The sequence below is a fragment of the Humulus lupulus genome, chromosome 5, assembly GCF_963169125.1.
Source record: "Humulus lupulus chromosome 5, drHumLupu1.1, whole genome shotgun sequence".
NCBI classification, from domain to species: domain Eukaryota; kingdom Viridiplantae; phylum Streptophyta; class Magnoliopsida; order Rosales; family Cannabaceae; genus Humulus; species Humulus lupulus.
Window position 1 is genome coordinate 7,234,181 of NC_084797.1, and position 72,089 is coordinate 7,306,269.

The 72,089-nt window shown below is 40.1% G+C and overlaps 1 protein-coding gene and 1 long non-coding RNA gene across 2 annotated transcripts; both read left to right on the plus strand.

The window, feature by feature from the left end:
• The first annotated feature begins 15,715 nt into the window (after positions 1 to 15,715).
• LOC133778782 (spermidine hydroxycinnamoyl transferase-like) lies at positions 15,716 to 16,282 on the plus strand. The gene has a single exon (XM_062218806.1). It carries the CDS (start codon positions 15,716 to 15,718, stop codon positions 16,280 to 16,282), a length of 567 nt encoding a protein of 188 aa, XP_062074790.1.
• A 257-nt stretch (positions 16,283 to 16,539) lies between these two features.
• Positions 16,540 to 46,526, plus strand: LOC133780235 (uncharacterized). The gene is made up of 3 exons (XR_009869175.1): positions 16,540 to 16,675; positions 17,333 to 17,395; positions 46,206 to 46,526. It is a non-coding gene; the product is annotated as an uncharacterized LOC133780235 (long non-coding RNA).
• Positions 46,527 to 72,089: the final 25,563 nt, after the last annotated feature.

Here is a 72,089-nt window from a genome sequence, read left to right on the forward strand (position 1 = left end):
CCTGTTAAGCTTGCACATCTGGTTAACCCAAACGTTTTAGGCTTTTGGTAGTTCGGTTATGTCCGAACTATCTAAGCCCACGTATTTGGTTATATCCAAACACTTAGTATGTTTTTGATAACTCGGTTAAGTCCGAACTATCTAAGCTTGCTCGGTTAAGTCCGAACTATTTAAGCTCGCGTATTTGGTTATATCCAAATACTTTATGTTTTATTTATTATTTTTTATTTTTTAAGCTGGTGGTATGTATACCAATGATGCCCCCTTAATATCCTATGAGTGTGACCATAGGTTATTAAATTAAGAGAGATTGCAAAAATAAAAAAAAATAAAAAATAAATTACATGCGAAACAAAGTAGACATGTTATTCAAAAACAAACTAACAGATAAAAAATCATGGTTACAGGCAACACTTTTCCTATACTATTGATAATAAGGTCTAAGGTGTTCGCCATTCCATGCTCGTGGTATGAGGCTCCCATCTAATCTCGCAAGTTTGTATACGCCAGGGCGGATGACTGATTCTATCTGGTATGGTCCTTCCTAGTTTGGCCCGAGTACTCCTACTGCTGGATCTCGGGTTGCTAAGAATACGCGTCTCAATACCAGATCTCCTACTCTGAACTTTCGACTTCGAACCCTTTTATTGAAATATCTTGTGGTTCGTTGCAGGTAAGCAGCATTTCTCAGCTGAGCCTTCTCCCTTTTTTCTTCGATCAAGTCTAGGGTTTCTTCGAGCTGAGTATGATTGGAACTATGGTCGTAAATCTGAGTTCGAATCGTTGGAATTTCGACCTCAATGGGAAACATTGCCTCGCAGCCGTATGCTAGAGAAAATGGGGTATGTCCAGTTGATGTCCGAGCTGTAGTTCTATATCCCCAAAGGACTTGAGGTAATTCTTCAGGCCATCGTCCCTTTACTTCTTTCAACTTTTTCTTCAAAGAACTTTTGAGAGTTTTATTAACGGCTTCGACCTGACCATTCGCCTGAGGGTGAGCCACTGACGAAAAGCTCTTTATTATACCGTTCTTGTTACAAAAGTTGGTAAATAAGTCGCAATCAAACTGGGTTCCGTTGTCAGACACAATCTTTCTTGGCACTCCATATCGGCATACGATGTTCTTTACCACGAAATCTAGGATCTTCTTCGAAGTTATGGTCGCCAATGGTTCAGCCTCCGTCCATTTTGTGAAGTAATCAACCGCGACCACAGCATATTTTACTCCTCCTTTGCCAGTTTGGAGCGAGCCTATGAGGTCGATGCCTCATACCGCAAAAGGCCATGGGGATGTCAACATGGTCAGTTCGGAAGGTGGAGCTCGAGGTATCGTGGCGAATCTCTGGCATTTGTCGCACTTTTTCACGTACTCGAAAGAGTCCGTTTTAATGGTTGGCCAGAAATATCCTTGGCATATAATCTTCTTGGATAGGCTATGCCCCCCGGTATGGTCTCCGCAGAACCCTTCATGAATTTCTTTAATAATCTTCTTTGCCTCGGGAGGAGTTACACATCTGAGCAATGGCATGGAATACCCTCTTCTGTATAGCCTCCCGTCCAGGATGGTGTAACGAGGAAGTTGATACATTAGTTTCCGAGCCTGATTTCGATCTTTTGGAAGAATTCCATTTTCGAGATACTCAACTATCGGGCTCATCCAGGTCGGCTCTGTCTCGATCATACACACATCTTCCTCGTCAGGCTCAGTAATGCTGGGTGCTGACATGTGTTCTACGGGTACAACATTCAGCTCCTCATTTTCGGCGGAGGTGGCGAGCCGAGCTAAGGCATCTGCATTTGAGTTTTGTTCTCGGGGAACCTCTTCGATTGCATAAAACTCAAAAAACTCTAATGCGGACTTTGCCTTCTCCAGATAAGCTGCCATTTTTGTGCCACGAGCCTGGTATTCTCCCAAGATTTGATTAACCACGAGCTGGGAGTCGCTGTAGCAATGTATAGCTTTGGCCTTGAGCTCTTTTGCTATTCGTAGTCCCGCAAGTAAAGCCTCGTACTCAGCTTCATTATTAGATGCTTTAAAGCCGAACCTTAACGCAGAGTGAAATTTGCTCCCTGCAGGAGTGATCAGAATAATTCCTGCCCCCGCTCCATTTTCATTCGACGACCCGTCGACGTAAAGTTTCCACAGCTCGTGGGTCGTGGTTGTTACCTCGTCGTCGGCTATACCGGTGCACTCCCCTATGAAATCTGCCAACGCTTGTGCCTTAATGGTCGTTCTTGGATGGTAGGTGATCTCGAACTGTCCGAGCTCAACAGCCCACTTTAGGAGTCGACCAGACGCCTCTGGTTTAGACAAGATTTGCCTTAATGGTTGATCTGTTAGTACATGGATAGGATGTGCCTGAAAGTAAGGGCGGAGCTTGCGAGATGAGTGGATCAGACTGAGGGCGAGCTTCTCCATCAGTGGATATCTTGACTCTGCCCCCAGTAATCTTTTACTGATATAGTAGACGGGTTTCTGTACTCTCTCTTCTTCTCGAACGAGCACCGCGCTTATCGCATGTTCGGTAGTGGAGAGGTATAGGAACAGTCTTCTCCCGTCTCAGCCTTTGATAGGATGGGCAGTTCGGCTAAGTGCTTCTTGAGCTCCTGAAAGGCTAGCTCGCACTCATCTGTCCATTCGAACTTCTTACTTCCTTTTAATAAGTTGAAGAATGGGAGACCGCGGTCCGTTGACTTCGAGATGAACCTGCTCAGAGCTGCCATCCTGCCAGTCAAGCTTTGAACATCTTTATGCTTCCGAGGTGAAGGCATATCGATCAGGGCCTTTATTTTGTCGGGATTAGCCTCGATCCCACAAGAATTGACAATGAAACCCAGAAATTTTCCTGAAGACACCCCAAAAGTGCACTTCTGAGGATTCAACTTCATGTTGTACTTTCTGAGCACGCCAAAGCACTCTTCGAGGTCATCAACATGGTTCTTGTTAAGTTGAGACTTTACAAGCATGTCATCAACATAAACTTCCATGTTGTTCCCTATTTGCTCTGAGAACATCATGTTTACGAGCCGCTGGTACGTGGCTCCGGCATTCTTGAGTCCGAATGGCATGACATTGTAGCAGTAGAGCCCTTTATCTGTGATGAAGCTCGTATGCTCTTGGTCGGGGGCGTGCATGGGAATATGGTTATATCCAGAATAGGCATCCATGAACGACATCAGACCATGTCCCGCCGTGGCGTCTACGAGCTGGTCAATTCTCGGCAGGGGAAAACAGTCTTTTGGGCAGGCCTTGTTGAGGTCCGAGTAGTCAATGCACGTTCTCCACGTCCCATTGGGCTTCGGGACCAACACTGGATTGGCCACCCAGTCAGGGTAAAAAGCGTCCCTTATGAAATTATTTGCTTTCAGCCTGTCCACTTCCTCCTTTAGTGCTTTCTTTCTGTCTTCATCCAGCTGCCTTCGCTTTTGCTGCTTCGGGGGAAAGCTTTTTTCTATATTCAATGCATGGCTCGCTACATTAGGGCTTATTCCCACCATGTCAGAGTGTGACCACGCGAAGACATCCTGGTTTTTCTTCAGAAAGCAAATTAATTGCTATTTTGATTCGTCTTGGAGGTGTTTCCCGACCTTCACCTTCTTTGAGGGATCAGCTTCCTCGAGCTGAACCTCTTCGAGCTCTTCCAAAGGTTGGAGGTCAACCTTTTCCTCAATCCTCGGATCGATCTCCTCATCAATTTCTAAAACTGTCCCTTCTTTATTTTGTATGACAACGAGTGCTTGAGCGCTCGTTTGTTTCTTTCCCCTCAAGGAAATGCTGTAGCACTCCCTTCCTGCCAATTGATCTCCTTTCAATGTTCCGACCCCGCTCGGAGTTGGGAACTTAAGGGCTAGATGCCTTACAGATGAAACTGCCCCCAGCCCGACCAGGGCGGGTCTCCCGAGCAATACATTGTAGGCAGATGGTAACTCTACTACCACGAACTCCATCATCTTGGTCACCGAGACTGGATAGTCTCCCAAGGTTACAGGGAGTTCGATGGAGCCCATACAGGCGGTTCCTTCTCCAGAAAAGCCGTACAACATGGTTGCACAAGCCTTCAGGTCGCGAAGGGAGAGTCCCATTTTTTCTAGTGTTGCTTTATAAAGAATGTTAACTGAGCTCCCATTGTCTATGAGAACTCGGCGCACTCTTTTGTTGGCAAGCTGTAGGGTGATGACAAGTGGATCATGATGAGGGAACTGGACATAGGAGGCATCCTCCTCGGTGAAGGTTATAGGCTGAGTTTCAACCCTTTGGCTTTTTGGTGCCCTTGGTTCGGGTTCATAACGAGACCCGTCCCCTGTCTTCAGCTCATTCACATATCGCTTTTCAGCATTTCTACCCCCTCCTGCGAGATGAGGACCTCCCGAGATGGTTATTACGTCCTCTCCATCTATCGGCGGAGGCCTGTCTTCTTCCCGAGATCGGGAGTTATTATTCTGTGCTGCCGGAAGCGCGGCTACTCTCTGGCTGGCAGTAGTCTGTCCAGTATTCTGGTTTTTGACATACTGCCGGAAATAACCTCTCGAGATCAACCCTTCGATCTCGTCCTTCAGCTGTCGGCACTCATCAGTTGTGTGTCCGGTGTCCCTATGAAGCCGGCAATACTTGCTGGAATCCCTCTTGGACTTTTGATTCCTCATAGGGTCCGGACGCCTGAAGGGGACCTGGTTTTCATTAGCCAGGTATATGTTTTCCCGAGACTCGTTGAGCTCGGTGTGCACTTTATATACGGAGAAATACCTTTCTCCTTTCTTCTTCTTTCCTCCATCAGCCTCGGGGTTATTTCCCTCGCTCTTTTTCCTCTTGGAGGGATTCTCCGAGGTAGGCTGTGGAGTTGCTGGGTCAGCCGAGGTTGAGGCAGAGTTAATGTTTATCGTTGTAGTTTCGGTCTGCGAGGTCGCCTTGAGCGTTGACCTCGCCTCCTCTACATTGACAAATCTCTGCGCCCGTCTGTTAAACTCGGTTATCGACCTCACCGGTTTCCCTTGCATGTCATCCCAAAGGGCACTCCCGGGTAAAACACCAGCTTGGATAGCCATTAAGTGCCCACTGTCATCCACATCTCGAGCTCGGGCGACCTCAAGATTAAATCTTGTTAGATAGCTTTTCAGTGTTTCACCCGGCTGTTGTCGGACGTTGGTCAAAGTGGATGCCTCTGGTCTGACTCCCATCATAGCCCGGAACTGCTTCTTGAAGTCCCTAGACAACTGATCCCATGAGGTTATCGAGTGTCTCTTGTACTTCTCGAACCAACTCTTGGCAGGTCTGGCCAATGATGTTGGAAACAACATGCATCTGAGCTCGTAACCCACGTTACTAGCTCTGATAATAGTGTTGAATGTACTCAGGTGGCTACATGGGTCAGTTTTTCCCTCAAACGCTGGTTCGTGAGGAATCCGGAACCCTTGGGGAAACTGAGTGTTATAAATATTGGGAGCAAACGGCTCGAGCTCCTCATCAGAGTCCTCATATCGACCGTTCCCTCGTTCATTCTTCAAAAGCCTAAAGGCTTTTTCGAGCTGATCAATCCTTTCTTGGACTGGGTCCTTAGGCGGTGTCTGGAATTGCAAGTCATTGATTATGATCCCAGGCTCACGTCTCCGTGAGGGATCTCTACGCCCATTTAGGTGATTCCTTAGGTCCGGATTCGTCTGATCTCCCTTCCCCCTGCTCTGATTCAGATGATTCCGCAGGTCGGGACGGGTCTTGCGGCTTCCAGTATTTTTATGACCTCGGTCGCGTTTACTGACGGACCTGGTTTCTCCGGACTCGTCACTGGTGAAACTTATTGATCGGTCGTTTCGAGATGGGTTCTTCCCGTGTCGCCTTGTCTCCGCAGTGCGAGACCGGGACGTCTGACTTCTCTCAGATTGTGCGCCTCTCCGCTCCTGGAAAGTCTCCCTGTGTCCTTTCCTATCCCCCGTACGCCCTTGATCCTGATTCTGAACAGGTTGAGCGTTTCTGCGGGGAGGTGAAGGATATCTTACGGGAGATGGAGGGAACCGTATAGGTGACGGTAGCTGCCTCCCTTGCTTCGGCCTAGAGGGTCCAGAATTTGCCCGAGATGGGCCAGTTGCGTTCGGTGCACTACCAGGAACCTGAGTCCGAGCCTCGGTAGGAGCTCGGTTATTCTCAGTTCCTGCAGGTGCTTCCGCAGGTGGATTAGGCGGGACCCGAGCTCGGGTACTCCTCTGAGGCCTAGAAGGAGCAGATGGCTCTGCTGGTGCTGGAGGTTGTGCCGGCCTCCTTGTGGCAGCATTTTTTCGTGGACGTCCACGGGGCCTCTGGGGAGGAACGTGCACGTCCCTTGGAGGAGGGACTTGGTCTTCGCGCGGAGGCGGAGGCTGAGGCTGAGCCACCTGCGCCTCTGCGGCTATCCTAGTCAGCTCCTCGTTACGTTTGTTGGCTTCTGCCAACAACTGTTTCAGCTGCCGATTCTCCAATTCTACAATAGGGACATAACGTTCAGGATTATAGTACATGTCCTCATCCCTTGGTTGTGGAGGTGGTCCCCGGGAATCAGAGGACCCACTCCTTTCATCAGCGTCCGGGTTCTCCATTGGCTGTTTTCCAGGACGCCTTGGGTAATTTTCTTCAGGAGTGTTCTGATTGTTTGCAGCCATGAATCTCTCAGGGATGAATGCTTAAGGCTCTCAATGAAAGCACCAAACTATTGACGCCGTTTTTCGTCAACAGATAAAAGAAGAGAGCACGTAAAAAATTAAAGACAATGGCCAAAAGAAACAAATGAATCAAACACACGGTTTTTTACGTGGTTCAGCAGTTAAATCTGCCTAGTCCACGAGTCTCTGTTATTAACCTCAAGATTCTCTGAACAATTCTTTTGCATGAATTCTCCAGAGTTTTCTCTCAAGGATCAGAATTTCGGTCCTTTACAATGGTGCATGGCTTCCCTATTTATAGAGAAGGATGCAGAATACTATCCCACATATTTTGGGTAGTTACTCTTTTGTGAATAAAAATAAATGGCTTTAAATGCCAATAATCAGATATAAAAGGAAACGTCCCCCAAAGATCAGGGGGCGTATAACTGAATAAATAATATCCCACAATTCTTGGGGATTTACATCAATTAATGAGGGTTACATCTCATAGTTATAATACTTGTAGATATTCAAGGTGGTTATAACGTATCTTCAAGGCTCCAGCATTTCAGGTTTCATGTCATTGTGCGAGCCACTGACATCTCCTGAGCTAACGTTGCTTTCGAGATGGGATATCGAGCTCAAGACCCATGCTCCGAAGTTCCTGAAGATGAAGGTGTTCTCGGAGCTACCTTTCGAGATCGAGATCATTTCGAGATCACCGCATTCGAGATCATATATCATACCTTACAGGCTCGACTTACAATCCTAGATCACTCTAATCCTCACGAGACCATTTGCTGCGAACTCAGCTTTCGAGGTCATATTTACTATGGCTCGAAATCTGGGTATAACACTATCTATATATTCATATTTTTTAGCCTTTTGAAAAACACGAGGTCCACAAGTTAATTATAAAAAATAAATGGTCCAAATGGGTAATAGGCTAAAATAAAATGTTCAAAATGGTATAAACTCTTATACAAAAAATATAATTTATATATATTAATATATTTTACTTTTTATAAAGAATTTTTAAATTTTTGAATAAATACACTGTCCAAAGGTTAATGTTCAAAAATAAATTGTAAAACAAACGAGTAATCGGCCAAAATATAGTGTTCAAATAGTTGATGTATATATTTCTATTTTTAACCTTTTGACAAAACTTGAAGTTCACAAATTAATTTTTAAAAATAAAGGGCTCCAATACATAATCGGCTAAAATACAAGGTTCAAAATGGTATGAACCCTTACAAAAAACATAAATTATATAAATATATATAATTGACCTTTTATAAATAATTTTTAACATTTTGATTAAATACATGGTCCAAAGGTTAATTTTTAAAAATAAATGGACAAAACGGGTAATTAGCCAAAATACAATGTTCAAATAATCCATCTATCTATTCTTATTTTTAACCTTTAAATAAAACACGATATCTAACAGTTAATTTTTAAAAGTAAAGGGTGCAAACAGGTACTCGGTCAAAATAACTCTTACATAAAACATAATTTTTCTTATATATAATTTAAACTTTTTATATAAAAAAAAAAACCACGCAAGGCGTATAATAATAATAATAACTTTTAAATAAATAAATAAAAGCACGTACAACAAGCTTTTTGAACTTTTTTTCGTCACTTTGATTATTCAAAATTTCTCAAAAACCTGTAGGAGGTTCGCTATATAATGAACATCATTATGAAAAAAAATTGTGGTGAAGACACTTTCACATGTCCATATTAAGAGCATGTTGTACATGTAGGATGAAAAATAATCACTACCATACAATCTCCCAACAAATATTTAAAAATATATATTTTTTAATAATTACAAAAGACTGCGCGAAGCGTGCGGTTGTGTTTCTAGTCACACATTTAATTATATTCATTCACAATAGCTATTACTCTTTTGAATTATTTAATTATACTAGATACAAGCAACGTACAATACATGTTTGCTTAGTTTTATCTATAGAATTTATGAATAATTTTTAGTAAATTTGTATCGTTGTTATATAAATTTCAAATAAATAAAAAATATTATATATAAAAGAATGACATAAACATATTAAAAGAAAAGTTAAACCAAAACATGTTTATGATTTTTTTAAATTATATATTATGATAGCCTTTTTAAACATAAATTATAGTTTTTTGATAAAAATTATCATTTATATTTTAAAAGATTATCATATTACACATATATATTTTAAAAATTAAACAATATTTTTGTTTAATTGTTCATTTAATATGTTTATGTCATTATTTTATTGTTAATAATTTTTATTTATTTGAAACTTTTTATTCAATTTTACCACTGAGCTGAGATTTTTGTTTGATTGGTTTGTCACTTTATTATTTTTTTTAAGATATCTCTCTGGCTTTTACTATTTTGTTTTCTCTCTTCTCCTGTATTTTCTTAGAGGACCATATGCATTTGAGTTTATAATTTTTTTTTGGTTTTGTGGATATTTGTGACTTTTCAAGTATGAATGGGTTCTTCTCTTGTTTCGTTTTTTTACTTGTTGCACATACTTTTTTTTTTTTTTTTTTGCCAAATAGGGTCTTGGAGAATTCACTTTTAAATGCATTTTCTTCATCCGTTTTTCACATTTCTGCCCTAATTGTTTAAGTGGCATGATTCAAATTTCTCTTATGTTTAGTTGTCTTTATTTTTGGGGTTGCGTTTTTTTAATTTTCTAACGGTTTTCTATTTTAGTGAGGTATATGAAGATATATTTTTTGTCTTAATTCTGGTGAGATATCATATTAGATCTATTATTGATGTTTTTGTGAAGAAATTAGCTCTCCTAGGGGATTTTTTTGTGTTTTGTTGTTTTTACCGGTGGAAGAACTCTACGCTTCGAAGAATGTTCATTCATGGCATACTGTAGTGTTCTTCAAATGAAGTAATGAAAGAAGATTAGACCTGTGAAGTGCAAGTGGGAACACTTGAAGTATTCAATCTAAGGAAATTTGCAAGAGAGATAAGTGTAGAAGATTTTTATGTTGGTGATATAAAATCGGAGATGCTTTGTAGAGCTTGCATTTTTTATTTTAGTGAATTTGTTTCTCTCGAGTAGGTCCCAATGATTAGCTATTACTTTGTATAGTGGTAAGTCTTGTAAAAATGGATTTGTGTGATTCTTTTTCCACGTTCTTTAAACTTTCATTGAATCATGTTTTACGAACTCATTAATTACAATACTTAGGTAGTAAATCACTTTCACTTGGCAATATATAAACACGGTTTTAGTGAACACAAACTAGCTAGGGCAGTGGGACACCCTACTATTATATTCTGTCTATAAAATTAGCTTCTATTAAAAACTTGGTCAGTTATACTTCTTTCTCTCTGTCTCTCTCAAATAATATTTTTATTCGTATAAACGCGTGCATATACATATATGGAGCTGAACATCAAGAAAAACGTAATAGTGACTCCCGCGAAATCAACTTCGACAGGGAATCAATCCTTGTCTGAATGGGATCAGATCGAATGCACCACTTATGAAAGTGTTATCTACTTCTACGACCCAGCCACAACCCAATTCCAAGCCATTACTCAAACCCAAATCGATTCCTTGAGCCATGCTCTAGTGCACTTCTATCCACTCGCTGGGCGTTTGCGCAGCTTCGACAATGGCCGCTTTGAGCTCGAATGCAACGCACACGGCGCTCTTTTCGTTGCTGCCAAGTTGAACGCTGATCTCGCTCATTTCAGAGAAGATCACTTTGTTAAGGAATGAAATAAATCAAGTGATGCCTCTCCATATAAAGATGAAATGCACCAGAGTCTAGAAACAGAAGAAATGAAATATCCTCTGCTCATCATCAGATTTCTCTCTGTCTCTCTAATTGTGCCAAGTGTATTGTGTGGTCCTTGTACCTTTTCTGTTATTGTGTAATGATTGTAAATTAGTTAGAATATTCTCTTGTGTAATATCCTCCTTGGGATTGCTGTATTAACAGCTGTAAAGAGTCGTTGGCTCAAATTCTGTTGTAATACCATTCATATATATATATATATCAATACTCTGGCTCATGTTTGTATTGAGCTGAGTCTTTCTAAACAAATCACACTCTTTTCTATATTTAATCTTGGTATCAGAGCCAGGTTCTATTCTCACTGCCATGGCAACCGAAGAAAGCCCTCAATCCAGAAATAACACTCCAGCTCAATCTGCCATAGGCAACACAGCAAACAATGCAGGTAGCTCAGCATCTCAAGCTCTACCAACCTACTCTCCTCACTTTACCTCCTTAAATCAGCCTTTTTCTCTTAAACTGGATCGAAACAACTTCACTCTTTGGAAAACCATGGTTTTCACCATAGTAAGAGGGCATCGTCTCCATGGATATCTGAACGGAACAACAGTTTGTCCGCCTGAGTTTCTTTCTGCTGAGACAGCCGATGGAGAAGCTCAAATCAACACCGAATATGAGCAGTGGATTATCAATGACCAACTGCTCATGGGATGGCTCTACAGCTCAATGTCGGAAGCTATTGCTACTGAGGTCATGGGGTCAACCTCAGGGGCTGATTTATGGAAAGCTTTGGAAAGCTTATATGGAGCACACTCAAAGGCGAAAATGGATGATACAAGGACCCTTATTCAGACTACCAGAAAAGGAGGAATGACAATGGTCGAATACCTTCGTCAAAAGAAAAATTGGGCTGACATCCTTACTCTAGCTGGGGACCCATATCCGGTTTCTCACTTAATAGCTAATGTTTTGTCTGGTCTGGGTATTGAATACATTTCTATTATTACCCAAATTGAAGCTAGACCCAGTACCACCTGGCAGGAGCTCCAAGACCTGCTATTAAGCTTTGACAGCAAGATTGAGAGGCTTCAAATTCTGTCAACATCAGACAAAACCCACAGCTCAATGAATCCTCAAGCTAATTTGACTGTGAAACCCACTTTTTCAGGTTCTCAAGCTGGTCGAGGACGTGGGTCTTATTATCAACATCAAAACTCTGGAAATGGTTCAGGAAGAGTTTCTGGAGGCCGCGGTAGTGGTGGACGTTTCAGAGGAAGAGGCAGAACAAATAACTCTAGGCCTACTTGCCAGGTTTGTGGAAAATATGGTCACAGTGCTGCTGTCTGCTACAATCGTTTTGATAACAGTTACATGGGTTCAGAACCAGAGCCTACACAGAATCATTCAAAAGCTGCAGCTAATGCCTTTGGTTCTACGCCTGAGATTTTGGACAGTGACACCTGGTTTGCCGATAGTGGTGCTAGCAACCATATCACCGCTGATGTCTCTAACATGACTCAAAAACAGGAGTATGGTGGTAAGGAAACTGTAATCGTTGGCAATGGTAATAAGCTGGCCATTAATCATGTTGGTACTGGTTTTATTCACACTAATAATGGTCAGAAATTATTTCTTAAAGAGATGCTTCATGTGCCACAAATAGCTAAAAACTTAATAAGTGTCTCTAAACTTACCATAGATAACAATGTTGTTATTGAATTTCACTCTACTTTTTGCTTGGTGAAGGACAAAACAACAAGGAAAGTTCTGCTTCAAGGAGTGCTTAAAGATGGGCTATATCAACTAGATTCACAACAAATTCAAGATGCTGTCTCTTCCAAGTTATTTCCAGAATCTTCTTCTTCCTTTACTAGTGTCGCTGTAGTATCCAAAAACAATGTAAATCAGTCTGTGACTGATGAGTCAATTCCATCCAAAATTGATGTTTGGCATAGAAGGTTGGGTCATCCATCAACTAGGATTCTAAGTCATGTTCTTGAGTCGGCTAATGTAAAAGTTTCCAAAAATGAAATCAAACACTTTTGTGATGCCTGTCAATATGGTAAATCACATGCTCTACCCTTTAAATTGTCTTCAAATCGTGCAACATCTATTCTTGAATTGATTCATACCGACTTATGGGGTCCAGCTCCCATTGCATCTGATATTAATCATCGATACTACATCCATTTTGTGGATGATTACAGTCGTTTTACTTGGTTGTATCCCTTAAAATTCAAAAATGATGCATTAGATGCATTCATTCAGTTCAAGGCTCTTGTTGAAAACAAATTTAACACAAAAATTAAAAGCCTTAGGACAGATTCAGGAGGAGAATATCAGATGTTCACAAACTTGGTTCAAGCTCATGGCATTGACCTCCAACACCCTTGTCCTCACACCTCAGCTCAGAATGGCCGGGCTGAAAGAAAACATCGACATATTGTCGAAATGGGACTGACTCTTCTTGCACAAGCTCACATGCCGCTTAAGTATTGGTGCGATGCTTTTCACACTGCTGTCCAGTTAATCAATAGTCTTCGAACTCCAGTTTTGAATTACAAATCTCCATATGAAATTATTTACTCAAAACCACCTGATTATGCTTTATTCAAAACATTTGGTGTGGCATGTTTTCCCTGCATTCGTCCCTATCAACATCACAAGTTCCAATTCCATTCGGTAAAATGTGTCAATCTTGGTTTTAGTGCTTCTCATAAAGGCTATAGATGTCTAAGTCCCACTGGAAGAATATATATCTCCCGAAATGTTGTGTTCAATGAATTGGAGTTTCCTTTTCAGCATGGTTTTTTAAATAATTATCAAACCCCATCTCCCCTGATCATTCACAGTTCCTCCTGGACATCTCTCCCTTCGCCCGATCTTCCTCATTCTCCTCTGCCGTGTGAATCTCGTGGCACTACTGATCAGCCTCATGCACCCCTTGATGCAGAACCGACCTCTCCGCAGCCTTCTACTTCAGTCCCATCTCAGGCATCCAGCTCGTCCTCTTTATTTGATTCTCCTTTGATGTCTGACCGTGGTAGTTTGGATTCAGTTTTGGATAGGGGGAATCTATCTCAATCTCCTTCCCCTGCACCTGAATCCCCTCTTCCTCCTGTACCTACTCATCCTATGATTACTCGTGCCAAAGATGGTATTTTTAAACCAAAAACTTATCTCAGTCAGGCAAAAGAAATCACTGCCAGTGCAGAACCATCAAGTGTTAAAGCTGCTTTGTTACACAAGGGGTGGAATAATGCGATGCAAAATGAGATAGCTGCTCTAAAAGCCAAAAAGACCTGGAGTTTGGTTCCTCCATCAGATAAATACAACCTGATTGGTAACAAGTGGGTGCTCAGAATTAAGTGGAACTTAGATGGCACAGTTCAGAAGCTAAAGGCTAGACTCGTTGCCAAGGGATTTCATCAACGGCCTGGGGTAGATTTTGGGGAGACTTTCAGCCCCGTCATTAAGGCTTCAACAGTTCGAATTATTCTTGCTATTGTTGTATCACGAGGATGGGAGATCAAACAGTTGGATATCAACAATGCTTTTTTAAATGGAGATTTAGAGGAAGATGTTTTCATGGCACAACCACGAGGTTTTCTAGACCCAAGTAAACCAGATTATGTTTGTAAATTGAACAAATCTTTGTATGGGCTGAAGCAAGCCCCAAGGGCCTGGTTTGATAAGTTGAAAAGCACTTTGGTAGAGTGGAGGTTTAAAAACTCTAAAGCAGATACATCCTTGTTTTTCTACAGAAATGAAAAAGTAATAATTCTTGTTCTGATTTATGTGGATGACATTATAGTTACAGGGAATGATGCAAGCAAACTGAAGAGTTTCATTACTGAGCTCAACAAGCTTTTTGCATTAAAAGATCTTGGAGAGCTTCACTACTTCTTGGGAATTGAAGTTAACAGGGATGATTCAGGCCTGTATCTAACACAAACCAAGTACATAGAAGACTTGTTGAGAAGAACTAATATGGTGAACTTGAAGCCATGTCCGACTCCAGCTACTGTAGGTAAGCCAATGTCAATTAATGATGGTGAATTGATGCATAATCCCACTGTCTACAGAAGTGTTATAGGAGGATTACAGTATCTTTGTCATACTCGGCCAGACATAGCCTATGCAGTTAATAAACTAAGTCAGTTCTTGCAAGCTCCTACACTTACTCACTGGAAAGGGGCAAAAAGAGTGTTAAGGTATTTAAAAGGAACAATGACACAGGGACTTCACATAAGCTGCAGCAACAGACTCTCACTAACTGGTTTTTCAGATGCTGACTGGGCATGTTGCCCAGATGATAGACGATCCATTGCTGGCTACTGTGTGTATTTGGGCGACACCTTAGTGTCTTGGTCCTCTAAGAAGCAGGCTGTTGTATCCAGATCAAGCACTGAGTCTGAATATCGAGCTTTAGCTCATGTTGCTGCTGAAATATCATGGATAGAATCATTGTTGGAGGAGCTCAGCTTCAAGTTTTCAAAGCCTTCAATCACTTGGTGTGATAACATCTCTGCAGGGGCTCTGGCTGCTAATCCTGTGTACCATGCCAGGACGAAACACATTGAAATAGATATTCATTATGTGCGTGATAAAGTGCTGTAGAAAAGACTTGATGTTCGTTACATTCCTTCACATGATCAGATAGCTGATCTTCTCACAAAAGGACTGTCACATTCGAGATTCTCATTCCTGGTTGACAAACTCGGCGTCAGAACTTCCCCCTTTCGTTTGAGAGGGGCTGTTAAGGAATGAAATAAATCAAGTGATGCCTCTCCATATAAAGATGAAATGCACCAGAGTCTAGAAACAGAAGAAATGAAATATCCTCTGCTCATCATCAGATTTCTCTCTGTCTCTCTAATTGTGCCAAGTGTATTGTGTGGTCCTTGTACCTTTTCTGTTATTGTGTAATGATTGTAAATTAGTTAGAATATTCTCTTGTGTAATATCCTCCTTGGGATTGCTGTATTAACAGCTGTAAAGAGTCGTTGGCTCAAATTCTGTTGTAATACCATTCATATATATATATATATATATCAATACTCTGGCTCATGTTTGTATTGAGCTGAGTCTTTCTAAACAAATCACACTCTTTTCTATATTTAATCTCACTTCACACCCACTCCCGACTTTGATCGTTTTCTTCTTCCCCACATAAACGAGTCTCTTCCACTCCATGAGCTCCCTCTTTGTCTGGTGCAACTCACCAAATTCAGGTGCGGTGGATTAAGCCAAGGCCTCACCGTCTCACATATCATTACTGACAGAACAGGCGCCGCTTTTGGACAAAAAGGCCTTTAGAGTTGGAGAGATGGGGAGAACGCCACGCTTTGATCACTCCAAGGACTTCAGTAATATGCCGTTTTTGTTGAAACAACCTACTGTCGAAGAGCTCAAGAAGATGAAAACCACAGTGGTCACGCTCAAGCTTGCAAACGAACAAGTCCAGAAGCTGATAAAGAGGGCCAATCAGGACCGTCAGATCAGTACTACCCTCGAAACATCACGACCTTATACGCGGTACGAGGTCTTAACGACTCATATTTGGAGGTGTTCAACTAAGGCGAGGAAGCACCAGAGGGAACAACCCACAGCGTGCGCCATAACAATCGACTCACGAAAGCGCCTTCAGCCGCCGTTACCATTTTCGTACTTCGTTAATGGAGCTTTCGACGTAATGGCGAGCTGTACCTCTGGAGATTTGTTGTCTAAGTCGTTAGGTTTCGGAACGAGTAAATTACGCTCGGCAATTGAGATGGTGACAAACGACTATATTTTGTCAGCAATTGACTTCCTAAAAAGTCAACAAGACCTGACCGAATTCCAGTGCTCATATATATCGTCAACTAATGGAGGAGGCAAATACTATGGGGTTTGAGTTTTGTATTTGTAAATTCAATGTGTTTTATTGAAGGAACCAAATCATAGTGTACAGTTTGTAAGTATTTAAATATGTATATGTATATATATGCATATATAGAGAGAGAGATAGAATATATGTAAGTAATGATGCTTATATCAAACTATACTATATAGCAAAGTAAGTGTGAGATAATGTTTCATGTATTGTCATTTTTTTTACCTGTTTTTAAACAAGTTATTTTGTTGTTTGGTTTTGGTGATTGATTAGGCCAGAGCATTGTTGGAATGACATAGTACATCAAACTTTTGTGGACGTTGTGGAGAGAAAACAGTCCCTAAGGAAGCTGGGAGACGAAAGCAATGTTCAAGTGATTTGTGCAAACAGAGAATCTACCCTCGTGTTGATCCTGTATGTTAAAGCTTATCCCTTTTTATTAATGGTGTTTAGTCTCTTGTGTAGAAGTAAACTTCTTTAATTAGATGCTTTCAAATTTTAATTGTTTTCTTGGCTACTTATGTGTCTCTATGGCTCCGGTTGTCATTATTAAAGTTATTGTCATTATGGCTCAGGTAGTTATTTTATATATGTATAATATATAAATGTGTAATATATAGTATGGTAGTGTCAAAATGTAAGACTTTTTTAGCAATAGTTTTCTGTCAATTTTTTTAAGGATCAATTTAATGTATCTTCAAAATCTGTAGGACTCATATAGAAGCAAATATTTTAAACCACTTTGTCATATCAAGACTTTTTTTTTCAACATATAACAAAAAAAAAGCAAAAAAATGTACAAGACAGTATGGTTAAGTATATATATTTATAACAACAACAAATAAATATCCGACTTTACGTTCATTACCATATTTCTATTGTGACAAATTAAGCCAAAACACTCAGGCTTATAATTGTATATTTATATATAAATATATATATACTCAGTCAAGGTTTTGTGTATTTTATACTGAGCATAAATTACAGATGTCTATTAGTTTAATTTTGTACTTTTACTCAGTCAAGGTTTAATTTTGTTTAAATTTAATTTTTTGGGTTGATTTTGTGTAGAAATTGAAGGAGTATCTATTTGAAATTTGGTCACTAGAGTATTTATAATTTTGTGGCATCAAGGTATTTATTTTTTAATTATGCTATTATTTTAATTAATATGTGAATGTGTGTACAAAGTAAGATGTGTTTAGTGATATATTTATATATATGTGTATAAAAGTGTAGCATGTTTTAGTATTTAAATTTGATTAATAATATGTATATTGTGAATGTTCTGGGAATTTTCTGAGTGTTTTTTGTTGGGTTTTAAATTTTTGGGATATGTTATAATAGAGATGTTATGCTGTCAAAATTTTGGTAGAGTTAGAGTACTAAATAAATAATAATATAATAAATAAAATATTGAATACTTAGAATTAACAAAATAAATTAAAACATTAGATAAATAATTAAATTTAATATTAATAATTTTAAAATAAAGTGAAAAATTATAATTTAATATTAACAAATTTAGTAATTTAAAAATAAATAAAATAATTAGATAAATAATTTCAAAAAAAATTAACAGTTAGATAAATAGTTTCAAAATAAATTACAAAATTATAATTTAATTTAATATTAACAAATTTAGTAATTTAAAAATAAATTAAAAGTTAGATAAATAATTTCAAAATAAATTACAAAATTTTAATTTAATTTAATAATAACAAATTTAGTAATTAAAAAATTAGATAAATAATTTCAAAATAAATTAAAATTTTAGATAAATGAATTAAAAAATTATAATTTTATTTAATAGTAACAAATTTAGTAATTTAAATATAAATAAAATAATTAGATAAATAATTTCAAAATAAATTAACAGTTAGATAAATAATTTCAAAATAAATTACAAAATTATAATTTAATTTAATATTAACAAATTTAGTAATTTAAAAATAAATTGAAAGATAGATAAATAATTTCAAAATAAATTACAAAATTTTAATTTAATTTAATATTAACAAATTTAGTAATTAAAAAATAAATTAAAAAATTAGATAAATAATTTCAAAATAAATTAAAATTTTAGATAAATGAATTAAAAAATTATAATTTTATTTAATATTAACAAATTTGGTAATTTAAAAATAAATTAAATAATTAGATAAATAATTTCATAATAAATTACAAAATTATAATTTAATATCATAAGATTTTATAAGACATCATAAAACATCTAGTGTTAAAAAATATTTCTTTTTTTGTTGCTTTTCTTTGGTGATAAAATTTGATCACCAAAGATTGGATAGACGTTTTATATATTATCACTTAGTGATAATGTTTTATTAATTATTTTCAATCACGAAAAGCCTTAGACCCGTTCGGTGAAGCTGAGTCAGTAAGAACTCTTAAAAAATTATAATTTTATTTAATATTAACAAATTTAGTAATTTAAAAATAAATAAAATAATTAGATAAATAATTTCAATATAAATTACAAAATTATAATTTAATTTAATATTAACAAATTTAGTAATTTAAAAATAAATTAAAAGTTAGATAAATAATTTCAAAATAAATTACAAAATTTTAATTTAATTTAATATTAACAAATTTAGTAATTAAAAAATTAGATAAATAATTTCAAAATAAATTAATATTTTAGATAAATGAATTAACAAATTATAATTTTATTTAATAGTAACAAATTTAGTAATTTAAAAATAAATAAAATAATTAGATAAATAATTTCAAAATAAATTAACAGTTAGATAAATAATTTCAAAATAAATTACAAAATTATAATTTAATTTAATATTAACAAATTTAGTAATTTAAAAATAAATTAAAAGTTAGATAAATAATTTCAAAATAAATTACAAAATTTTAATTTAATTTAATATTAACAAATTTAGTAATTAAAAAATTAGATAAATAATTTCAAAATAAATTAAAATTTTAGATAAATGAATTAAAAAATTATAATTTGTTATACCCAGATTTCGAGCCATGGTAAATATGACCTCGAAAGTTGGATTTGCAACAAATGGTCTCGTAAGGATTGAAGTATGCTCCAGGATTGTATATCGAGCCTGCAAAGTACGATATATGACCTCGAGTATATGAGCTCGAAACGATCTCGATCTCGAAAGGTAGTTCTGGGAACACACTCATCTTCGGGGACGACTTTGGATCGGGGGTCTCGAGCTAGATGTACGTACGATCTCGAAAGACACGTGATCTCGAGAGATGCCATTAGCTCGAACAATGACGTGAGACCTGAGATGCTAAAGCCTTAGAGATACGCGATAATCACCTTGAATATTTACAAGTGTTATAAATATGAGATGTAATCCTCATTTATTAATGTAAATCCCCAAGAATTGTGGGATATTATGTGGTCAGTTATGCGTTTCCTGGTCTTCAGGAACGTTTCCTTTTATATCTGATTATAGGCATTTAAAGCCATTTATTTTATTCACAAAAGAGTAACTACCCAAAATATGTGGGATAGTATGCTGCATCCTTCTCTATAAATAGATGTTGACGCCGTTTTTCGTCAACAGATAAAAGAAGAGAGCACGTAAACAATTAAAGATAATGGTCAAAAGAAATAAACGAATCAAACACACGGTTTTTTACGTGGTTCAGCAGTTAAATCTGCCTAGTCCACGAGTCTCTATTATTAATCTCAAGATTATCTCTGAACAATTCTTTAGCATGAATTCTCCAGAGTTTTCTCTCAAGGATCAGAATTTCGGTCCTTTACAATGGTGCATGGCTTCTCTATTTATAGAGAAGGATGCAGAATACTATCCCACATATTTTGGGTAGTTACTCTTTTGTGAATAAAAATAAATGACTTTAAATGCCTTTAATCAGATAAAAAAGGAAACGTCCCGGAAGACCAGGGAATGCATAACTGACTAAATAATATCCCACGATTCTTGGGGATTTACATCAATAAATGAGGATTACATCTCATGTTTACAATACTTGTAGATATTCAAGGTGGTTATAGCGTATCTCCAAGGCTTCAGCATCTCAGGTTTCATGTCATTGTGCGAGCCACTGACATCTCCCGAGCTAACATTGCTTTCGAGATAGTACATCGAGCTCAAGACCCATGCTCCGAAGTTCCTGAAGATGAAGGTGTTCTCGGAGCTACCTTTCGAGATCGAGATCATTTTGAGGTCACCGCATTCGAGATCATATATCATACTTTGCATGCTCAATTTACAATCCTAGATCATACTCTAATCCTCACGAGACCATTTATTGCGAACTCAGCTTTCGAGGTCATATTTTCCATGGCTCGAAATCTGGGTATAACATCTTGCCCCCTCAAAAGTATTTGTTTGAATCCTAAGATAAGGAAACTTTTGAACTACTTTCTCTGGGAACCGTACCGTCATACGCTCTTGAAAACAGACACGTGCCAGATGGGTATTGCTCACTTTAGGTACTTGAGTACCTTGGGAACACGCCCACGATCGTCCGTCTGACAACTTTTCGGCGCCATCTTGTCATTGATCCCCATCCGTTCGATCTAGTGAGAATTCCATTTGACGCTCCTGATTAATTCCATTTTCCCACCTATATATACAAGACCCCCTCTTCATCTTCTTCTTCACGTTTATTCATCGTAAACCAGAAAGGAAAAAAAAAAGAAAACCAGAGACTTTCTTAAGAAGCTTCCGTCTCGTGCATGTTTTCTCGACCCAAGAAACAAAGAAATCCTGGTCTGTTCGAGTCAGTGAGTTCTTTCTTGCAACCTCTCCTCCAATCGACGATTTCGCTGCAATCACCATCACTGTGTAAGTGTGACATTTTTGTTTTCAGTTTTTTACCCATACTGTTCTTGTTGTGTATGCTAGTTTACGTTCTTAGAATGATACGATAGGAAGTTTTGAACCGATGGGCTTTTATGCCTTCTAGATTTTCATTCTGGATGTTCGTCTCTGGTTTGTACCCAGTTTTGTCGTTTGAACGAAGTTTCAACTTTCTGGGTTTTGAAAATTTTAGACCATGTTTCTTGTACACTAAGTTTTCGGGTAAAAACCCTTGTTCTTGACAATTGCACGAAACCCAAAAATGCCCTTTCCTGGCTAACCGCCACCTTTCTTTCCCTTGAATTTCGGGATTTTCAAAAAATCATCCACGCTCCTTTTCTTTCCTGTGGAACACACGCTCTGACTCTTTAGTAAGGGTCTTAATACTTAGTTTCTTGTCCTTAAATCTCCGAGTTCATCCCATCGAGCTCGTGATTCTTGCATGCATGGCCCTCACCATTTTTTCTTTCTCGCTAGATGTCACAGAATCCGGAAAGACGGTGGGGGTCATTACGAGCAATCCCTTACGAGCCCTCCAAGCCCGGAATCGGTCTTTGCCCGGAACCAACGTCGGATTAAAGAATACGAGATCGCACGCGAGCAAGAAGACATTCGAGCCCACTATCATCGCCAGATAGATGAGGTTATTGAAAAGAAGAGAAGAGTTCTTCGGGAAGCCATCTATCCGGAGCCCAACCCAGGACCTAGGCCAGTTCCCCTCGACCCTGCGTTAAAAGTCACGGTTGCATACCACCCAGGGGAACTCCAGTTTTCCTTAATGGTGGAGCCTTCCTCTTCGCAGCCTAGGAGGGAGATGTTTGAAGCCGAGTTCTACCAGAGCTCGGTTACCACCATCCACCAAATAATTGATATCTTGGCCCTCCATGGCCTTAGTTCGTTGGACACACTAAAATGTCGAGTTCCGACTAGGCATGAACGGAGCTGTTTCGCCACTGGGGGCCGCGATTCCAGTGTAAAATACGCGGCCTGGAGCCAGGAACATATAAGGGCAGGAGCTTTGCTGCCCCTGAAGTCCTTTTTCAGAGACTTCATTGATTTCGTTGGGTTGGCTCCATTCCAACTCAACACCAATTCATACAGGGTGATGTCTGCCCTAAGGTCCTTGTTCCACGAGCTGGGGTGGACAGGGCCTTCACCCCAAGAGATTTTATATCTCTCTTGTTTGAAGAGTAATCCCTCCCGAGCTCGGGGAGGAGATGGTTTTTACTATCTTTCGAGCTACCCCAAAGAGACGAAGATCTTTGAAGATCTTCCGAACCACCCTCCTGACTTCAAGAAGGCTTTTTTCTGGACAGACGGTCTGTCCCCATCTCGACATCGTTCGTTCAGGCGGAATCGTAAGTATTCTCGTTACTTTCTATTTTTGAGCTCGGAATTTTAGCCCTTAAGTCCATATTTAGTTGAAGTGTATCTCGCCTTTCAGCGTCCCACCCCTGACGAGACAATGAAGGGGCACAGAGAGACCTTGCTCCGACTCCCTTACGGCAGGAGATCTCTCTCATTTCTATTACATGAGGACAAGCTACGAGCTTGTGGGTTGTTGGGACAGGGCCAGTCAACCTCTGACTGGTCCAGTAAAAAATATGAACACTAGGAGGAAGTGCCACTGCCCACAGGCATCCTTCCTCCGAGGTGAGAAAGGAGGGCATCTCTCCCAATTCGCTCGAGAAGTCCGCGGTCGGGGAATGAGGCCAATGACGAAGCCTCGGGTTCGGACTCCGATGGAGGTAAAACCCTTCCTACTTCGCGAATGTGGTCCCCCACTCTATTAAAACACAGGCCCAATAGACTAGTCTCGTGCCCACAGGATAGATACCACTTCTACATATGGAGTTGGGTAGATGACTGTGTCCATAGGTTTGATAGTGGGCTCGGAAAATACGACACTATGTACACCACGGACGAGGTGTGGAATGGGATAGCTGTGCAGTATGGGACCAATGATTATAGGGACCTCTCGAGGTTATCACCAACTTATAGGGAAGGCACTCCCCCCGCCTCTTCTGAAGACGGGGGAATTTCATGGTCCCCAAGCTCGAGCTCGGGGGAGAGTCTCAGTTAGGTTTTTTCTTCAACTGGTTTCCATCTTTTTTCAAAGTTATTATTATTGTTTAACTCACTGTCATTGTGCAGGTGCCATGAATCCCGACCTTGACGCCGTGCTTTTTAGCGATGGGGGAGCTGGCGCCTAGAAGAGTAAACATCTGAGTATACCAAAGAGATCCGACCAACCGTCCAAGGTACCTAAACATCGCGAGACGACTCCCACGGCCTAGACCACTGCGAACACCTCCAAGGAACCGACTGCCCAGATTGATGGGTCAGGCCCGACTGCATCCATCTCGCTGCCTCCCACCGAAACCCGGTTAACAGTTGTTCGGCCCCCGAAGAAACCTTCTACCTCAACGGTTCAGCTGCCAACGACTCGAACCCACACTGAGGAGTATGTACTTGACGGTGCCGCTGGGACAGAAGGGGTTGTGCTCAGCTCGGACGTCCTTTCTCGGGTAGGTCAGAGCTTTTCTGGCTTTGGCGATGACCACTGGGATCTCGTGCGCAAGGCCTCGGACTGCAACACTCTTTATGAGAAGAGTATCGAACTCGCCGCCGCGGTAGCCTTCTCAACTCTATTTTTAAGTATTTATGCCTCAATTTGCAATTCTGATTCGTTTGTGTTTCAGGCCCTTGTTGTTTCAGCACAACTCAACTATAAACTGACCAACGAGGTGCAAACGAGCTTGTCTCTGGCTCAGAAGTTGAAGGATCTCGAGCTTAAGATGGTTGACGAGCTCAAAGACTCGAAGTCTGAACTTGAAAAACTGAAGACCCGTCTCGAGGAGCTGGAAAAGTCAAATGCTGAGCTCGAGAAGGCCTATGCCAAGCTCGAAGAGGAGAAAGCTGCTTCCCTCGACCTCATGGAGAGCGAGAAGGTCCGCCTCCTGAACGAGTCTAAGGAGCAGAAGGAGAAAGCGGTCGACCAGGCCATGTACAAGCTCTGGGCCGACAATGCCGACCTCGACACCAGCTTCCTGGGTCCTCTCGAAGCCACATATGTTGAGCGGTGGAATGCCCGTCTCGAGACAAGTGTAGCTGCTCGAGAGGCGGCCCAGCAGGATAGCCATGCTATTCGTCCTGGAGGGTCTGGTGATACTGATGCTGAGAAGGCCAAGGATACTCCTCTTCCTTAAATCCGATCTCGGAGAAATCAGTTATCGGGGCTGCGTCCCCTCATTCCTATAACTATTTAAATTTGTGCCCACGGGGTTGACACAATTTTTTAACTATTCCTTTTATATGCTTTACATTTCTTGGTTCGAAATATTTTGCATATTCTTACATTGATGAGCTAGTTATGTTTATTTAATTCATAGAAACATAGTTTAGATTTAGGCTCGAAATTCGATGCATTCATGCATAGTTTATTCGAATTATCCGCTTCCAACCTCGTTATTTATCAAGGTCGGATATTACTTTAACCATGAACTCGAAAGTACTTATATGGTATGTAATATGAATGATTTGGTTATATCTTTTTTTAGTCACTTTTCCTCATCCTCAGTATTTTGGCTCCAAGGTTAAGAGTTCGAAACTATTTTTTTAAGATATTCCAGCCTTGACTTTGACTTATCTCGCAATAGGTTTAGGCTCCCATTTATCATCGATCGATAATTTGGCTGGTTTGTTCCAAACCTGTTGTGTTTGCACATCTGGTTAACTCCAAACGTTTTAGGTTTTTGGTAGTTCGGTTATGTCCCAACTATCTAAGCCCGCATACTTGGTTATTTCCAAATACTTAATGTTTTTGATAACTCGGTTAAGTCCGAACTATCTAAGCTCGCTCGGTTAAGTCCGAACTATCTACGCTCGCGTATTTGGTTATATCCAAATACTTTATGTTTTTGATAACTCGGTTAAGTCCGAACTATCTAAGCTCGCTCGGTTAAGTCCGAACTATCTAAGCTCGCGTATTTGGTTATATCCAAATACTTTATGTTTTTGATAACTCGGTTAAGTCCGAACTATCTAAGCTCGCTCGGTTAAGTCCGAACTATCTAAGCTCGCGTATTTGGTTATATCCAAATACTTTATGTTTTAATTTATTTTTTTATTTTTTATTTTTTTAAGCTGGTGGTATGTATACCAATGATGCCCCCTTAATATCCTATGAGTGTGACCATAGGTTATTAAATTAAGAGAGATTGCAAAAATAAAAATAAATTACATGTGAAACAAAGTAGACCCTTTATTTGATGAAAAAATATATATATATACTAAATACAGATAGAAAATCATGGTTACAGGCGACACTTTTTACGCTATTGATAATATGGTCTAAGGTGTTCGCCATTCCATGCTCGAGGTATCAAGCTCCCATCTAATCTCGCAAGTTTGTATACGCCAGGTCGGATGGACTGATTCTATCTGGTATGGTCCTTCCCAGTTCGGCCCGAGCCCCCCAGCTGCTGGATCTCGGGTTGCCAAGAATACTCGTCTCAAAATCAGGTCTCCCACTCCGAACTTATGATCTCGAACCCTCTTATTGAAATATCTTGTGGTTCGTTGCTGGTAAGCAGCATTTCTTAGCTGAGCCTCTTCCCTTTTTTCTTCGATCAAGTCTAGGGTTTCTTCGAGCTGAGTGTGGTTTGAATCATGATCGTAAATTTGAGTTCGAATTGTTGGGATTTCGACCTCGATGGGCAACATCGCCTCGCAACCGTACGCTAGAGAGAACAGAGTATGTCCTGTTGATGTCCGAGCTGTAGTCCTATATCCCCAAAGGACTTGAGGCAATTCCTCGGGCCATCGTCCCTTTGCCTCTTCTAACTTTTTCTTCAGAGAGCTCTTGAGAGTTTTGTTAACGGCTTCGACCTGACCATTCGCCTGAGGGTGAGCCACTGACGAAAAGCTCTTTACTATGCCGTTCTTGTTACAAAAGTTGGTGAATAAGTCGCAATCAAACTGGGTTCCGTTATCAGATACAATCTTTCTTGGTACTCCATATCGGCATACGATGTTCTTTACCACGAAATCTAGGATATTTTTCGAAGTTATGGTCGCCAATGGTTCAGCCTCCGTCCATTTTGTGAAGTAATCAACCGCGACCACAGCATATTTTACTCCTCCTTTGCCAGTTGGGAGTGAGCCTATGAGGTCGATGCCCCATACCGCGAAAGGCCATGGGGATGTCAACATGGTCAGTTCGGAAGGTGGAGCTCGGGGTATCGTGGCGAATCTTTGGCATTTGTCGCACTTTTTCACGTACTCGAAAGAGTCCGTTTTAATGGTTGGCCAGAAATATCCTTGGCGTATAATCTTCTTGGACAGGCTATGCCCCCCGGTATGGTCTCCCCAGAACCCTTCATGAATTTCTTCAATAATCTTGTTTGCCTCGGGAGGAGTCACACATCTGAGCAATGGCATGGAATACCCTCTTCTGTATAGCCTTCCGTCCAGGATGGTGTAACAAGGAAGTTGATACATTAGTTTTCGAGCCTGATTTCGATCTTTTGGAAGAATTCCATTTTCGAGATAATCAACTATCGAGCTCATCCAGGTCGGCTCTGTCTCGATCATACACACATCTTCATCGTCTGGCTCAGTAATGCTGGGTGCTGATAGGTGTTCTACGGGTACAACATTCAGCTCTTCATTTTCGGCGGAAGTGGCGAGCCGAGCTAAGGCATCTACATTTGAGTTTTGCTCTCGGGGAACCTGTTCGATTGCATAAAACTCGAAATACTCTAATACGGATTTTGCCTTCTCCAGGTAAGCTGCCATTTTTGTGCCACGAGCCTGGTATTCTCCCAAGATTTGATTAACCACGAGTTGGGAGTCGCTGTAGCAATGTATAGCTTTGGCCTTGAGCTCTTTTGCTATTCGTAGTCCCGCAAGTAAAGCCTCATACTCAGCTTCATTATTAGATGCTTTAAAGCCGAACCTTAAAGCAGAGTGAAATTTGCTCCCTGCAGGAGTGATCAGAATAACTCCTACCCCCGCTCCATTTTCATTTGACGACCCGTCGACGTAAAGTTTCCACAGCTCGTGGGCCATGGTTGTTACCTCACCGTTGGCTATACCGGTGCACTCCACTATAAAATCCACCAACGCTTGTGCCTTAATGGTCGTTCTCAGATGGTAGGTGATATCGAACTGTCCGAGCTCAACAGCCCATTTAAGGAGTCGACCAGACGCCTCTGGTTTAGACAAGACTTGCCTTAGTGGTTGATCTGTTAGTACATGGATAGGATGTGCCTGAAAGTAAGGGCGGAGCTTGCGAGATGAGTGGATTAGACTAAGGGCGAGCTTCTCCATCAGTGGATATCTTGACTCTACCCCCAGTAATCTTTTACTGATATAGTAGACGGGTTTCTGTATTCTCTCTTCTTCTCGAACGAGCACCGCGCTTATCGCGTGTTCGGTAGTTGAGAGGTATAGGAACAGTACTTCTCCCGTCTCAGGCTTCGATAGGATGGGTGGTTCGGCTAAGTGCTTTTTGAGCTCCTGAAAGGCTAGCTCGCACTCATCTGTCCATTCGAACTTCTTACTTCCTTTCAATAAGTTGAAGAATGGGAGACCGCGGTCCGTTGACTTCGAGATGAACCTGCTCAGAGCTGCCATCCTGCCAGTCAAGCTTTGAACATCTTTATGCTTCCGAGGCGAAGGCATATCGATCAGGGCCTTTATTTTGTCGGGATTAGCCTCGATCCCATGAGAGTTGACAATGAAACCCAGAAATTTTCCTAAAGACACCCCAAAAGTGCACTTCTGAGGATTCAACTTCATGTTGTACTTTCTGAGCACGCCAAAGCACTCTTCGAGATCATCAACATGGTTCTTGTTAAGTTGAGACTTTACGAGCATGTCATCAACATAAAATTCCATGTTGTTCCCTATTTGCTCTGAGAACATCATGTTTACGAGCCACTGGTACGTGGCTCCGGCATTCTTGAGTCCGAATGGCATGACATTGTAGCAGTAGAGCCCTTTATCTGTGATGAAGCTCGTATGCTCTTGGTCAGGGGCGTGCATGGGGATCTGGTTATATCCAAAATAGGCATCCATGAACGACATCAGACCATGCCCCGCCGTGGCGTCTACGAGCTGGTCAATTCTCGGCAGTGGAAAACAGTCTTTTGGGCAGGCCTTGTTGAGGTCCGAGTAGTCAATGCACGTTCTCCACGTCCCATTGGGCTTCGGGACCAACACTGGATTGGCCATCCAGTCAGGGTAAAAAGGCGTCCCTAATGAAATTATTTGCTTTCAGCCTGTCAACTTCCTCCTTTAGTGCTTTCTTTCTGTCTTCATCCAGCTGTCTTCGCTTTTGTTGCTTCGGGGTAAAGCTTTTGTCTATATTCAATGTGTGGCTCGCTACATTAGGGCTTATTCCCACCATGTCAGCGTGTGACCATGCGAAGACATCCTGGTTTTTCTTCAGAACGCAAATTAATTGCTATTTTGATTCGTCTTGGAGGTGTTTTCCGACCTTCACCTTCTTTGAGGGATCAGCTTCCTCGAGCTGAACCTCCTTGAGCTCTTCCAAAGGTTGGAGGTCAACCTTTTCCTCAATCCTCAGATCGATCTCCTCATCAATTTCTAAAACTGTCCCATCTTTATTTTGTATGACGAGTGCTTGAGCGCTCGTTTGTTTCTTTCCCCTCAAGGAAATGCTGTAGCACTCCCTTCCTGCCAATTGATCTCCTTTTAATGTTCCGACCCTGCTTGGGGTTGGGAACTTAAGGGCCAGATGCCTTACAGATGATACTGCCCCCAGCCCGACCAGGGCGGGTCTCCCGAGCAGTACATTGTAGGCAAATGGTAACTCTACTACCACAAACTCCATTATCTTGGTCACCGAGACTGGATAGTCTCCCAAGGTCACAGGGAGTTCGATGGACCCCATACAGGCGGTTCCTTCTCCAGAAAAACCGTACAAAGTGGTTGCACAAGCCTCCAGGTCGCGAAGGGAGAGTCCCATTTTCTCTAGCGTTGCTTTATAAAGAATGTTAACTGAGTTCCCATTATCTATGAGAACTCGGCGCACTCTTCTGTTGGCAAGCTACAGGGTGATGACTAGTGGATCATGATGAGGGAACTGAACATGGGAGGCATCTTCCTCGGTGAAGGTTATAGGTTGAGTTTCAACCCTTTGGCTTTTTGGTGCCCTTGGTTAGGGTTCATAAGGAGACCCGTCCCCTGTCTTCAGCTCATTTACATATTGCTTTTGAGCATTTCTACCCCCTCCTGCGAGATGAGGACCTCCCGAGATGGTTATTACGTCCTCTCCATCTATCGACGGAGGCCTGTCTTCTTCTCGAGATCGGGAGTTATTATTTTGTGCTGCCGGAAGTGCGGCTACTCTCTGGCTTGCAGTAGTCTGTCCAGTACTCTGGTTTTTGACATACTGCCGGAAATAACCTCTCGAGATCAACCCTTCGATCTCGTCCTTCAGCTGTCGGCACTCATCAGTTGTGTGTCCGGTGTCTCTATGAAACCGGCAATACTTACTGGAATCCCTCTTGGACTTTTGATTCCTCATTGGGTCCGGACGCCTGAAGGGGACCTGGTTTTCATTAGCCAGGTATATATTTTCCCGAGACTCGTTGAGCTCGGTGTGTACTTTATATACGGAGTAATACCTTTCTCCTTTCTTCTTCTTTCCTCCTTCAGCCTCGGGGTTATTTCCCTCGCTCTTTTTCCTCTTGGAGGGATTCTCCGAGGTAGGCTGTGGAGTTGCTGGGTCAGCCGAGGTTGAGGTAGAGTTAATGTTTATCGTTGTAGTTTCGGTCTGCGAGGTCGCCTTGAGCGTTGACCTCGCCTCCTCTACATTGACAAATCTATGCGCCCGTCTGTTAAACTCGGTTATCGACCTCACCGGTTTCCCTTGCATGTCATCCCAAAGGGCACTCCCAGGTAAAACACCAGCTCGGATAGCCATTAGGTGCCCACTGTCATCCACTTCTTGAGCTCGGGCGACCTCAAGATTAAATCTTGTCAGAGAGCTTTTCAGTGTTTCGCCCGGCTGTTGTCGGACGTTGGTCAAAGTGGATGCCTCTGGTCTGACTCCCATCATAGCCCGGAACTGCTTCTTGAAGTCCCTAGACAACTGATCCCATGAAGTTATCGAGTTTCTCTTATACTTCTCGAACCAACTCTTGGTAGGTCCGGCCAATGATGTTGGAAACAACATGCACCTGAGCTCGTAACCCACGTTACTAGCTCTCATAATAGTGTTGAATGTACTCAGGTGGCTACATGGGTCGGTTTTTCCCTCAAACGCTGGGACGTGAGGAATCTGGAACCCTTGGGTAAACTGAGTGTTAGAAATATTGGGAGCAAACGGCTCGAGCTCCTCGTCAGAGTCCTCATATCGACCGTTCCCTCGTTCATTCTTTAAAAGCCTAAAGGCTTTTTCGAGCTGATCGATCCTTTCTTGAACTGGGTCCTTAGGTGGTGTCTGGAATTGATAGTCATTAATCGTGATCCCAGGCTCGCGTCTCCGTGAGGGATCTCTACACCCATTCAGATGATTCCTTAGATCCGGATTTGTCTGATCTCCCTTTCCCCTGCTCTGATTCAGATGATTTCGCAGGTCAGGATGATTCTTGCGATTTCCAGTATTTTTATGACCTCGGTCGTGTTTACTGACGGACCTAGTCTCTCCGGACTCATCACTGGTGAAACTCATTGATCGGGCATTTCGTGGTGGATCCTTTCTACGTCGCCTTGTCTCCGCAGTGCGAGATCGAGACGTCTGACTTCTCTCAGATGGTGCGCCTCTCCGCTCCTGGAACGTCTCCTTGTTTCCTTGTCTTTCCCCTGTACGCCCTTGATCCTGATCTCGAACAGGTTGAGCGTTTCTGTGGGGAGGTGAAGGATATCTTATGGGAGACGGAGGGAACCGTATAGGCGACGGTGGTTGTCGCCTTTGCCTCGGCCTAGAGGGTCCAGAATTTTCCCGAGATGGGTCAGTCGCGTTCGGTGCACTACCAGGAACCTGAGTCCGAGCCTCGGCAGGAGCTCGATTGTTCTCAGTTCCTGCAGGCACTTCCACATGTGGATTAGGCGGGACCCGAGCTCGGGTACTCCTCTGAGGCCTAGGAGGAGCAGATGGCTCTGCTGGTGCTGGAGGTTGTGTCGGCCTCCTTGTGGCAGCATTTTTTCGTGGACGTCCACGGGGCCTCCGGGGAGGAACATGCACATCCCTTGGAGGAGGGACTTGGTTTTCACGCGGAGGCGGGGGCTGAGCCACCTGCGCCTCTGCGGCTATCCTGGTTAACTCCTCGTTACATTTGTTGGCTTCTGCCAACAACTGTTTCAGCTGCCGATTCTCCAATTCTACAATAGGGACATAACGCTCAGGATTGTAGTACATGTCCTCATCCCTTGGTTGTGGAGGTGGTCCCCGGGAATCAGAGGACCCACTTCTTTCATCAGCATCTGGGTTCTCCATTGGTTGTTTTCCAGGGCGCATTGGGTAATTTTCTTCAGGAGTGTTCTGATTGTTTGCAGCCATGAATCTCTCAGGGATGGATGCTTAAGGCTCTCCTTGAAAGCACCAAACTGTTGACGCCGTTTTTCATCAACAGATAAAAGAAGAGAGCACGTAAACAATTAAAGATAATGGCCAAAAGAAATAAACGAATCAAACACACGGTTTTTTACGTGGTTCAACAGCTAAATCTGCCTAGTCCACGAGTCTCTGTTATTAATCTCAAGATTATCTCTGAACAATTCTTTAGCATGAATTCTCCAGAGTTTTCTCTCAAGGATCAGAATTTCGGTCATTTACAATGGTGCATGGCTTCTCTATTTATAGAGAAGGATGCAGAATACTATCCCACATATTTTGGGTAGTTACTCTTTTGTGAATAAAAATAAATGCCTTTAAATGCCTTTAATCAGATAAAAAAGGAAACGTCCCTGAAGACCAGGGAATGCATAACTGACTAAATAATATCCCACGATTCTTGGGGATTTACATCAATAAATGAGGATTACATCTCATGTTTACAATACTTGTAGATATTCAAGGTGGTTATAGCGTATCTCCAAGGCTTCAGCATCTCAGGTTTCATGTCATTGTGCGAGCCACTGACATCTCCCGAGCTAACATTGCTTTCGAGATAGTACATCAAGCTCAAGACCCATGCTCCGAAGTTCCTGAAGATGAAGGTGTTCTCGGAGCTACCTTTCGATATCGAGATCATTTCGAGGTCACCACATTCGAGATCATATATCATACTTTGCATGCTCGATTTACAATCCTAGATCATACTTTAATCCTCACGAGACCATTTATTGCGAACTCAGCTTTCGAGGTCATATTTACCATGGCTCGAAATCTGGGTATAACAATAGAGAAGCCATGCACTATTGTAAAGGACCGAAATTCTGATCCTTGAGAGAAAACTCTGGAGAATTCATGCTAACGAATTTTTCAGAGATAATCTTAAGATTAATAACAGAGACTCGTGGACTAGGCATATTTAACTGCTGAACCACGTAAAAAACCGTGTGTTTGATTTGTTTGTTTCGTTTGGCCATTGTCATTCATTGTTTTTGTGCTCTTCTTTTATCTGTTGACGAAAAACGGCGTCAACATAATTTTATTTAATATTAACAAATTTGGTAATTTAAAAATAAATTAAATAATTAGATAAATAATTTCAAAATAAATTAAAATTTTAGATAAATGAATTAAAAAATTATAATTTTATTTAATATTAACAAATTTGGTAATTTAAAAATAAATTAAATAATTAGATAAATAATTTCATAATAAATTACAAAATTATAATTTAATATCATAAGATTTTATAAGACATCATAAAACATCTAGTGTTAAACAATATTTCTTTTTTTGTTGCTTTTCTTTGGTGATAAAATTTGATCACAAAAGATTGGATAGACGTTTTATATACTTTCACTTGGTGATAATGTTTTATTAATTATTTTCAATCACGAAAAGCCTTAGACCCGTTCGGTGAAGCTGAGTTGTTATACCCAGATTTCGAGCTATAGTAAATATGACCTCGAAAGCTGAGTTCGCAATAAATGGTCTCGTAAGGGTTAGGGTATGCTCTAGGATTGTAAATCGAGCCTGCAGAGTACGATACACGACCTCGAGTATCGTGACCTCAAAATGATCTCGAGCTCGAAAGGGAGCTCTGAGAGCACTCTCTTCTTTAGGAACAACTTTGGAGCAGGGGTCTCGAGCTCGACGTACTATCTTGAAAGCCACGTTAGCTCGGGAGATGTCACTGGCTCGGGCAATGATGGGAAACTTGGAAGGCAAAAGCCTTAGAGATACGCGATCGCCGCTTTGAATATCAACAAGTATTATAAACATGAGATGTAATCCTCATTTATTAATGTAAATCCCCAAGAATCGTGGGATATTATTTAATCAGTTATGCGTTTCCTGGTCTTCAGGGACGTTTCCTTTTTTATCTGATTATAGGCATTTAAAGCCATTTATTTTATTCACAAAAGAGTAACTACCCAAAATATGTGGGATAGTATTCTGCATCCTTCTCTATAAATAGAGAAGCCATGCACCATTGTAAAGGACCGAAATTCTGATCCTTGAGAGAAAACTCTGGAGAATTCAGACTAAAGAATTTTTCAGAGATATTCTTAAGATTAATAACAGAGACTCGTGGACTAGGCAGATTTAACTGCTGAACCACGTAAAAAATTGTGTGTTTGATTTTTTTGTACCGTTTGGCCATCGTTATTCATTGTTTTTGTGCCCTTCTTTTATCTGTTGACAAAAAACGGCGTCAACAGTTTGGTGCTTTCATTGAGAGCCTTAAGCATTCATCCCTGAGAGATTCATGGCTGCAAACAATCAGAACACTCCTGAAGAAAATTACCCAAGGCGTCCTGGAAAACAACCAATGGAGAACCCGGATGCTGATGAAAGAAGTGGGTCCTCTGATTCCCGGGGACCACCTCCACAACCAAGGGATGAGGACATGTACTACAATCCTGAGCATTATGTTCCTATTGTAAAACTAGAAAATCGGCAATTGAAACAGCTGCTGGCAGAAGCCAACAAACGGAATGAGGAGTTGACTAGGATGGCCGTAGAGGCGCAGGTGGCTCAGCCCCCGCCTCCGCGCGAAAACCAAGTCCCTCCTCCAAGGGACGTGCATGTTCCTCCCCGGAGGCCCCGTGGACGTCCACGAAAAGATGCTGCCACAAGGAGGCCGACTCAACCTCTGGCACCAGCAGAGCCATCCGCTCTTTCTAGGCCCCAGAGGAGTACCCGAGCTCGGGTCCCGCCTAATCCGCCTGTGGAAGTGCCTGCAGGAACTGAGAATAACCGAGCTCCTGCCGAGGCTCGGACTCAGGTTCCTGGTAGTGCACCGAACGCGACTGACCCATCTCGGGAAAATTCTGGACCCTCTAGGCCGAGGCAAGAGCGACCACCACCGTCGCCCATACGGTTCCCTCCGTCTCCCGTAAGATATCCTTCACCTCCCCGTAGAAACGCTCAACCTGTTCGAAATCAGGATCAAGGGCGTACGGGGGATAGACAAGGGCACAGGGAGACTTTCCAGGAGCGGAGAGGCGCACAATTTGAGAGAAGTCAGACGTCCCGGTCTCGCACTGCGGAGACAAGGCAACATGGGAAGAACCCATCGCGAAATGACCAATCAATGAGTTTCACCAGTGACGAGTCCGGAGAGACCAGGTCCGTCAGTAAACACGACCGAGGTCGTAAAAATACTGGAAGCCGCAAGAATCGTCCTGACCTGCGAAATCATCTAAATCAGAGCAGGGGGAAGGGAGATCAGACAAATCCGGACTTGAGGAATCACCTGAATGGGCGTAGAGATCCCTCACGGAGACGCGAGCCTGGAATCATGATCAATGATTGTCAATTCCAGACACCACCTAAGGACCCAGTCCAAGAAAGGATCGATCAGGTCGAAAAAGCCTTTAGGCTTTTAAAGAATGAACGAGGGAATGGTCGATACGAAGACTCTGACGAGGAGCTCGAGTCGTTTGCTCCCAATATTTCTAACACTCAGTTTCCCCAAGGGTTTTGGATTCCTCACGTCCCAGCGTTTTAGGGAAAAACCGACCCATGTAGCCACCTGAGTACATTCAACACTATTATGACAGCTAGTAACGTGGGTTACGAGCTCAGGTGCATGTTGTTTCCAACATCATTGGCCGGACCTGCCAAGAGTTGGTTCAAGAAGTACAAGAGACACTCGATAACTTCATGGGATTAGTTGTCTAGGGACTTCAAGAAGCAGTTCCGAGCTATGATGGGAGTCAGACCAGAGGCATCCACTTTGACTAACGTTAGACAACAGCCTGGTGAAACACTGAAAAGCTACCTGACAAGATTTAATCTAGAGGTCGCCCGAGCTCGAGATGTGGATGACAGTGGGCACCTGATGGCTATCCAAGCTGGTGTTTTACCCGGAAGTGCCCTTTGGGATGTCATGCAAGGGAAACCGGTGAGGTCAATAACCGAATTTAACAGACGGGCGCAGAGGTTTGTCAATGTAGAGGAGGCGAGGTCAACGCTGAAGGCGACCTCGCAGACCGAAACTACAACGATAAACATTAACTTCGCCTCAGCCTTGGCTGACCCAGCAGCTCCACAGCCTACCTCGGAGAATCCCTCCAAGAGGAAGAAGAGCGAGGGAAATAACCCCGAGGTTGAAGGAGGAAAGAAGAAGAAAGGAGAAAGGTATTTCTCCGTATATAAAGTGCACACCGAGCTCAACGAGTCTCGGGAAAACATATACCTGGCTAATGAAAACCAGGTCCCCTTCAGGCGTCCAGATCCAATGAGGAATAAAAAATCCAAGAGGGATTCTAGTAAGTATTGCCGGTTCCACAGAGACACCGGACACACAACTGATGAGTGCCGACAGCTGAAGGACGAGATCGAAGGGTTGATCTCGAGAGGTTATTTCCGGCAGTATGTCAAAAACCAGAATACTGGACAGACTACTGCAGGCCAGAGAATAGCCGCGCCTTCGGCGGCACAGAATAATAACTCCCGATCTCGGGAAGAAGATAGGCCCCCGCCGATTGATGGTGAGGACGTAATAACCATCTCGGGAGGGCCTCATCTCGCGGGAGGAGGTAGAAATGCTCAAAAGCGATACGTGAATGATCTGAAGACGGGGGACGGGTCTCCTTATGAACCCGAACCAAGGGCACCAAAGAGCCAAAGAGTAGAAACTCAACCTATAACCTTCACCGAGGAAGATGCCTCCCATGTCCAGTTCCCTCATCATGATCCACTAGTCATCACCCTGCAGCTTGCCAACAAAAGAGTGCGCCGAGTTCTCATAGATAATGGGAGCTCAGTTAACATTCTTTATAAAGCAACACTAGAGAAAATGAGACTCTCCCTTCGCGACCTGAAGGCTTGTGCAACCACTTTGTACGACTTTTCTGGAGAAGGAACCGCCTGTATGGGGTCCATCGAACTCCCTGTGACCTTGGGAGACTATCCAGTCTCGGTGACCAAGATGATGGAGTTCGTGGTGGTAGAGTTACCATCTGCCTACAATGTACTGCTCGGGAGACCCGCCCTGGTCGGGCTGGGGGCAGTTTCATCTGTAAGGCATCTAGCCCTTAAGTTCCCAACTCCGAGCGGGGTCGGAACATTAAGGGGAGATCAATTGGCAGGGAGAGAGTGTTACAGCATCTCTTTGAGGGGAAAGAAACAAACGAGCGCTCAAGCACTCGTTATCGTACAAAATAAGGACGGGACGGTTTTCGAAATTGACGAGGAAATCGATCCAAGGATTGAGGAGAAAGCTGACCTCGAACCATTGGAAGAGCTCGAAGAAGTTCAGCTCGACGAAGTTGAACCCTCGAAGAAGGTAAAGGTCGGAAAACACCTCCAAGGCGAGGAAAAAAGCAATTAATTTGCTTTCTCAAGAAAAACTAGGATGTCTTCGCATGGTCACACTCAGACATGGTGGGGATAAGCCCAAATGTTGCGAGCCACGCATTGAATATAGACAAAAGCTTTCCCCCGAAGCAACAAAAGCGAAGACAGTTGGACGAGGATAGAAAGAAAGCACTAAAGGAGGAAGTTGACAGGCTGAAAGCAAACAATTTCATCAGGGACGCTTTTTACCCTGACTGGGTAGCCAATCCAGTGTTGGTCCCGAAGCCCAATGGGACGTGGAGAACCTGCATTGACTACTCGGACCTCAACAAGGCCTGCTCGAAAGACTGTTTTCCGCTGCCAAGAATTGACCAGCTCGTGGATGCCACGGCGGGGCATGGCCTGATGTCGTTCATGGATGCCTATTCTGGATATAACCAGATTCCCATGCATGCCCCCGACCAAGAGCATACATGTTTCATCACAGATAAAGGGCTCTACTGCTACAATGTCATGCCATTCGGACTCAAGAATTCTGGAGCCACGTACCAGCGGCTTGTAAACATGATTTTTTCAGAGCAAATAGGTAACAACATGGAAGTTTACATTGATGACATGCTTGTAAAGTCTCAACTTAACAAGAACCATGTTGACGATCTCGAAGAGTGCTTTGGCGTACTCAGGAAATACAACATGAAGCTAAATCCTATGAAGTGCACTTTTGGGGTGTCTTCGGGAAAATTTCTAGGCTTTATTGTCAACTCTCGAGGGATCGAGGCTAATCCCGACAAAATAAAGGCCCTGATTGATATGCCTTCACCTCGGAATCATAAAGATGTCCAAAGCTTGACTGGGAGGATGGCTGCCCTGAGCAGATTCATCTCAAAGTCAACGGATCGTGGCCTTCCATTCTTCAACTTATTGAAAGGAAGTAAGAAGTTTGAATGGACAGAGGAGTGCGAGCTGGCCTTTCAGGAGCTCAAAAAGCACTTAGCCGAACCACCTATCCTCTTGAAGCCTGAGACGAGAGAAGTATTGTTCCTGTACCTCTCAACCACCGAACACGCGATAAGCGCGGTGCTCGTTCGGGAGGAAGAGAGGGTGCAGAAACCCGTCTATTACATTAGTAAAAGATTACAGGGGGCAGAGTCAAGATATCCATTGATGGAAAAGCTTGCCCTCAGCCTAATCTATTCATCTCGCAAGCTCCGCCCCTACTTTCAAGCACATCCCATCCATGTACTGACAGATCAACCACTTAGGCAAGTCCTGTCTAAACCAGAGGCGTCAGGTCGGCTCCTTAAATGGGCTGTTGAGCTCGGACAGTTCGAGATCACTTACCATCCAAGAACGACCATTAAGGCACAACCCTTGGTAGACTTCATAGTGGAGTGCACTGGTATAGCCGACGACGAGGTAATAACCACGGCCCACGAGCTGTGGAAACTTTACGTCGACGGCTCGTCAAATGAAAATGGAGCGGGGGCAGGAGTTATTCTGATCACTCCTGCAGGGAGCAAATTTCACACTGCTTTAAGATTTGGCTTTAAAGCATCTAATAACGAAGCTGAGTACGAGGCTTTACTTGCGGGACTACGAATAGCAAAAGAGCTCAAGGCCAAAGCTATACATTGCTACAGCGACTCCCAGCTCGTGGTTAATAAAATCTTGGGAGAATACCAGGCTCGTGGCACAAGAATGGCAGCTTATCTGGAGAAGGCAAAATCCGCATTGGAGTATTTCGAGTTTTATGCAATCGAACAGGTTCCCTGAGAACAAAACTCAAATGCAGATGCCTTAGCTCGGCTCGCCACTTCCGCCGAAAATGAAGAGCTGAATGTTATACCCGTAGAACACCTATCAACACCCAGCATTACTGAGCCAGACGAGGAAGATGTGTGTATGATTGAAACAGAACCAACCTAGATGAGTCCGATAGTTGATTATCTCGAAAATGGAATTCTTCCAAGAGATCGAAATCAAGCTCGAAGGTTGATGTATCAACTTCCTCGTTACACCATTCTGGACGAAAAGTTATACAGAAGAGGGTACTCCATGCCGTTGCTTAGATGTGTAACTCCTCTCGAGGCTAAGAAGATCATTGAAGAAATTCATGAAGGGTTCTGCGGACACCATACCGGGGGGCATAGCCTATCCAAGAAGATTATACGCCAAGGATATTTCTGGCCAACCATTGAAACGAACTCCTTCGAGTACGTGAAAAAGTGTGACAAATGCCAGAGATTCGCCACGATACCCCGAGCTCCACCTTCCGAACTGACCATGTTGACATCCCCATGGCCTTTCGCGGTATGGGGCATCGACCTCATAGGCTCACTCCCAACTGGCAAAGGCGGAGTTAAATATGCTGTGGTCGCCGTTGATTACTTCACGAAATGGACGGAGGCTGAACCATTGGCGACCATAACTTCGAAAAAGATCCTTGATTTCGTGGTAAAGAACATCGTATGCCGATATGGAGTACCAAGAAAGATTGTATCTGATAACGGAACCCAGTTCGATTGCGACTTATTCACCAACTTTTGTAACAAGAACGGTATAATAAAGAGTTTTTCGTCAGTGGCTCACCCTCAAGCGAATGGTCAGGTCGAAGCCGTTAACAAAACTCTCAAGAGCTCTCTAAAGAAAAAGTTGGAGGAGGCAAAGGGATGATGGCCCGAGGAATTGCCTCAAGTCCTTTGGGGATATAGGACTACAGCTCGGACTTCAACAGGACATACTCCGTTCTCTCTAGCGTACGGCTGCGAGGCGATGTTGCCCATCGAGGTCGAAATTCCGACGATCCGAACTCAGATTTACGGTCAAAGTTCCAATCATACTCAGCTCGAATAAACCCTAGACTTGATCGAAGAAAAAAGAGAAGAGGCTCAGCTGAGAAATGCTGCTTACCAGCAACGAACCACGAGATATTTCAATAAAAGGGTCCGAGATCGAAAGTTCGGAGTGGGAGACCTGATTTTGAGACGCGTATTCTTAGCAACCCGAGATCCAGCAGCTGGAGTGCTCGGGCCAATCTGGGAAGGACCATACCAGATAGAATCAGTCATCCGACCTGGCGTATACAAACTTGCGAGATTAGATGGGAGCCTGATACCACGAGCATGGAATGGCGAACACCTTAGACCATATTATCAATAGTGTAGGAAGTGTTGCCTGTAACCATGAATTTCTATCTGTACTAGTTTGTTTGTTTGTTTGTTTGTTTTTGAATTTCATCAAATAAAAGGTCTGCTTTGTTTCACATGTAATGTATTTTTATTTTTGCAATCTCCCTTAATTTAATAACCTATGGTCACACTCATAGGATATTAAGGGGGCATCATTGGTATACATACCACGAGCTTAAAAAATAATAAATATATATATATAAAGTATTTGGATGTAACCAAGTACGCGATTTAGATAGTTCGGACATAACCGAATTATCAAAGACATAAAGTATTTGGATGTAACCAAGTACGCGATTTAGATAGTTCGGACATAACCGAATTATAAAAAAACAGAGTATTTGGACATGACCAAATACGCGAGCTTAGATAGATCGGATATAACCGACCATCAAGAACCTAAAACATTTGGAGTTAACCAGATGTGCAAACACAACATGTTTGGAACAAACCAGCCAAAAAATTAGTCGATGATAAGTAGGAACCTAAACCTATTCGAGATAAGTCGAGATCGAGGCTGGAATATCTTAAAGAAAAATAGTTTCGAACTCTCAACCTCGGAGCAAGAACTGAGGATGAGGAAAAGTGACTAAACAAAAAAAAGATATAACCAAATCATTCATATTACACACCATATAAGTACTCTTGAGTTCATGGTAAAAGTAATATCCGACCTTGATAAGTAACGAGGTCGGAAGCGGATAATTCGAATAAACTATGCATGAATGCATCGAATTTCAAGCCTAAAAATCCAAACTATGTTTGTATGAATAAATAAACATAACCGGTTCATCAATGAAAAAATGTGCAAAATATTTCGAGCCAAGAAATGTAAGCATATAAAAGAATAGTAAAGGGAATTGTATCAGCCCCGTGGGCATAAATTAAAATAATTACAGAAATAAGGAGACGCAGCCCCGAAAACTGATCTCCCCGAGGTCAGATTCGAAGAAGAGGAGTCTCCTTGGCCTTCTCAACATCAGTGGCACCGGACCCCTCAGGACGAATAGCATGACTATCCTCCTGAGCTTCCTCCGAAACAGTGCCCAGAGCAGCCTTTTCCTTCTCGAGCTGCTCAGCCTTCTCCTTCTCAAGCCGTTCAGCCTCTTCCTTCTCGAGCCGAGCATTCCATCGCTCAAGAAACGGCGCCTCGTGGGGACCCAAAAAGCTGGTGTCAAGCTCTTCGTTATAAGCCCACATCCGGTACATGGCTGAGTCAACCGTCGTTTCCTTCTTTTCTTTGTACTCGGCAGTAAGGCGAGCTTTGACATCCTCTATAAGGTCGAAGGTGGCGGTCTTGTCCTCCTCGAGCTTCTTATTGGTCTCCCGAAGTTGGGTGTTATCTTTCTTTTGCTCCTCGAGTTCAGTTTTCAGCTTTCCGAGCTCCTTGGCCATATCCTCACGCTCCTTAACCACTGCGTCGAGCTTAGCATTCGCCGCCTTCAGATCATCGTTCGCTCTAAGGTGGAGGTCCTTTGCCTCTTGGGCATGGGTCCTGCTCGAATGGATCTCGTAATTGAGCTGGGCAGTGAAGGCAAGAGCCTGAAAAAAGGAAGAAACCACCATTAGCCTCGGAACAGTATGAATATAAGCAAAATGAATGTAGAAGGATACTTACCGCGGCAGTGTGCTTGATACTCTTCTCGTACAGGACAGTGTGGTCTCGGGTGCTAGTTAGGCACTGCCACTGAGGAGCCTCGAAACTGCCGTAGCTCTGGCCGATCCGGGACATGACATCCGAAATCAGCGTAGATCCATGAGGTCCGGCAGCGTTATCCACCACATACGAGTCCATATGGGTGGAGATGGTTAGCTTCTAAGCTCGAGAAACAGAAGGTCTCTTGGCGAGCTGAGCAGAAGACGTTTGACCCACCATAGGAGGTCGGGATTCGACCACGACAGGGGTACCAGCCTGCGAGGCCGGTGCCACCGCAGGGAAGACAGCCTGTGAGATCGTAGGGGCGCTGATCTGGCTAGTCGGCGTAGCAGCAGAGCTCGAAGCCGGCGGGGGAGGAGGAGGCATTTTCTTAGATCTCTTGGAGCCTTTCCCCGGCTGGCTGGTCTTCACCGACCCTGCCCTGGGGCATTTTCTCCTCTTGGAGCCTGCATTGTCGATAAGGGCGTCGAGGTCGGAGTCCTTCTCGCCTGCACAAGTCACAACACTGAGTTAGTAAAAGAGAAATTTACAGCAAGTAATTTCGGTATCAGACACAGAGTGATATGAAGGAAACCTAACTGGAACTCTCCCCCGAGCTCGAACTTGGGACCATGAAATTCCCCCGTCTTCAGAGGAGGCGGGGGGAGTGCCTTCCCTATAAGTAGGGGATAACCTCGAGAGGTCCCTATAGTCATTGGTCCCGTACTGCACCGCTATCCCATTCCACACCTCGTCCGTGGTGTACATGGTATCATATTTCCCGAGCCCACTATCGAACCTATGGACACAGTCGTCTACCCAACTCCATATGTAGAAGTGGTATTTATCCTGTGGGCACGAGACTAACCTATTGAGCCTGTGTTCTAGTAGTGTGGGGGACCACATCCTCGAGGTAGGGAGGACTTTACCTTCATCTGAGTCCGAGCTCGAGGCTTCATCGTTGGCCTCATTTCCGGACCGCGGACTCCTCAGACGAACTGGGAGTGTTGTCCTTCTCTCTCTCCTCGGAGGAAGAGCGCCTGTGGGTAGGGGTACCTCCTCCCAACGTTCGTATTTTTTATTAGACCAGTCATAGGTTGACTGGCCTTCTCCCAACAACCCACAGGCTCGGAGCTTGCCCTCTTGAAGAAGATACGAAAGGGACCTCCTGTCGTAAGGAAGTCGGAGCAAGGCCTCTCTGTGCTCCCCCATTGCCTTGGTGGGGGAGGGACGCTTAAAATTAGCTGAAGAGTGAAACACATTTCAGCTAAGTACGGTCTTAAGGGCTAAAATTCCGAGCTCAAAAAATATAATAATAAAAGTAACAAGAGTACTTACGAATCCGCCTGAATGAACGATGTCGAGACAGGGACAAACCGTCTGTCCAGAAAAAAGCCTTTTTGGAGTCAGGAGGGTGGTTTGGAAGATCTTCAGAAATCTTCATCTCCTTGGGGTAGCTCGAAAGATAATAAAAACCATCTCCTCCCTGAGCTCGGGAGGGGTTACTTTTCAAACAAAAGAGATATAAGATCTCTTGAGGTGAGGGTCCTTCCCACCCCAGCTCGTGGAACAAGGACCTCAGGGCAGACAGCACCCTGTATGAATTGGTGTTGAGTTGGAACGGAGCCAACCCAACGAAATCAGCGAAGTCTCTGAAAAAGGACTTCAAGGGCAGCAGAGCTCCTGCCCTCATATGTTCCTGGCTCCAGGCTGAGTACTTCACACTGACGTCGCGGCCCCCAGGGGCAAAACAGTTCCGTTCATGACTAGCTGGAGCTCGACACTTCAGGGTGTCCAACGAACTAAGGCCATGGAGGGCCAAAATGTCAGTTATTTGGTCGGTGGTGGTAGCCGAGATCTGTTAGTGCTCGGCTTCGAACATCTCCCTCCAAGGCTGCGAGGACGAAGGTTCCGCCATTAAAGAAAATTGGAGTTCCCCTGGAAGATATGCAACCGTGACTTTTAACGCAGGGTCGAGGGGAATTGGCCTAGGTCCTGGGTTGGGCTCCGGATAGATGGCCTCCCGAAGAACTCTTCTCTTCTTTTCAATGACCTCGTCTATCTGACGGCGATAGTGAGCTCGAGTGTCCTCTTGCTCGCGTGCAAGTTCATATTCTTGTATCCGACGCTGATTCCGGACGAACAGTGATTCTGGGCTCGGAGATTTAGGCTCGTAAGGGATGGCTCGCAATGACCCCCACCGTCTTTCCAGATTCTGTGACATCTAACGAGAAAGAAAAAATGGTGAGGGCCATGCATGCAAGAATCACGAGCTCGATGGTCTGAGCTCGGGGATTTAGGAACAAGAAATTAAATGTTAAGACCCTTACTAAAGAGTCAGAGCGTGTGTCCCACGGGAGAGAAAAGGGAGCGTGGAAGATTTTTTTAAAATCCCAAAATTCAAGGGAAAGAAAGGTGGCGGTTAGCCAGGAAGGGCATTCTCAGTTTTCGTGCATTTGTCAAGGACAAGGGTTTTTACCCGAAAACTTATTAGGCAAGAAACATGGCCTAAAATTTTCAAAACCCAGAAAATTGAGACTTTGCTCAAACGTTAAAACTGGATACAAACCAGTGATGCGAAGTCCAGCAGGAGAAGTCTAGAAAACTTGAAAGCCTATCGAAATGAAACCCCCTATCTTATTGTGCTAAGAGCGTAAACTAGCATACACAGCAAAAACAGTATAAAAAGAAAAAACAACAGAAATGGCATACTTACACAGTGATGGTGATTGCAGAGAAATTGTCGACTGAAGAAGAGGTTGCAAGAAAGAACTCACTGGCTCGAACAGACCAGGATTTCTTTATTTCTTGGGTCGAGAAAACATGCGCAGGACAGAAGCTTCTTAGGAGAGTCTGGTTTTCTGGTTGTTTTTCTTTTCTTGCTTATGATGAACAAACGTGAAGAAGAAGATAAAGAGGGGGGGGGGGGGGGGGGGTCTTGTATATATAGGTGGAAAAATGGAATTAATTGGGAGCGTCGAATGAAATCCTCACTAGATCGAACGGATGGGGATCAATGACAAGAAGGCGCCGAAAAGTTGTCAGATGGACGATCGTGGGCATGTTTCCAAGGTACTCAAGTGCCTAAAGTGAGCAATACCCAGCTGACGCGTGTCCATTTTCAAAGGTGTGACGGTACAGTTCTCAGAGAAAGTAGTTCAAAAGTTTCCTTCTCTTAGGATTCGAACAAATACTTTTGAGGGGGCAAGATGTTATACCCAAATTTCGAGCTATAGTAAATATGACCTCGAAAGCTGAGTTCGCAATAAATGGTCTCGTGAGGGTTAGGGTATGCTCTAGGATTGTAAATCGAGCCTGCAGAGTACGATACACGACCTCGAGTATCGTGACATCGAAATGATCTCGAGCTCGAAAGGGAGCTCTGAGAGCACTCTCTTCTTTAGGAACAACTTTGGAGCAGGGGTCTCGAGCTCGATGTACTATCTTGAAAGCCACGTTAGCTCGGGAGATGTCACTGGCTCGGGCAATGATGGGAAACTTGGAAGGCAAAAGCCTTAGAGATACGCGATCGCCGCTTTGAATATCAACAAGTATTATAAACATGAGATGTAATCCTCATTTATTAATGTAAATCCCCAAGAATCGTGGGATATTATTTAATCAGTTATGCGTTTCCTGGTCTTCAGGGACGTTTCCTTTTTTATCTGATTATAGGCATTTAAAGCCATTTATTTTATTCACAAAAGAGTAACTACCCAAAATATGTGGGATAGTATTCTGCATCCTTCTCTATAAATAGAGAAGCCATGCACCATTGTAAAGGACCGAAATTCTGATCCTTGAGAGAAAACTCTGGAGAATTCAGACTAAAGAATTTTTTAGAGATAATCTTAAGATTAATAACAGAGACTCGTGGACTAGGTAGATTTAACTGCTGAACCATGTAAAAAACCGTGTGTTTGATTTGTTTGTACCGTTTGGCCATCGTTATTCATTTTTTTTTTGTGCTCTTCTTTTATCTGTTGATGAAAAACGGCGTCAACATGAGTTAGTAAGAACTCTTAAATATGCTTCTCCGAATTATCCAGGACGGTATGTGTCCGCATGGATAGTTTGGATTTGTTGTGTACCTATAATTTGATCTAGTACTCATTTTATTGTTTCGTTAATAGAGATTTCAATATGTGTCTCCTTATTTGTTCTCGTAAGTGGGCAAACTTAATTTTAGTCTGCCCACTTATGAGAACTATAGGGAGGTGCTGCCGAAATTTTTACATAAACGAAACAATTTTAAGAGTGTAGATTAAATTATATGTATACTACAAATATGAGTGGGATAGGTTCTTTACCCTGATAGTAGTGGAGTGAAAAGGTGGATTAGGGCACCACATACATAGTCAATAAGTTTTCATTATTGTTTATTCTTGTATCGTAGATGCCGATCGATAAGAGTTGGACGACATTAAGGAATCGTAATTGTGATGCTTATTGGAACAGTCTCCAAGCCTTCTTGAGAATGGAAAAAGAACACGTAGACTGCGACGGGAGAATTTTATGCCCGTGTGTGAGGTGCCTGAATGTTAAACTACAAACTATAGATACAGTGGAGGCTCATGTCTTTGACAAGGGTTTTCAACAAAGCTATCAAAAGTGGGTTTACCACGGTGAGGTGGAAGCTAGTGTCGCCAATGAGGTAGTTGAGGAGAATGAAGATGTAGACGAGATGGTTGACGTCGTTGATGATTTCCTCTTACCGACAAATGCAGAGGAAGAAGATGGTGTGTCTGGCAGTCGAATGGGACAGTATTATGACGAGTTGTCGACGAGATTGAAGCTGAGTTGTATCCGGGTTGTGATTGGATATCATCCTTAAACTTTTTGGCGAAGTTGATGCATTTGAAAGTTAGAGGGAAGTGGCCAAATAACTCTTTCGATGAATTGTTGAAATTACTAAAATTTGCATTTCCGAAAGATAATAAAATTCCCCCAACACACTATGAGGCGAAAAAGAAGCTGAGTAAGTTAGGGTTGGGATATCAATCAATCCATGTGTGTAAATATGATTGTTCCTTATTTTATAATGAGCATGCAAGCAAAGATTCATGTCATGTGTGTGGGAGTAACCGATGGGACAATGAAAAGAAGAAGGGGAAAAAGGTTCCACACAAGGTGATGCGTTACTTTCCGTTGACTCCCAGTTTATAGTAAATGTACAGTTCAAGACATACAGCTAATGACATGTTATGGCATCATACTGGGAGATCAATAGAAGATGGGGTGATGCGTCATCCGGTTGACTGGTTTGCATGGAAAGACTTTGATGCCACCCATCCTGATTTTGCAAAAGATCCTAGAAATGTTCGTCTAGGCTTGGCTGCTGATGGGTTTAATCCTTTTGGCAACATGAGCTTATCATACAGCATGTGGCCTATGATTTTGACGAACTACAATCTCCCCCCTTGGCTATCCATGAAGGAGGAGTATTTTATGCTAACTCTGCTTATTCCTGGGCCAAAATCACCAGGAAAAGACATGGATGTATTTCTAAGACGCTTGGTGGATGAGTTAAAATAATTGTGGATTAACGGGGTCGACACAAGAGATGGCACAAGGAATGAATTGTTCAAGATGCGTGCAGCCCTTCTGCGGACAATTAACGATTTCCCTGCTCGTAGTAGCTTGTCTGGTTGGAGCGGGCAAGGGTATAAAGCATGTCCAACGTGCAATGAAGACACCACTTCCATTCGAGTGATTGGTAAGACATCGTATGTCAGTCATAGGCGATTCTTGAGGAGTAATCATAAGTATAGAAAGGACAAAGAATTTTATGGCAAAGTTGAGAAAAGAAATCCTCCACAACAGTTTACTTGTCAACAAGTTTTAGATCAAGTCAATGCTTTACCGCTTCAAGTGTCTAGTAAACATGACAGATTTGGGGGGGTGAAGCGCAAGCAAGGTGCAGAGGAAAATAATTGGAGGAAAAAAAGTATTTTCTATGAACTTGATTACTGGAGTTCAAATCAGTTAAAACACAACCTAGATGTGATGCATGTTGAGAAGAATGTGTGCGACAGTCTCCTTGGGACTTTGTTAGATAATGATAAATCTAAGGACACCACTAACGCAAGACATGATTTAAAGAATATGGGGTTTAGGAAATCGTTGTGGATTTACGAGGATGCCAATAAAAGGTTAATGAAACCGCATGCTCCATACGTGTTCACTTTTGAACAGAGGTGAGATTTTTGTCAATTTTTGAAAGGAGTGAAGTTGCCCGATGGTTTTTGTTCTAATCTAAAGAAAAAAGTCACAGACAATGACTCAAACATTGTTGGGTTGAAGTCTCATGATTTTCATGTGATAATGCAACGATTACTTGCAGTAGGTGTTCGCAAGTTTTTACCAGAATCTATATCCACTACCATCACTGAATTGTGTAATTTCTTCAAACAATTGTGCTCTAGGACACTGAACGTTTCTGATATGGAGAAAGCTAAGGATGACTTGATTATTATTTTATGCAAGATGGAGTTGATTTTCCCTCCAGCATTCTTTGACATAATGATCCATCTGGTTTTGTACTTGCCTGATGAAGAAATATTGGGAGGACTTGTATTTATGAGGTGGATGCATCCTTTTGAAAGATACATGAAAAAATTAAAAAACTATGTCAGGAATAAAGCTCGTCCTGAAGGATCTATAGCAGAAGGATATGTTGCAGATGAGTCTTTGACATTTTGTTCAATGTATTTCAAAGGTGTGGAAACAAAATTTAATCAGCCTGATCGTAACGAAGATGCACCATATGTGAATTGACACCTCACAGTGTTTGAATCTCAATGTCATCCTCTTAGTAAGGGAATTCCCGTGCCCCTTGATGAAAATACTCGGAATAAAGCTGAGTGGTTCATATTGGATAATTCTCCAGAAGCTGAAGTGTATTTAGAGTATGTACATAATTAATATTCATTTTATTCTTTGTTCAATCTACTCCTTAATTAACAATATTGACATTGTTAATTAATTAACAGGGAACACCTAACTGAGGTGCAACAAAGAGGTATGGCTGCCAATCATAAATTGATACATAAGAAAGAGTTTCGTTCATGGTTTCATAAGAAGGTAACTTGTACTTAGCAAATTGCATACTACAAATTACATTCTCATTCTAATATATTTCTTTATTATTAGATATATGACTTGCACCAGCTTGGGTCATTAAAGCATGCTGATGAATTACTAGCTTTAGCATCTGGGTCAGATCTATTGGCTTACTCCTACCAAGCATGTATAGTGAGCAGAGTTCGATTTGTTTCATACAATCGAGATCAGAATCGAATTACACAAAATAGTGGAGTGTGTGTTGCTGGAACAGAAGGTTTTAACTAGTACGGGATACTTGAAGAAATACTCCAGCTGTCTTTTACTGGTTCTTATTCGGTGGTATTATTTCGATGTAAATGGTTCAATACAGATCCAAAAAAAAAGAAAACCATAACTGTAAATAATATTACTAGTATTAATGTTAGCGGTGAATGGTATAAAGATGAACCGTTCATACTAGCTAGTCAAGCAAAACAAGTATTCTACATCGATGATCTTGTTAGAGGACGAGATTGGAAAGTTGTCCAAGAAGTGAATCATCGGCAAGTTTGGGACTCTCCAGATGCTTCAGATATGATTGTTGATGTTGATGTTGTACATGACACCAACTCATCTGTTATACCCAGATTTCGAGCCATGGAAAATGTGACCTCGAAAGTTGGATTCGCAGCAAACGGTCTCGTAAGGATTAGAGTATGCTCCAGGATTGTATATCGAGCCTGCAAAGTACGATATATGACCTCAAATATGGTGACCTCGAAAACGATCACGATAACGGAAGGTAGCTCCTAGAACACCCTCATCTTCAGAGACGACCTCGGATCAGGGGTCGCGAGCTCAATGAACGTGCGATCTCGAAAGCCACATGAACTCGAAAGATATCTTCAGCTCGACAGATGACGGGAAACCTGGGAAGCTAAAGCCTCAGAGATACGCGATAATCATCTTGTAAATATGAGATGTAATCCTCATTTATTAATGTAAATCCCCTGGAATCATGGGATATTATTTGATCAGTTATGCGTTTCCTGGTCTTCAGGGACGTTTCCTTTTATATCTGATTATAGGCATTTAAAGCCATTTATTTTATTTACACAAAAAGAGTAACTACCCAAAATATGTGGGATAGTATTCTGCAGCCTTCTCTATAAATAGAGAGGCCATGCACCATTGTAAAGGGACCGAAATTCTGATCCTTGAGAGAAAACTCTGAAGAATTCATGCTTAAGAATTTTCAGAGATAATCTTGAGATTAATAACAGAGACTCGTGGACTAGGCAGATTAAACTGCTGAACCACGTAAAAATCGTGTGTTTGATTTGTTTTATTGTATTTGGCCATTATCAATTATTGTTTTTGTGATCTTCTTTCACTGTTTGACGAAAAACGGCATCAACAGTTTGGTGCTTTCATTGAGAGCATTAAGCATTCATCCCTGAGAGATTCATGGCCACGAACAATTAGAACATGCCTGATGAAAGTTACCCAAGGCGTCCTGGAAAACAACCAATGGAGAACCCGGACGCTGAGGAGAGAAGTGGGTCTTCTGATTCCCGGGGACCACCGCTTCCACCAAGGGATGAGGACATGTACTAAAATCCAGAGCGTTACATTCCTATTGTAGAACTGGAAAACCGGCAGTTGAAAAAGAAGTTGGCAGAGGCCAACAAACGGAATGAGGAGTTGACTAGGATAGCCGCAGAGGCGCAGGTGGCTCAGCCCCCGCCTCCGCGCGAAAACCAAGTCCCTCCTCCAAGGGACGTGCATGTTCCTCCCCGGAGGCCCCGTGGGCGTCCACGAAAGGTTGCTGCCACAAGGAGGCCGACTCAACCTTCGGCGCCAGCAGAGCCATCTGCTCCTCCTAGGCCCCAGAGGAGTACCCGAGCTCGGGTTCCGCCTAACCCACCTGTGGAAGTGCCTGCAGGAACTGAGAATAACCGAACCCCTGTAGAGGCTCGGACTCAGGTACCTGGGAGTGCACCGAATGCAACTGACCCATCTCGGGCAAACTCTGGCCCATCTAGGCCGCGACAAGAGCGACAGCCAACGTCGCCTATACGGTTCCCTCCGTCTCCAATAAGATATCCTTCACCTCCCCGCAGAAACGCTCAACCTGTTCGAGATCAGGATCAAGGGCGTACAAGGGAAAGACAAGGAAACAGGGAGACATTTCAGGAGCGGAGAGGCGCACCATCTGAGAAAAGTCAGACGTCTCGGTCTCGCACTGCGGAGACGAGGCGACATGGGAAGAATCCATCACGAAATGACCGATCAATGAGTTTCACCAGTGACGAGTCCGGAGAGACCAGGTCCATCAGTAAACATGACTGAGGTCGTAAAAATACTGGAAGTCGCAAGAATCGTCACGACCTACGAAGTCATCTGAATTAGAGTAGGGGGAAGGAAGATCAGACAAATCAGGACCAGAGGGATCGCTTGAATAGGCGGAGAGATCCCTCACGGAGACGTGAGCCTGGAATCATGATCAATGACAGTCAATTCCAGGCAACACCTCCTACTGACCCAGTCCAAGCAAGGATCGATCAGCTCGAAAAAGCCTTTAGGCTTTTAAAGAATGAACGAGGAAATGGTCGATATGAGGACTCTGATGAGGAGCTCGAGCCGTTTGCTCCACATATTTCCAACACCCAATTTCCTCAAGGATTCCGGATTCCTCACGTCCCAACGTTTGAAGGAAAAACCGACCCATGTAGTCACTTGAGTACATTCAACACTATTATGAGAGCTAGTAACGTGGGTTACGAGCTCAGATGCATGTTGTTTCCAACATCATTGGCAAGACCTGCCAAAAGTTGGTTCGAAAAGTACAAGAAACACTCAATAACTTCATGGGAACAGTTGTCTAGAGACTTCAAGAAGCAGTTCCGAGCTATGGTGGGTGTCAGGCCAGAGGCATCCACTTTGACTAACGTCCGACAACAGCTAGGTGAAACACTGAAAAGCTACCTGACAAGATTCAATTTGGAGGTCGCCCGAGCTCGAGATGTGGATGATAGTGGGCACCTTATGGCTATCCGAGCTGGTGTTTTACCCGGGAGTGCCCTTTGGGATGACATGCAAGGAAAACCGGTGAGGTCAATAACCGAGTTTAACAGACGAGCGCAGAGGTTTGTCAATGTAGAGGAGGCGAGGTCAACGCTCAAGGCGACCTCGCAGACTGAAACTACAACGATAAACATTAACTCCGCCTCAACCTCGGCTGACCCAGCAGCTCCGCAGTCTACATCAGAAAATCCCTCAAAGAGGAAAAAGAGCGAAGGAAATAACCCTGAGGCTGAGGGAGGAAAGAAAAAGAAAGGGGAGAGATATTTCTCCATGTATAAAGTACACACCGAGCTCAAGGAGTCTCGGGAAAACATATACCTGGCTAATGAAAACCAGGTCCCCTTCAGGCGTCCGGACCCAATGAGAAATCAAAAATCCAAGAGGGATTCCAGTAAGTATTGCCAGTTCCACAGAGACACCGGACACACAACTGATGAATGCCGACAGCTGAAGGACGAGATCGAAGGGTTGATCTTGAGAGGTTATTTCTGGCAGTATGTCAAAAACCAGAGTACTGGACCGACTACTGCGAGCCAGAGAGTAGCCGCGCCTTCGACGACACAAAATAATAACTCCTGATCTCGGGAAGAAGACAGGCCCCCGCCGATAGATGGAGAGGATGTGATAACCATCTCGGGAGGGACTCATCTCGCAGGAGGGGGCAGAAGTGCTCAAAAGAGATATGTTAATGAGCTGAAGACAGGGGACGGGTCCCCTTATGAACCCGAACCTAGGGCACCGAAAAGCCAGAGGACTGAAGAACAACCAATAACCTTCACTGAGGAGGACGCCTCCCATGTTCAGTTCCCTCATCATGATCTGTTGGTTATTACTCTTCAGCTTGCCAACAAAAGAGTGCGCCGAGTTCTCATAGATAACGGGAGCTCAGTCAACATTCTTTATAAAGCGACCCTCGAGAAAATGTGACTCTCCCTTCGCGACCTGAAGGCGTGTGTAACTACTTTTTACGGCTTTTCAGGAGAAGGAACTGCCTGTATGGGATCCATTGAACTCCCTGTGACCTTGGGAGACTATCCGGTCTTGGTGACTAAGATAATGGAGTTCGTAGTAGTAGAGTTACCATCTGCCTACAATGTACTACTCGGGAGACCCGCCCTGGTCGGGCTGGGGGCAGTTTCATCTGTGAGGCATCTGGCCCTTAAGTTCCCAACTCCAAGCGGGGTCGGGACATTAAAAGGAGATCAATTGGCAGGAAGGGAATGCTATAGCATTTCTTTGAGGGGAAAGAAACAAACGAGCGCTCAATCACTCGTTATCATACAAAATAAAGATGGAACAGTCTTAGAAATTGACGAGGAGATCGATCTGAGGATTGAGGAGAAAGTTGACCTCGAACCTTTAGAGGAGCTCAAAGAAATTCAGCTCGAGGAAGCTGATCCCTTGAAGAAGGTGAAGGTCGGAAAACACCTCCAAGACGAGGCAAAATAGCAATTAATCTGCTTTCTAAAGAAAAACCAGGATGTCTTCGCATGGTCACACTCAGATATGGTGGGGATAAGCCCGAATGTAGCGAGCCACGCATTGAACATAGACAAAAGCTTTCCCCCGAAGCGGCAAAAGCAAAGACAGCTGGACGAAGATAGAAAGAAAGCATTAAAGGAGGAAGTTGACAGGTTAAAAGCAAACCATTTCATTAGGGATGCCTTTTACCCTGACTGGGTAGCCAATCCAGTGTTGGTCCCAAAGCCCAATGGGACGTGGAGAACCTGTATTGACTACTCAGATCTCAACAAAGCTTGCCCAAAAGATTGTTTTCCACCACCAAGGATTGACTAGCTCGTGGACGCCACGGGGGGGCATGGCCTGATGTCATTCATGGATGCCTATTCTGGATATAACAAGATTCCCATGCATGCCCCCGACCAAGAACATACGAGCTTCATCACAGATAAAGGGCTCTACTGCTATAATGTCATGCCATTCGGACTTAAGAATGCTGGAGCCACGTACCAGCGGCTCGTAAACATGATGTTCTCAGGGCAGATAGAGAACAACATGGAAGTTTATGTTGATGACATGCTTGTCAAGTCTCAACTTAACAAGAACCATGTTGATGACCTCGAAGAGTACTTTGGCGTGCTCAGGAAATACAACATGAAGCTAAATCCTCAGAAGTGCACTTTTGGGGTATCTTCGGGAAAATTTCTGGGCTTTATTATAAACTCTCGTGGAATCGAGGCTAACCCCGACAAGATCAAGGCCCTAATTGACATGCCTTCACCCCGGAAGCACAAAGACGTTCAAAGCTTAACTGGCAGGATGGCAGCCCTAAGCAGATTCATTTCGAAGTCAACGGATCGTGGCCTTCCATTCTTCAACTTATTGAGAGGAAGTAAGAAGTTTGAATGGACAGAGGAGTGCGAACTGGCCTTTCAAGAGCTCAAAAAGCATCTAGCTGAACCACCCATCCTGTCAAAACCTTGAGACGGGAGAAATATTGTACCTGTACCTCTCAACCACCGAACACGCGATAATCGCGGTGCTAGTTCGAGAAGAAGAAAAAGTGCAAAAACCCGTCTACTACATCAGTAAAAGATTACTGGGGGCAGAGTCAAGGTATCCATTGATGGAGAAACTCGCCCTCAGTCTAATTCATTCATCTCGTAAGCTCCGCCCCTATTTTCAGGCACATCCCATCCATGTACTGACAGATCAACCACTTAGGCAGGTCCTGTCTAAACCAGAGGCTTCAGGTCGACTTCTTAAGTGGGCTGTTGAACTCGCACAGTTCGAGATCACCTACCATGGAGCTCAAGGCTAAAGCCATACATTGCTACAGTGACTCCCAGCTCGTGGTTAATCAAATCTTGGGAGAATACCAGGCTCGCGGCACAAGAATGGCAGCTTATCTGGAGAAGGCAAAATATGCATTGGAGCATTTCGAATTTTATGCAATCGAACAGGTTCCCCGAGAACGAAACTCAAATGCAGATGCCTTAGCTCGACTCGCCACTTCCATCGAAAATGAAGAACTGAATGTTGTGCCCATAGAACACCTGTCAACACCCAGCATTACTGAGCCAGATGAGGAAGATGTGTGTATGATCGAGACGGAGCCGTCCTGGATGAGTCCGATAGTTGACTATCTCGAAAATGGAATTCTTCCAAAAGATAGAAATCAGGCTCGAAAGTTGATGTATCTAATAATGATAGTCCGTCATCAATAGATCAGGTGGAGGTGCTACAAAAAGTATTAGGCCAAAGGCGTGGACATGTGCGAGGAGTGGGTCGCAAATTGAAGGGGTCGGGGTCGGGGTCGGGGTCGGGGTCGAGGTCGAGGTCGGGGTCAGGGTCATCATCTACCCAACACTCTCACTTCAGCGAGTCTCAAGTTCATCCTCATCATTCAAGAGAATATATAGAAAATTTGGAGAATAATCTATAGAAATTGACTGATCAAGTTAATTTCTTAACTCAATTTTTTGTACCTTCATTTCATCCACCAAACGTTCAGATGCCGCCTGTGCCTGATAGTGACAATATTTCTAGGGCTTCGTCTTCTCAACCTCCAGCTCCAACTCATCCTTCTATGTATGGGGCAGCGCCGTCTCAACATATGGTACCTCCATATATGTACGGAGCAACACCTTATCTGTGGCCGATTCCACCGGCCTTCCAGCCATTGTATCCCTACATGTATGGAGTTGGATCGTCCACATTACCTCCCCAATATCCTTGGCCGATGCTGCCACCGCAACAATCACAACCACAGCCACCGCAACAAGAAGACAATAGGGAGGAGGACGAGGCAGCTGATTTAGGAGACTAGGTTTATTTTATTATTAATTATTGTTAAATTTTATGAACAATATGAATATTTGCTATGTTAATGTATTATGAATATGTACAATTGTTATTTTAATAAACTAATTTGAATATTTAATATAATATATTTATTTTTAATATATTTGTTTTCAATTATTTAAATTTTAAATAATAATTTCGATAAATAATTAATTAAAATTGTATTTAATTAATTAATTTTATTATTTTTTTATAAATAAAATAGTATTAGGGGCGACACTGTCACCCCTGATAATATGCCACATGTAACCATTTGGGGCGAAATAGTATAGTATTAGGGGCAACACGTCGCCTCTAATAATTAAGTATTAGGGGCGACTAATGGAGTATCAGGGGCGACATATCGACAAAAATAATTAAAAAATTTCAAATTTTTGAGGCGACATTTCAAGTTTTAGGGGCGACTGTGTCATCTCTGATATTTGAATATCAGAGGCGACCCTTCGAGTCACCCCTAATGTTCCCTTTAGGGACATTTTTTCACGAACGACTAATCAGGGGCAACTTTTGGGGTTATTAGGGGCGACGCATGTCGCCCCTAAAACTCATTTTTGTTGTAGTGGCTGTTAGACTTGCTAAATCGAACCAGTCTATTTTTTTGATTTTTTTTAATCAAAGTTAAAACTGTATTAAGGGGAATTTTGACTTAGATGTAATGGTCCTTGCAGTCCTATTTTTGCAAAGATAGTTCCTGGGAAGTCACGAACTAGCGTGTATGCATTGGACAGGTCTTGTGAGTCTGTACTCTCATCATTTGCTCCCCCTGTAGTCGGGTTATTGGCACAACATGTTTATGGTTATAGACCGGTTGATAAAGGGTCCTCTGCATTTGAAGATATTGCCACAGATAGGGGAAATGCTGCGTCTTTGGCCAAGGCACTGTACACAGCAATAGGAGTTTCGATGGCTCTCTGTTGTCTTATCTACTCATTCTTGTATTCAACCTATCCAAGAGATTGGGAGCGAGCTCAAATGGAAGCTTTGACAGAATCAGAGATGCTGCAAATAAGATTGGAATTACCTGCAGATGGGCAACATCCTCATCAAGTTCTGTTATTCGAGTCAGGAGAACCATATTTGGAGGAAAGAACCGTAATCGAACCAGAGAAGTTAGGATATGGTAAGACATCTTATTGGACTTGCCTCCCACCCTTTTTTTTTTAAGTTTTAAGATAAAGATAGACTAATGATATGTACACACAATATATGCAAAGTCTTTTTAATGTAATAGGTTCCATTTCAAATAAATATATATTGTCCAAAGGGAAAGTTTTCTAGACAAATTACGTACTCAAATGGTATGTTAGGCATTTGAAAGGGTGCATAGGCTGTTTAACTTTAATTTGATGGTATTTATTCTGTGGTATGCATTTGCTGTTATATTTTGTAATTTCCAAAATCAACAAGTAACAAGTTCAATTGGTACTTTGCTTTTTTTGAATGTGAAAATTTTAAGGCAAGTGGTAGAATTTGAAAGGAATTTTAGGAAATGTTATCAAGAAGTGTAGATGCTTGAAATATACATTACATGTTGACTGTGTTATTTCTTAAGATCCCATTATTACCGGTTTGTCTAGAGTTCACACTGACTCAGCGGAAGCTTAAATCCACATTGCTATTTGTTGGGGTGAGACTTGAGATTGTATGCTTGTTGTCATATATTTTTTGTCTACTTATCATGGACTGTCATTGTTGATATTGCTGTCTCATGTTGCAGAGTATGACTTGAAATTTGAGATGATACTGCGATATTTCTTTTAAAAATTCCCAAACTATGCTTTGATTAAAGATAATTACTGTAAACTCTTGGGCTTTTAATTTATTACTGCTTGTTAAATAAATAAAATTAAGTAGATAAATAAACTTCAGTTTGTTTTGTACAGTTATTACTATATCACAACTAATCTGTTACTGAGAGGTCACTTGGCATTTATGCAGCTAGTGCCAGCCCCACCACCACCATTTCCAGAAGTCTACATCCACTTCATGAACACAGAATCGGAAAATGGCCCTGAAACCCAGCAAACAGGGGAGGCACAACCACCTACCCTTGACCCCATCATTGATCAAGGCCCAGCTAAAAGAATGAAATTATGAATAAGAGGTGCCGCATCATCTGTCCAGAAGTATATATGTAAAGATCTGAAGCTAACTTAATCACTACAACTTTAAATATCCGCTAATCCACAGGCCTTTTTCAGTTGTGGTAAAGATCTGAAGCTAAGCTAAGTTAATCACTACAACTTTATATATGTTGTGGTAGTTTTCACTTCAGTTGTTTTTCAGAGTGAGTACAAGGACAAGAAGAAGAAATAAATGTTGTTGGACAATAAATTTAGTGTTTTATTTTATTTGTAATTTTTATTAGATTAAATGATTCTTTGTAAATACTTTGTGTAAGTTTTGTTAGTTTAATATATAGTTTTTTAGATTTGTATATAAATGTTTCATTTAAATCATAATTTTTAATTTAACATAAAAATAAATAATTATTTTGCAAGCAACGATGACACCTAATAATTGTTGGCGTTGCCAGCAATGGCGACACTTAATAACTGTCGGTGTAGCCAGCAACGGCGACACGTAATAACTGTCAGCGTAGCCAGCAACGGCGACACGTAATAATTGTCGGCGTAGCCAGCAACAGCGACATGTAATAACTGTCGGCATTGCCAGCAACGACGACACCTAATAACTATCGGAGTAGCTATCAACGGCGACACATAATAACTGTCGGCGTAGCTACCCCTACGCCGGTATAGGCAAATACGACAGTTAGTCGACTGTTGTCGTTGCTCAATAGCGATAGTTAAAAACTGTCGGGAAATCCCGTTTTTGTAGTAGTGCAACAATCAAATATAATAAAAATGTATTTTTACTCAATTCAACAAAATTGTCTTTGCATATGTTTTTAGGGCACCAGCCCTAACAATCTCTCATTTTCCCTTAAAGCAGGTGAGACATCTCTTTGAATCTCATATTTCGTACATGATTCATAAAAGACTTTGCAGGAAGTGTCTTGGTAAACGGGGTTTCCAGGTTTTGTTCTGATGCTATCTTCATAACTATCACATTACCTTTATGCACAATCTCTATAATCAGATGGTATTTTATTTTCTTTCCTCTCTTGTGGCGTCTTAGTTCCTTTGAATAGATACTGCTCTACTGTTGAGACGGTACAGGATTAGTGGCTTCTCCTGGTCTAGAATTACTTCTAGATCAATGTAAAACTTCCTGAGCCAAATCACTTCCTTATCTACTTCGCAAGTTGTTATATACTCGGTTTCCATGGTTGAATATGCAATATTGGATTGTTTAATACTTCTCCAAACTACAACTCCTCCACCAAGAGTGAAAACCGACTCAGACGTCGATTTATGACTATCTTTGTCTGATTGAAAATCAGAATTAATATATCCGGTGGGGATTAGTCCACCTCTTGAATAAAAACAAGCATATAATATGTCATTTTTCTAGGATGCCACTACAACAAAATTGACATTTAATGATTCTCTATAATGACTTACACAAATGGTTTAAGTCATTAAAAGTCTACAAAGTCTCCCCATGGGAGTCATCGTAGGGTCACTTAAGATAGCTCCTTCAACAACGTCTCCCATAGGGGGAGACAATAAATGTCTACAATGTCTCCCCCATATAGTGATTAAATACACTACAGGAAAACAAGCTATTACCGGCAGAGAAAACCGCCGGCAATAGTCAGAAAAACCGCCGGTAATACTTTTACCGGCGGTCTCCGCCGGCAAAAATCCGCCGGTAAAAACCGGTTGGTAAAAGCCGTTATTACCGGCGGAATTAGCCTCCCGCCGGCAATAATTTGGTCAGAATTCACGTCTGACACATTATTACCAGCGGTTTCCGCCGGTAATAATCCGCCGGTAATTGTAAAATATATTTAAAAAAAATAATTAATTTTTTTTATAAATTATAATATAATTAATATTAAATAACTAAATTTATAATTAAAAAAAATTAGAAATAAAATCAATATTATTTAAATTAATATCCAAATTAAAAATACAACTTTAAAATACTAAAATTGTTTTTTCAAAATAAAAAAACATACACTTAAATTTAATAATAAATAATAAAACCTAAACTAATTATTATTGTCTTCATCAAAAGTTTCATTTAGAAAATCTTCAACATTCGTGCTTCGACTCAAACCTTCATGAGACTGTGGTGCTAGTGGCGAAGGATAATATGGCCGAGGCTGTGGGTGAATCAAAGGAGACTGCTACTGTTGTTGATTCAGAGAAGTGTAGTACTGGTGATTATAAACGGGCTGCTGTGTCGATCCTCCATAATGAGGATATACCGGCTGCTGCTGCATGAACGACCCAAATTGACCATACGTAGGTTGTTGTTGCTGTTGCTGCTGCTGCGATAATCCTCCAAACTGACTTCCCATAGGTTGTGTCTGAGGAAACTGGGAAGAAAGTCCAAACATATAATTCAAAAGTGGCGACTGAGAGGAACCACCAGATATGTTTGGAGAATTTTGTTGTGGTTGCTGTGGCATCGACGACGTCCCCGGGCTTTGATTAGATGTACTACCTTGTTGTTGAGAAGGTAAGAACTGCTGCAATAAACTTTCATAGCGTGGGTCATGGAGGGAAGAATCAGTCTGCAAATTTCCTGACTCGACCTTATCACGCATCTTAACCCACATCTCAGCCAAAACTCCCATCATCTCTGGAGTCACATTAGTAGGAACTTGTGACTGAGTTTGGCTTGAACTTTGACTTGTGGAGCTAGATGCTGATTTCTTCCCTTTGCGTCTAGGCCTGTATCCCACTCCTATTTGACAATCAGACCTCGAGCCAAAGACTTTATCCATAACCTGATACTGTATTGATTTAGTAGTAGAACCTTCACTAGAAGCAGATTCCGAACCTGACCGACTACTTTGAATATTTTGCCTCTCCATCTCTTGGGTCATTTGTTCCTGCCAAAAGAAAATGTTAAAAAACCAATATTACTATAATTTAAGATCAATAAAGAAAGAAAAAACTTTAACTTACATGTAGTTCTTTGCAAGTTTCGCTAACCCAAGTCTTCGTAGATTTTTTTATATGAGTATCTCTCCAAGCGTCAATAGCATGATCATCAGGTTCATCCTACAAAATAATAGTGTTAGTTTAATTAATAATATAATAATATCAAATAAAGTTAAGTATTTTACTTGCATATTCGTTACGGATTGCTGCCATTGATTTAGAGCCTTGCGTCGACAAATACTTCATTTCCTTTCTATTTTTCTTGTTCTGCGTGGATCGCGCTACAAACTTTGGGCTTAGAAACAAATCGACGATTTCTTTCCAGCTCTCCTTCGAGCACAAGTCAGGAATAGCATTGAGAGCACTATCCAAATTATTCGGATTTCCAGAATAATATTTTTGGAAATGAGAATGCCTAATATTCTTTCTCTCTGAATATCTTTTGCGCATCTCCGTATACAGAGTTCCCATAACTCTTTCAGGTTCTGGATGCCCATCGATATTATAGTAATACTAAAAAAAAAAATTGTTAGTTTAAATTTTTATAGACTAAAATGTATAATATAAAAAAATTATATATTTTTTTTACCTTCATCTTTTGAACGACCTGGTCTTTATATTGCTGAGGAACATCTTTAAAATCTAAATAATGTCCCAGCAATAGTAATGTAACTTCAGTACTCAATTGACGAACAAAAGCTTGGTGCTCAGTACTAACCACTTTGTCTGTCGCCGGATCAAGTTGCAATTCAAGTGGTTTTCTAGCATCCCACCTTCGTTTTTCAATATTAACATTACTGGCAGGGCCACGTCCCCTCCTTCTTGCAGGACGATCTATTAATTTGTTTAATACATAAAAATAAAAATATTAGTAAATCTTAAACATTTAAACATATTGCGATTATAATATATCCCATAACTAAAATTTAGATATTAACCTGACTCGCAAGTTGAGGGTATCCTGCTAGGATCTGTGGGGTCTTGACCACCACCATCTCCACTGTGATGGGATACTATATCAGCTGACATGTCTCTTGTATTCATAAATATTTAAGATTTAATAATAAGAATAGAAATCAAATTTAAGATTGAATATCATCAAATTTAATTAAGTAATGAAATAACATTAAACAAAATCAATATCAGCATAAATTGGAAAATACAAATCAAATTCAAATTTTTGTGTTTGTTACAAAGGTAATCATTACATAAAACTAATAATCACTATCGCTTCCATCATTAACTAAATTAGCATTAACATCATCTTCACAAAAATCAATTAATAAATCATCTTCTTCATCTAATTCTTCATCTGCTTCTTCATCGCCTAACTCGTGATCCTCTTGACTAACATTTAAATTTTGTACTGTACTAATGTCAATCGAATTTTGAGTAGGTAGCATAACCAACTCGCCAAGATCCACAGTCAACACAAAATTTGATGAGCTAATATCATGTACCACATCAATGTCTGAATTAGCTTCACAGTTCTCGACGTCCCAAATTTGTCGATGGTTTACACCCTCAACAACTTTCCACTGATTTCCTCTAAGTAAATCATCGAGATAAAATACTTGCTTCGCTTGATTTGCAAGTATATATGGGCCATCCTTGTACCATTCCCCGCTAGTGTTTATACTAGTAATATTATTCTCTATAATTATTTTCTTCCTTCTTGGATCTGTATTAAACCACTTACACTTGAACAATGTCACAGAATATGTGCCAGTAAATGTTAACTTTAATACTTCTTCAAGTATTCCATAATAGTTAAAATCTTCTGTTCCAGCAACAAATACTCCACTGTTTTGAGTGCTCCTCTTTAAATCTCGTTTGGTTGACATAAATCGAACACCATTCACTATACAACCTTCGTAATAAGCTCCTAAATGATCTGATCCAGATGCTAAAGCTAGCAACTCGTCACCATTATCTAACGATCCAAGCTTTTGTAAGTCGTATATCTAAAAGAATGAATAAAATTATTATAGAATTGAAAAAAATACTTAAAAGGATGAAAGAATATAGGGTAGGTTTTTTTTTTTCACCTTCTTGTGAAACCATCGCTGAAAATATTTCTTATGTAAAATGTTATGATCTCCATCCTGATATTTGTGTTTGATTTCTTCTAAGTGTTCACTATAAATAAGAACAAAATTTTTGAATCAGTTGAAAGCACTTTCAATGAAATAAAAGCAACTTTTGGGAAGAAACTTACTCCAAATATTTCTGAATTTCAGGTGAATTGTTGTATATATACCACTCTGCTTGTTCACGAGTCGCACGATCAAGAGGCTTTAGAGTTTCTTTTGTTATAGGTCGACATTGCGATTGAAATACAAAAAGATTTCTTGGTGTCACCTCATCTTCATTGCGATCAAGACGATTAAATCTTGTTTCAACACCTTTGAAATACATCGAACAAAATGTCAAAGCCTCATCTGCAACATAACCCTCGGCTATCGACCCTTCAGGACGAGCTTTATTTCCAACGTAATTCTTTAATTTTTTCATGTATCTTTCAAAAGGATACATCCAACGCATAAATACCGGTCCACCCAGAATTGCTTCTTCAGGCAAATGTAACATCAAATGCACCATTATATCAAAAAAGGCTGGAGGAAATATGAGTTCCATTTTACATAATATTAGAATAAGATCTTTTTGTGCTTCCTCCATATCGCTAACCTTTATAGTTCGTGCACAAATTTGCCTGAAGAAGTTACATAACTCAGAAATGGTAGTCGATATACTCTTTGAAAGAAACTTGCGAACACCCACTGATAGTAATCATTGCATTATTACATGACTGTCGTGGGACTTTAAACTGCTGATATTTGTTAAATCCGCATTTACTTTCTTCTTTAAATTGGAACAAAAATTATCTGGAAATTTCACATCTCGAATAAATTTACAAAACTGCATTCTTTGATCAGATGTGAGAACATAAGGGGCATGAGGCTTCATTAACTTTCCGCTGTCATCTTCATATATCCACAACGATTCCCTTACTCCAAACTTTTTCAAATCATGTCTTGCATTAGTGGTGTCTTTGGATTTATCATTATCCAAGATAGTGCCTAACAAACTATCACACACATTCTTCTCCACATGCATGACATCAATGTTGTGTTTTAAAGTGTTCGAAGACCAATAATCAAGCTCATAAAATATGCTTTTCTTCCTCCAATTTTGATCTTCTGCAATACGCCTACGTTTGACACCTCAAAACATCTCGTGTTTTCCAGGAACTTGTGGTACAAGTTTGTTTACTTGTTCTAATATTTCGTCACAAGTAAAACGTCTTGGTGGACGTCTTCTCTCGATTTGTCCGTCAAACTGAGTGTCTCTTCTCATTCGATGGTTACTTGGAAGGAATCTTCTGTGACCAATGTAGGATGTCTTACCGATTACTCGAACAGAAGTTGTGTCTTCATTACACGTCGGACAAGCTTTGTATCCCTGACCACTCCATCCAGATAAATAGCTACGAGCAGGAAAATCGTTAACTGTCCACAATAAGGTTGCACGCAACTTGAACATAGTGTTGGTTAAACTATCTCTTGTATCGACACCATTAACCCACAACTCCTTTAACTCATCAACCAATGGTCTCAAGAATATATCCATGTCCTTTCCCGGTGATTTTGGTCCAGGAATAAGAATGGATAATATGAAATTATTATCTTTCATACACATCCGAGGTGGAAGATTGTAGTTAGCCAACACCACAGGCCACATACAATATGCTTGACTCATGTTGCCAAACGGATTGAAACCATCTGCAGCTAAACCTAAACGAACATTCCGAGGTTCACTAGCAAAATCAGGATGTTTGGCATCGAAATCCTTCCACGCTAACCCATCCACTGGGTGTCTCATTATCCCATCGTCTTTTGATTTCCCAGTATAGTGCCATAACATTTGCTTCGCTGTAAGTCTTGAACTGTACAGTCTTTTTAATCGCGGAGTCAATGGAAAGTAACGCATCACCTTATGTGGTACCTTTTTTCCATCCGTTTTTTCAGGAGAAATCCATCTACTACTTCCGCAAATTGGACAAGTCTCTTTAGTTGAATGCTCTTTGTAAAACAAACAACAGTCCTGTTCACATACATGAATTGACTCGTACCCTAACCCTAATTTCTATAATCTTTTTTTAGCCTCGTAGTAGGTTGATGGAATTTTATTTCCCTTCGGAAATGCAAGCTTTAGTAATTTCAGTAATTCATCGAAGATTTTATTCGGAATCTTGCCTCTAACTTTCAAATGCAATAATTTTGCTAAAAAGTTAAGAGAAGATATCCAATTACAACCAGGATATAACTCAGCCTCTATCTCGTCAAACAGATCGTCATAAAATTGTCCCGCTGCAGGATTATATTCAACTTCTTCGGTTGTAGGTAGAAGGAAGTCTTCGACCATCGGAATCATCTCATCAACATCATCATCGTTGGCGTCCACCACATTGGCAACATCTGCTTCTACTTCACCGTGATATATCCACTTCTCGTAACCTTGATGAAAACCCCAATCGAATACGTGTGCTTTCACCATAGATAAAGTTTCAAGCCTATTGTTTATGCATCTAACACACGGACACCTAATTCTACCAGAGGAATCCTTATATTCCGACGTCATCGTCAAGAAAGCTTGTAGACCGTTCCAATATTCTCGACAAGCACGATTTCTCAATGTCGTCCAAGTCTTGTCAATCGCCATCTAAAGTGTTATAAAAGTATATAAGTTTACGATATGTGAATAATCTTATATTTTAAAGTGTTACAAAATGTTTATAATAGTCTATTATAAACATTTAATAGTTTTATGCTATTTTATGTTTTGTCATCATATTTTATGCTATTTTATCTAATTTATCCTAATATTATTTATTTATTTATTTATTATTATCTAATGTTTACTAAAAAATTAATTATTTAATTAATTAGTTAATTATTATCTAATTTTTCCTTTATTTAAATAAATTATTATTATCTAATGTTTACTAATTATTTAATTTATACTTAATTAATTAATTTTTTTTTTAATTAGTTATCTATTATCTAATTTTTCCTTTACTTAAAATAAATTATTTAATTAATACTTATTTATTTATTTATCGAATTATTAAACATATTATTAATTTAAATGTTTACTTATTATTTAATTAATTAGTTAATTATTATCTAATTTTTCCTTTATTTAAATAACTTATTATTATCTAATGTTTACTAATTATTTAATTTATACTTAATTAATTAATTAATTGTCTATTATCTAATTTTCCATTTACTAAAAAATTATTTATTTAATTAATACTTAATTATTTATTTATTTAATATTCATTTAATTATTTATTTATCATATTATTAATTTAAATATTTCCTAATTATTTAATTAATTATTAATTAATAATAATTAAATTAATTAATTACTAAATTAATTAATTAATTATTTATCTATTATCTAATTTTTCCTTTACTTAAAATAAATTATTTAATTAATACATAATTATTTATTTATCATATTATTAATTTGAATCTTTCCTAATTATTTTATTAATTATTAATAATGAAATTAATTAATTACTAAATTAATTAATTATTTAATTATTTATCTATTATCTAATTTTTCCTTTACTTAAAATAAATTATTTAATTAATACTTAATTATTTATTTATTTAATATTCATTTAATTATTTATTTATCATATTATTAATTTAAATCTTTCCTAATTATTTAATTAATTATTAATTAATAATAATTAAATTAATTAATTACTAAATTAATTAATTAATTATTTATTTGTTTATTTATTTATCTATTATCTAATTTTTCCTTTACTTAAAATAAATTATTTAATTAATACTTAATTATTTATTTATTTAATTATTTAATTATTTATTTATCATATTATTAATTTAAATCTTTCCTAATTATTTAATTAATTAGTTAATTATTATCTAATTTTTGTTTTATTTAAATAAATTATTATTATCTAATGTTTACTAATTATTTAATTTATACTTAATTAATTAATTATTTATTTATTTAATTAGTTATCTATTATATAATTTTTCCGTTATTTAAATAACTTATTATTATCTAATGTTTATTAATTATTTAATTTATACTTAATTAATTAATTAATTATTTATTTATTTAATTAATTATCTATTATCTAATTTTTCATTTACTAAAAATTTATTTATTTAATTAATACCTAATTATTTATTTATTTAATATTTATTTAATTAATAATAAATAAATTAATCATTTATTTATTTATTCCACATATTTAATTATAACTATTTTAAAAGCTGAATAATTAATTTGTAATTAATTGAAATTATTTTTATTTAATTAATTATATAACTACTCTTTTATATAATTACTTAATAATTGTTTACATATATTATTTAATACTTACTTTTTAATAAATACATTTTTAATTATTTAATTTTTGTTATTCTCATATCAATTCCTATCTAAGTTATTAAAATAACTTTTTTCTATAATTTAATATTTATTATATTATTTTTAATATTTTATTTATCTACCATTAAACTATTTTTTTAATAATAACAATTTATTAATAACAAATTTATTAAAATCTAAACTTCATAATATTAAAATAATTTTAATTAAACTATAACAAAAATACATTATAACATTCTAACAATATAATAACAATTTAACAATAATAAAAAATTATCTATTAATAATATCTAACAATATTTTAATATTCTTTAAAACTAAATAAACAAAATAAAAATGTATGAAATACAAAATTAGTTACCTGTAGTCCAACAATAGCAAGATTCAGTACTCCCAATGAAGCCCTGAAATATAAACATATATATATATATATTAGTTGTAAGTTAATGGAATATTTAAATTCAATATATATAATTAAGAAAATTGTTCATAACTAAATATTAACCCAAACTTTTTATTATATATGTATTTGATTAAAAATACAATCAGCCAAAAAAAATATGAAAATATATACATGATATTAGAAGAACAGAAAATTGTAATTATAACCCAACTCAAAAATATAACTCAAACAACATCAGAAAAATATAATAGATTACAACAAAAAACATATAACTACATACCCAGACCGATTGTGATGAAATAATGCTGAATACAATCCCAAAAAGCTTTTGAAAATGGTGGATATTGCCACTGGTATGCGTTCGGATATGTGGAAAGTTTTTGAGAATTTTTGACACTCGGACGAACGGAGGCGAAGAAGACGGATTGGCAGAATATATAGAATATTATTGCCGGCGGAGGTCCGCCGGCAATAATAGTCCGGCCGGTAATAGTATTTAACGGTAATATTTTTATTATTATTACCGGCGGATCCCGCCGGTAATAAGCGAAAATTAAATTGGGCGGCAGGTTTACCGCGTGAATAAAATCGGATTATTGCCGGCGGATTGTCCGCCGGTAATAATTAAATAATTTAAAAAATAAAAACAAAATTAAAAAAACATGATTAATACCGGCGGACTCAGTTTTCCGCTGGTAAAGATAGTATTATTACCGACGGACTGACTCCGCCGGTAATAGTTCCGCCGGTATACCACGTTTTTGTTGTAGTGATACCTATTTTGTTGTAGTGTGCTTGAGTATGTGCTTTACCGCAGCCCAATATTTTAAACTAAGATTTGATTGATAACTCATGATAATACCCACTACATAGCACATGTGAGACCTTGTACCCAATATAACATAACTGCTGAGGCATATGGATACTTTCTCATCTCCTGTTATTCTTGAGGTGTCTTTTAGACATCGTTTCTTTGGAAAGAGTAATTTAATGTCTGGTCGACAACTCATCTTTGAGCATGTTCTCCATTATGAACATTTGGAGCACTTTATCTATATAGGCAATCACATTGATTATAATATATATATATAAAAAGAAAGAGAAAGAAGATGAGAAAATTAATATAACAATATTTGAAGGAGTGAACAGTATTATTATAAATATAGTATGTATTATAGATGTACGTAAATCCTTTTAAAGCATACAACAGCTAATGGGATACTATTTTAGATCAATCTTTTTAGCACATTTCAGTATAATTTTAGCAACATAGGTATTTCACATCAATTGTGAGACCGCTCTACTGTCCAGAGATACTATATTTTAGATCAATGAAGTATTTATTTCTTTCAAAAGAAGAATCCAATCACTTTTTAATTGAATCATATTACCTAATAATGAAGCTCTGAATTTATATTACCATACTATTTAACATTAAAACAAAAATATTAATATATAGTAGGCAGCGAATAATAAATGATATACGTACATACCAATAATGTTAGTTTTAATTTCAAAACAGATAAATATACATTTTCTGGCAATGACGAGCAGGATGAGACTGTTGGATTGCTGTCATTTGTGGTGGAAATGATAATAAGTAGTTCATCATATTTTTCACGTTTTGTATATCTAATAGAAACTAAAATTATTGATGGGCCCAACACATTTAAAATATTTGGGATCATCCGTATCATTTATTATATGTCTAGCAGATAAAAAAGAAAAATGAATTGAATACTACCCTAATTTGTGATATTATTAATTGCTGTTTCTCAAGTTACAAATGAAAGAATTGTGGAAAATTTCTGTTTATTTTCATGTAAATTTTATATTAAACAAATTAATATGAGACAACATAGAACATGTTTTTAAAATTGAATTCATATAGAGATAATGATAAGAACACTTACATTATTGTGTAGCTGAATGATTGAGTCATTCTTTCAATTTCTACCATTGTATCCTTTTTGCCGCAGGGTATCAACAAGATCTTCAATTTTCTTCACAGTCTTCCAAAGTATCATTAGAATCCCCTAGACAAGAGTGGGCAATTCTCAACACATGAGATAGATACAAATAGAATAAGAATAGAAGAGAAAATTTGAGGCTTAGAAAAGAACTCATGTTGTAGAGAGAATCTAAAACCTAGAGCATCAATACTAGATCTTCTAATCTTTTAAAAAACAAGTTATTCAATATCTGATTTCAACTCTCACTAAGCATTCATTTTATAGGCTCAATTAGGTCATTTATTTTAATTAAAAAATCAATAAAATAATAGATAATATCAGCCTAATGGTCGAAATTATCATAGGCTTTAGGCCCGTGAAATTTCCTATTTAATTATAAGCCCATTGGACTTAAAATCAGTGCCTGTATTATTTTCTATTGATTTAATTAATTAAATAATTATTTAAATCCTTTATCAAATTAATTATTTATAATTTGAACTTTGATTTAAATTTATTTATTAATTTAGACACCAATTTGTCTTTATTAATATATCTGGCCTAAAATCTCATTTCTTCTTTAAATTGTATAACTTTGTGAAATTATCCAAAATTGATTTGGTCAGTGACGAGTGGGATCTAGGAGCTTCGTGATGTACTCGTGGGGACCATATAGTCGAGGAAGATCAAGTGGGCCTATTTATTTTTTATTAAAGAATTTTCTTTTAAAGTTTTATTTAAATGTTGCTCATTTTAATATGTTAAAGACAATTATTTTAATTTTGTAAAACCATGGATCCATATATATATATTTTATGTTTTCATTCAATAAAAGAGCAATGTTTATGATTATGATCCAACGCTGTGTTCTCGATAATTTATGAGAAATTAGGGCGTTACACCGACCCCTCCTTCACCCCATTCTCTCAGCCTCTCTCTCATAAATTCCAAAAACCCATTTTCTTAAAATTCCAAAAAAAAAATTCCCAAAACCTCCACCACCACCCCATCCGACCTCACCACCAGTGAACAATTACCACCCACTGTTGCAGGTATATTTCAGCCTCTCTCTCAATTTTTTTTAAGATTTATTTTTTTAATATTATTTTGCTAACATATTTAAATTTTGTGCCGCCACCACCACCACTACGACGTCGGAGCAATACCGGAGTTTGGGTCGTTGTCGCTGCCTATACAGTTGAACAGAGGTATATGTATATATTTTTAGTTAATATTATATAAAAAAATCTTTAACTTAGTAATAATAAAAATAATATTGTGTTTGAATTATTGATATTGCAAGTTTTATATTCAATTTATTAGTTTGATTTTTTATAATAAAACGTTTGATTTTAATCTTATTTAAAATTTTGATGTACCAATAATTTTGTTTTGAATTGTTTTACTAATTTATTGTATTGAATATGTTGTATGTTCTGGACAATAATGATGAGAAAGAACGACTTGAAGACATTAGTGATGATAGTGATTACTCTATGTAGTATACTTTTGTTTTCATATATGTAACAAAAAGTTATGTTTATAAATAATAATATGTCGATTTTTATTAGAACAATGTGCGTCTCACATTATCACTAACTTATTTTGTCATTTTTCAATAAATATTTTTATTATAAAGATGTCAGCAGATGTCGCACAGTCTCATGGTGGAGATGCAGGCAATGATCCTCCCCCTGATCCTACTAGGATCCCTTCATCTTGTCAGTCAGGTAATTAAATTTAGTATTTTTTTAATTTTAAAAAATTAAGTGATTATTTTTTTATTATTTATCAATGTTTTTATTTTGTTCTACAAATAAATAAAACATCTCAACGTAAAGGGTGTGCAGGAGGAATGGGCCAGGAACTCAAAAAGGTGAGGCACTAAGCTAGCAAACCACTTCCAATAACTTTTGACTAGGACATTTATAAGCCATTTGGTAAGCATGGAACATGGTTCACAAGTTTAGTCAGGAACACTGTGACTAACAAATTACCACCATATTTTCTGAATTGGAAATTAGTGCCTAATCAATACAAACAGTTCTTTAATACCATTGTAAAGGTAAATAATTCAAATATATTTCTAAATAATATGTGTTTTGGAGGTACGTCATTTTACTAATGTTTTTTGTTTTCAAAATGTAGCAGTATTTTGATATAGCCGGGCAACCAGACTATGATCATATTATTGAGGCTATATATGATGATGTTGACGTCAAATATCGTGATAGGAAAATGCGTAGGAAGGCCCACTTGAAGAGATTTTATGGTGAAGCTAAGAACTTAGAGCGGGCCCTCAACAACCCCCACATTGGTTGTAATGACCCACTAATCTAGACTCTTGGACCATTATCGAACTATACATACAAATTCTTACTAAAACATACATTTGCGAAAATACCATAATTTGTTATAAACTTGTAGAAACAAAGGTTACTTTCATAAAAACAAGTAGGATATGGGTACCCATTGTCTTTAAAACAAAAATAACTTAACGTGAAAAGAGT

Bases quoted from the DNA above. Each gene is read 5' to 3' on its own strand.
- LOC133778782 (XM_062218806.1), top strand. From the start codon at position 15,716: ATGGGGAGAACGCCACGCTTTGATCACTCCAAGGACTTCAGTAATATG.